At 47.3% G+C, this 72,089-nt stretch overlaps 1 long non-coding RNA gene across 1 annotated transcript; it reads right to left on the minus strand.

The window, feature by feature from the left end:
- Nucleotides 1-10,625: 10,625 nt before the first annotated feature.
- On the minus strand, nt 10,626-59,692 carry LOC138580032 (uncharacterized). Its single transcript, XR_011304201.1, has 3 exons — nt 59,592-59,692; nt 31,449-31,478; nt 10,626-10,664 (listed from the first exon to the last, which is right to left on the minus strand). It is a non-coding gene; the product is annotated as an uncharacterized lncRNA (long non-coding RNA).
- Nucleotides 59,693-72,089: the final 12,397 nt, after the last annotated feature.

The following is a 72,089-nucleotide window of genomic DNA, read 5'->3' on the forward strand; positions in this document are numbered from 1 at the left end:
GACATGCTTGTTCACTAAATGGGTGGAATGTCTCCTGACCCCAAATTACAAGGCAGAAACACCAGCTGCCCTGATGATCAATCACATCTTCTTGTGTTTTGGACTACCCCAAAGGATTGAGTCAGACCGAGGTAGCCACTTCACTAGCGACCCAAGGGGCCCGGCGTATCGCTCCATACTCTCATCCGGAACCGGCGAGGAGAACCTGTCGATCCAGCGCTGATGGGAGAAGCAGACGAATTTTGCCACTTGGACCAAAAAGAAAAACAGAACATCCCAATCGCCCGACTTCCCCTTGACGGGTCGTCAAAAGTCAAGTCATGAGGGGGGGTTTGTGGGTTGTATTAACCCACTTATGCTCTGCCCTGTGGCATCACTGGGTGCTGATGGTTCAAGAATGATCAAAATGGCCGCAAAACCCTTGGGCCCGCCGAAACCTATGGAAATCGCACCACAACATGAAAAGATGGCTGACAAATCCACAATGAATGTCAGTGGTGGAATGGAGATTGCACTCCTGAAACATGTCACTGGGCTGCCCAACAAGTAAAAATGGAGGCTGCATGAAAAGCAGTGCTTGCTGAAAGAAATCCGAAATCTTGCATTTTAAATCTTTTCCTGGTTGCTGAAACGGCAGAGTGCTGGTACAAAACACCCACAAACATCCAATATTCTTGCTGGGTGCCACATTTTACTGAATTCAAGAAATCATAGTGAAATTGCAATATCCTGGAAAGCTAAATTGGTCATCAAAACAGCCACAGCACAAGTTTGCCTTCCTGTGGGATCTGTCAAAATGTGGGCGCAGTACCAGCGGCCGCCTGAATGATTGTTTTCAAAAGCCTGCATTAAAACTGTAAACTTGTATCACTAACATTTAATGTCTGAAATCTAAGTGACCTGTTATCAAGAGTAACCTAGGTTGTAACTATTTAAACCTCATGCTTTAGAGTCTGGAATCAGTGTTCTAGCTGCTTGTTTTAAAATTACAAGTTTATTTAAACCAAGAAAAATGTAACAAATGACATTTAAATTAAGCCTGACTGCAAGCCAAAACCAGTAGAACAACTTCCCCCACAGGGCCAGGCACCTTCCTTCTGCTCTCTAGACCAGGAACTCACACCCATGTGATGATTAAGAGGGGAGGAGAACTGGGGCTGCTGTGGGAAGAACACAATGGACTTCCTCCAAGGCAAGGAGATGCTAATCAGGAAGGATCATAAATGGCCTCTGCCAGAAGGAAGGGGGCAGAGATTGCTCCTGAGCTGCAAGGAGGAGAAGGAGGTGGGACCAGACAACCTGTTGTTGATTCACAATGGACAAAAAGCACATTTCTAGAAAGACTGATAATTTACTGTGTACAATTTTGAAAAATAATTAAACCCCGGACTTCTGAACCTCATTTTTGGGTGCACATTTTAAGAGGAACCAGAACTCTGTGCTATGTTCTGGGAAGTAACTGTGACAATTATCGTTTTGCAGCAAATGTATTTATGTAAAAAGCATGAAACTCACACGCTTATGCCCATGTGCAATGCTCACAGTTGTACACTTTTTTGGATAAACTAGATATTGCGTTCCGGCCCAAAAGGACAGAATTCTGTCAAAAGCTGACACAAGATCCTACAAGGACGGGGTTTGGAAGAGTATTTGCTCCACAAAATATGTGATCTAGATATGTTATTGTTATAAAGTTTGCAAAATTGCAAATATGTATTGCACTAAAAGTAGATTTTATGTTCAAAAGGCAAGGGGAGGATTCTCTGACTCATAAAACAACATCATCATGGTGACACCCTGTTTTCTCCTCCAATAAAGGGATAGGGAAGACTCTAGCCAATAGCCTACCTAGGGGGCACACTTAGGATAAGCCAGCATACACACCCCCTTATCAAATGCCTAAAAAGAGACAGCTGAGGACTTAGCAAGACGCACAGATTCACCACCCAACCGATTGCTGGCGGAGCACCCTGCTAGAGGACTAGACATCTTCCTTGCTCCAGACTCCAGAAACTTGGCAAGCAGAAAGGCCCATTCTATAGCTGATCCATTCTCAGCTTGGCCTTAAAATTCCAGAAACCAGAATTTACCCCAGACCTTTAAGGGGAACCAAAGAACAGCCGGGCTGTGCTGTAACTACTTTCCTGCTAAAGAATTATTACCAGAATCCAAAGACCCAATACAGTAGTGTCGTGCTGTGACCAGATAGCTGTGACCAGAGCCATTGCTGACCCAGTCCAGTCCGGTGTGCCCAGCAGCCTGTCCCAGTCCGGTGTGCCCAGCACAATTTCTGAGCACAATCCCTGATCTTGGCGGACCAGAATTCCCAGCGGTTCTGTTCAAACCTATATAGTGAGTATCCATAGAATAGGACTGTCACTATGTACTATCCATAGTCAATCCCTATCTCAAATCCATCCTCTCTTATATCCAGAACTGCATTGTTAGGATTATTTTGAATTGCCTGAACTCTCTATCTCATCCCTACTATCTTCTTCTGTAATAGTATTGTTAAAAATATCTTTGCGCTGACATATTTCATCTGAAGAAGGCACGCTCCTCGGCACGCAAAAACCTGATCCAGAGGCGCTGTGGTCTAGTGGCTGCGCTTCTGTGTGCTATTTGCTTCTTCATAGTCACCCCCTAGTGTAGAGAAATCATGTTTGTCTTTTGAAAGCGCATCCCTGTTTTCTCATTTTGGTGCTCATTTGAAGAAAAAAAAACAGCCTCCAGTAAAACGTCCATAACTTCTTAGAATGTTATGCTAGACATAAAATTTAAACGTCTGCTTGTAGCTAACATCCACAGCTTTCCATATAACTAAACCGCATCTCAACTCCCTATAGTTTTCCCGCAATTGTGATTACCGCACACAGAAAAGTTTGCCGCAAATTTTGTTTTAGGTAAAATATTGCACGTGTAAAATAGCTTTTGATTGCAACCGACCTCAGTTTTCAGTTTGCACATTGCTTCTTAGTGTCAAATCATTGCTAGTGTTTGTCTGCAACCAGATAAAGTGGCTCCCATTAGAATTTAAACAATTTCAGTGATTTAGCCCATATTTAGTGTTTTACCCATGCCATTCAAAGCCAACTTTAAAACCATTTTGAAACCATTTTGACAATTTGACAATCAATTCTGTTGCTCTCTTGTGATTGTTGGGGGGGGGGGGAATTGGGATTAACATTTGTTTGAATTTGGTATTCCTGGAACCTGCTCTCTCTCCTCCTATCCCTCTACATTGCATATTGGGGGTTGAGGGGTGCGCAGGGGGAAATAGTAACCACATTGCTATTTTGATTTGAACACACACCCACAAAAGTATTAAAGCATTGTTTTTGCTCATTATTACTCCTTGTGATTAAAGATATTGCTTAGTGTGACATCACCCCATTGGTGATCATTGTATTCCCATTAAAATAGTGTGCTTATAATGTGAATATATAAATAAATATTTTAACTTTGCAAACCACCCTGATTCCTGATTCAGTGTGACCGGGGGGGGAGGGTGTTCCAAGAGAGGGGTGTGATATGAGTGGTACATCGTTCAGAATGAAAAAACTTTTAGACACAAATAAATAAATAAGGATTTTAGTTGGGCATTACACGCTAGGCATTGACTTAGGTGAAATGCTGGATTGAAATCACTTACAATGCTATGTTTCTTCTACTGGGCTACACCATCCTGTTCATTGGGCGCGGAAAGTGCAATTAACGGTCCCTACACAGGGTAAATTTGGTCAGCATGCTGACTCTGCAATGTGTAAGTAATAGGTTCTGTTGGCATCTTGGCCAAACGTATATTTATTTTACCCTGGCCAGTACTTTTTTCTAGGCTACACCCTAATGGAAGTAATTTAACATTTTTTAATTTCATCTCAATTTCATTCTAGTTACAGACAAATGTTCTATGGAAAAGCCACAACCACACAAGGAAGGGTTTTATATGTTCCTTGAAATAGTGAGGGGGGTCCACTTTACAAGGGCAGCCACTTTGCCCGGCTTTTACTCAGAGGTCATATGCAAAGTCAACATTCTGAGTGATTAAACTGACATTTACATTGTTCACTTTGACTTGAGCTGCCACCTACAGAGGAAAAAAACAAGCAGTTGAAGCTTTCTGTGTGCTCTTATACACAGCCTGCCTCTTACTTACAAGCCAATTTCACAAACAGCATAGCCATCTGTTTCCAAACCAGATTAATAACCTTTATTGCAAACTATATTTCTCAATGTGTGAAGCTTATACTCATTTGAGTTGCAAGTGCAGAATTTAATGGTTGGAGATACTTTATCTCTGGGCACAGCTTGGGTGGCTCCAGAAAGCAGGTCTGTTCATTGCTTAATGAGGTGGGCCTTTCGCCGAGGGGCTGGTTCATTGCATATGGGTGTCGCCCAGACTAGCACTAATCCCTTTGCCTACATATACCTACTTCTTTTGATTGTGTTTACCAAACCTACATCTTTTATACTTTCATATTGAATTGATTTGTATTATATATAATGTTTGCATATATGTAAGAAAGGAATATTCATTACATCCATTCAAGAAAACTATTTTAATAGTACATACAATATAGACACATTTTAAATATAAACCTAAAATCAACATACTTTGGGCATAATACAGAGTTTGCTGGTATCCTGGTATACCCCCAGGATACTGGCTGTCAAAACCGCTGTTACCGGCACTTGATCTGCCGCATTACTGGCAGATTACAAGTGCCGGTAAGGGCGGTAAATCCCCATTCCATGGAGTTCCGCAGGACTCCATGGGGGATTTCCTGGCATTACCGGCACTGGTATTACGGGCTATTTCTGCCAGTGGAATGGTGAAATAGCCTTCAGCTCTCATCTGAGTGGCTGCCATAGGTAATTTCAGCAACCCCAGCAGCAAATTTGGAGTTTGAATCAAGGAAATAATCTTTCCAAGCACAAGGAAAGCCCACAGACGCTCACCAACATTAGAATATTTATTTATTTATTTGCATTCATATAGGGTGCACGCAGCCTGGGGGCATCAAGGCACTGTTACAAGATAATAGGCATCATTATGAGACAGGCGGCGGCTATTACCGTTACCGGGAATCGGCAAATACCGGGGCATTAAGGGCCCACCGGACCCGGTAATCACCCATTCCAGGGCGCCGGAATAAAATGCTCCCCATTCCCATTCGAGCCCCATAGGGCTCAATGGGAATGGGGAGGTCGGATGCACCGGCACAATTCAGAATGGTGTTGGTGCATCCAACATGGTCTGCCAGCTGGTGCCAGTCCGCCCGCAAGATCAGAACTGGCGGGCGGAAAAGCATGCACGCAGAACTCGTAGTTTTCTGGTCTGGTAGTAATGGTGTAATAGCTCACCAGCACCATTACTACCAGGCCGGCAAACTTATATGAGGCCCAATGGCTTAGTTACAGTGCATAGATAGGCGGCTAGGTTATATTTGCTCACAGGATAAGATTGCTTGTTTGTATTACTTGCTAGGTGCCTGGGTTACATTGGCCCATACCTGCGTTTAGATAACACGGATTGGTGACATATGTGATAGTGCAGCACAGGGCTACAGGTTGAGCTGCGTATCATGCTTCATTGTCAATAGAATACAGTTGTTTGACTTGTGACACAAAAAGTTCAATGTCAATGGGATACATTTGTTTGGTTTGCATTTACATTTGTTTGACATTAGACATGTAGTGGTAGCTGGGTAGAGGCCTTATGGCGCCGTGTGCGATGATTTAGGCAAAATCAATCATGTTTTTATTGCTTTGTGGAAGGCAAGATGAGAAGATTCAGCTCTGAGGACGCGTGGCACAGAGTTCCGGTGCCTGGTGGCAATGGAGGAGAACCTCGCCCCTCCACCTCTGGCACGTTTAACTCTGTGAACAGGAAATAGATTGGCGTATGGTGTTCTCGTGGGTCTGGAGGCGTGAGGAAGGATGACTCTGTGAGATAGGTAGCGGGTGCTGTGTGATGGACGCATTTGTGCGCGAGGGCAGGCATTTAGAAAAGAATGCGATGGCGGACAGGCAGCCAGTGCGCTTAATGTCTGGCTACTGAGATGTGTTCTCTTTTGTGGATGCCCAGAGCTGCACAAAGGGCGCTATTTTTAATGGTTTGAAGTTTGTCAAAATTTTTAGTTGAGGTGCCCGTGAAGAGGACATTGCAATAGTTCAACCTTGAGCCTATTAGGGCTCTAGAAATTAACAGGCGATTTGTGGTGGAGAAGATCGGTCTGATGGCATTGAGGAGTTCAGAGTAGTAGGCTGTCGAAACAGTGATTGCGCTAACTTGTCTAGAAATAGTTAGGTTGGGATCAAAGTAGACTCCCTGTGTTTTGAATGATTGAGAGAAGGGAATGGTGGTGTTGTCAATGGTGAAGGATAGATAACTGGTCATCAAGTTTGATGCAAGAGTCAGTGGGGGCTAACAATAGTAGTTCAGTCTTATTCACGTTCAAGAAATGCCAATTTTCAGCCATCCATGGTTGAGAAGCGTATACAAGTAGTGGACTCTATACGTGTGTGATTTTTGAAAGCCCACTTGGAACTATAGATTGAGCCCAATTTCTCTACCCAGGAATCCGTCTCTCTAAGCGATAATGCTGCAAAGACCGCGCTGCAGACGTCTAGGATTGCTATTGGTGGATCATTTCTTGGGCTCTTTCTCTCTATCTCCTTTCTTATAGATAGGAATGATATAGGAAAGGTTCCTATTAGGGGTAAGATATATTTTTGGATACAAAATACAGGTTCCTGACCATCAATCCTCAAGAGCTTCCACTTCTCTTCCTTCTCTCTCCCTCTACCCAGCTAACCTAGCACTCTGCTCTTTCCCTCTCTGCCTCTTCTTCCTTACAGGTGCCGTCTGGCCAGGGTCCCTGGCACAGCCCGCCAGTTCTCTTTCACACATGCCCTAGGGCCATGCACCCCACCCACACTCAATGCACTTGTGAATTAACCCAAGAGAGTGGCTCTCTCTGCACTTACTCCAGTCTACTCTGACCGGGTGCACTTGGTGAAGTGCAGTGATCTACCGATTCTAGCGCCCTGCAATTACTTGATAGCCATGTACTCTGATTTGATTATTGGGGCATGCAGCATGGTCGACACCTAGGTTTGAATGGGAAGAAATATTCTGCCTGCGGCTACAGTTTGAAGTGCTGTACTGAATAACAACAAACCTGCACAAGGAACATCAGCAAGCACCTGAAAGCATTGTTTTGTAAATCTATTTTGTGTTTTCTTTTTCCAGAGTGTACAAATGTAAGCACAATATATGCCTACTCTGAGTTACTTATTGGGACAGGTGGCCTGGCGAAGCTGTAGGTTTGAATGGGGAAAGAAAATCTGCTTGCGGCTGCAGCCCGGAGTGCTGGATGGGATTGCAGAAAAGTTGCACATGGAGCGTCAGCAAGGATCTGAAAGGATGCTTTAGTAAACCTGCCCAGTGTTTTACTTTTTTGAAATTGTCAAAACTAAGTACAAAAATAGTGATATAACTATTCTGCCGTGGCAGAAGGTCTGGCATTTGATGAGGACAAATCTCTACTTTGATTTGTCGTTTGGGGTATGCACTGATGATAACGACTCACATAAGTATACATTGCAAACAATATGTTTGTTGAAGGAAGTTTATAGTTATTTCATATATGTTAAAAGAGAAACAATTAATAACTTATATACAGTGATGTAATATTATGAAACATTTTCCCTTATGAAAATGTATTCAATGGACAGAAGAACTTTGTTAAAGGGGCATAACTGTTATGGTGTACCCCACCCTGGGCACTCCTGAGGGATTTCTGTGCCCAAGCAGTTAGCTAGTGGCCTGCCACCTTGGGAAACGCCTGGCAAGTAGATACCAGATTTAAGTATGATGTATTATAACAGCCACATATGTTATGGCTTGCTCACTTTCACCCTTCAGATTAAAGACATCACAAAAAATGGTGTTACACTGCACTTACTCCAGTCTACTCTGACCGGGTGCACTTGGACCTCCCCCTCCATGTGACCGTCTGTGCACTTGCATGATCCGTACGCACTGCGCCTTAAGATCATCTGTCTGTTCTCCCTTGTCTTCACTCCTTAATTTGCACTGACAAACAAGTTTGAAAAACTGCACAAAATGATGCGATATCACTGTAGACTTGAGTTTGAATGGTTCTACAAAGTTTGGTGCTGTTTTGCCAAGAGGGAACAAAATTAGAGGTGGTGTCCCAAAATATTTGAAAGGCTTATAAATGTGGTTCTGTTTCACAAAACTGCACATACGCGTGCTAAGTGATTTAAGACCCAGATTTGAATGCTTTTGCAAAGTTTGGTGGGGTTTTGTGAAGAGATGGCAAATTTATAAGGGGGTTTCAACATTTTTAGAAGGCTTATAACTTTATTGCTGCTTGACAAATGTGCACAAAAGATTTTAGAAAGATTATAGACCGATACAATGAATTTTGCTGCAAAGTCTGAATGGATTTTGTCAAAGGGGAGCTAAGTTATATGACTATTTTATGTATGTACATTTTGACACTTTCCAAAAAATAAAAAATGGATGGGTTGCAGGAAATTTGTGCAAGTAGCATTGGGAAGGACTCGTAAACATGGTTTTGCAAATGTGTCTGTGTTTTATTTATTTAAAAGTGTCATTATGTAGGTACACACAATAGTGATATGTATTTGGTGACTGAGGTATAGCCTGTGGTCATGGGAAGTGGCTAGACTGTCAGAGTCATGGCCTGTGGCTATGGGCAGTGGCCATTTTATCTGGGTCATGGCTAAAGGCCATGACTCGGATAATCTGGCTACTAGCCATGACCATGAAGAACTGGAAATGGGGTTGAAGTGGGCATAACCACCAGGGCCTGGCTATGTGGTTAAGTCTTTCAAAATCGGGATAGGTTTGAATGGGAAAAGATATTCTGCCCATGAGTACAGTTCTGTTCGTGACTACAACCCACAGTGCTGCACAGGATTGCATTAACATATCGCTGTGACTATCGCTGCATACACTCTGAGAAAATGCTAATCAGCAGATGATTACCAAGCACACTGAACCAGGTGCCCACGTGGTCAGCAAGCCACCCCTTGAAATCATTAACCACCCTTTTTTGTAAGCATAGTGGGACAAGATATTGGGATTGGATTCCAGACTTATTTCCATAACCTCGCAGCAATGACTGGCCCACAATCCACATGCCTTGCGATCGACCCTAGATCGCTGAATCACGTGTCGGCTGACTTCTTACAATAAATATGGCATGAAAAATGGTTTTGAAGACCTGTTCATTACGACAAAAGTTACTTATTGAATAACTGAGTGCTGACGTGAACAGAGCTCGCTCTCCTCTTCGGAGCCTAACACTTGAAGGAAGGGCACATTCACAAAAGAACCCAGTCACCTGCAGCAGGGTAATCTTTTTAAAGTACTAGATGAAGTGCAGTGATCTACCGATTCTAGCGCCCTGCAATTACTTGATAGCCATGTACTCTGATTTGATTATTGGGGCATGCAGCATGGTCGACACCTAGGTTTGAATGGGAAGAAATATTCTGCCTGCGGCTACAGTTTGAAGTGCTGTACTGAATAACAACAAACCTGCACAAGGAACATCAGCAAGCACCTGAAAGCATTGTTTTGTAAATCTATTTTGTGTTTTCTTTTTCCAGAGTGTACAAATGTAAGCACAATATATGCCTACTCTGAGTTACTTATTGGGACAGGTGGCCTGGCGAAGCTGTAGGTTTGAATGGGGAAAGAAAATCTGCTTGCGGCTGCAGCCCGGAGTGCTGGATGGGATTGCAGAAAAGTTGCACATGGAGCGTCAGCAAGGATCTGAAAGGATGCTTTAGTAAACCTGCCCAGTGTTTTACTTTTTTGAAATTGTCAAAACTAAGTACAAAAATAGTGATATAACTATTCTGCCGTGGCAGAAGGTCTGGCATTTGATGAGGACAAATCTCTACTTTGATTTGTCGTTTGGGGTATGCACTGATGATAACGACTCACATAAGTATACATTGCAAACAATATGTTTGTTGAAGGAAGTTTATAGTTATTTCATATATGTTAAAAGAGAAACAATTAATAACTTATATACAGTGATGTAATATTATGAAACATTTTCCCTTATGAAAATGTATTCAATGGACAGAAGAACTTTGTTAAAGGGGCATAACTGTTATGGTGTACCCCACCCTGGGCACTCCTGAGGGATTTCTGTGCCCAAGCAGTTAGCTAGTGGCCTGCCACCTTGGTAAAAGCCTGGCAAGTAGATACCAGATTTAAGTATGATGTATTATAACAGCCACATATGTTATGGCTTGCTCACTTTCACCCTTCAGATTAAAGACATCACAAAAAATGGTGTTACCATTTCCAAATGCTTCCAAACGCTACACGTTATTCTGACCTTCCTTAATAGGACAAAAAAAGTAGAGGCATTCAGAGCCTTAATACTCTTTCATATGTATCACTGCTGCGGTTTATACTGAGCTCTCCTCACCTCTAAAGGCAAAACCCTCCAGTTTAACCTATTCAGAAATAGGCCACCAAGATCATTCAGCTCTCCTCATTCACTCCATATTCCAAATCAGTACACAGAATAAAGACAATGGACACTTACCTGAAGATTGGGATCCATAGTTGCCTCCATAGTTGCCTGCTAGAAGAGGATTGCAAGACAAAGTTGAGCCATTCTTTGCTTGAATTGCATATAGACTTGCTCGTATTAGTAATGTTCAGTACCAGCAATGTATAACATTAGAAACCAGATGTACATATAATGTGTATCAAAAGTCACATATGTTAGGACTTGCTGTCATTCACTCTTCAAATTCAAGATACCACAATGAAATTGTGCTACTCCTTCCACATGCTACAACTCACTCTGCACTTCCTTAATATGTCACATAAAGTGAGGTGCCCCGAGCCAAAATAGATCACTGCTCCAGACTATTCTACTATTCTTGTTTCTACCCAAAGCCTTGATTCTGCAGTTACAAGATATTCAGAAAAGGATGGCCCGGTTCATCCAGGGCCTGAGAGGAAACCTCCACATCTTAGTAGTCCTCAGTTCCCGGCATCAACTCCCAGAAGACAAACACATTTCTATAAAATCCTTGTGTACCGTTCGCTAAGTGTACTGGGATGTTGGCGAGGATATATTCATTGGAACCTCATCATGCACTGCCCTCCCAGGGTCTTGTGATCAGCAAACTACTTTGCACTTGTCATTGACAGTAGGAGAAAGTCAGAGTCAAACTGTGCAGCACTGCGGGTGGATGCTTATGGAGCAATTTCTTTAGCTCCATGAAATCATTGTGCACCCATCTGCACTTGGCCTCACACTTCTCAGGTGTAGGATTCTCCTTGATCCTGATTGCACCAGATTGGTTAAACAAGATACTCCTGCAGACTGCATCTGCACTTGGCCCCAGATTTTGCTGTGTGTGCACCACGGATGAAGCACATGTAGCGTAGTTGGCGTGATTATCCAGGTTCAGGCTTTTCCTGCATCTTAATGTTGTGCGTTGCAAAAATGAACGTTTGCTGTAGATTTAATCTGCACTTGGCTATTCTAAAGGCTTGGCCCTAACTTACTGAAAAATACCTCGGCTGCTGGTCGTCAGGGTGGTTGTCCACGAAAAAAGTCTTCAGCTGGGCAACTCTGCCCTGCACTGACTCTACCGCTAATCAAAAGAAGGTTTTAATAAACAGAAATAGTTTCAGGATAATGACTCCCATTTGTTGTCAATCTTAGGCTGTTCATCAACAATCATTTGCAATGGCTTCTAATTCAACAAAAGGTAAGAGCAGGGGAATGACTCCCTTCTCCTGGTCTCAGCGGCTCAGCCTTAAGGGCTGTCTCCAGGGAGTCTCTGTTAACATTCCTTATATGTTCTTGGAGTTCTTCCCGGGGATTTTACCTGACTTGACCAAATGTCCAGCAGATGGTTCTTTTCAGCACTATATATATTCCGGTACTTCCAATGTATTCTTCTTTATTAACTAAACAGGGGAGACCACTCCCAAAGTGGTCTTGACTTCTTCTAGTATTCCCACCAACACTATTGTTGGAGAGACTACTCTAGTAACTTCCTTGGTTTAGAATATCTATCTTATGATTATTGTGAAGTGGGAGATTACTACTGATGCACTCTTTAATCTTGGTATTGGTTGTTTCGCTGGACCCCACTATGTTGTTCAGAAGCTCCTGGGAACTTGTCTCTGGTTCTTCCCAGGTTCTCAGGTTTTTCATTCCTCAGTCAACACTTCCAGCATCTATTCTTTCAGGCTCTTGTTTGAATATGTGCCTCCCGGAGTCTTTGGTCTGACAGCCTCGGCGTCCGTGTTCGACCTCATGGTCCAACTCCCAGAGATCATGGCACCGCATGGACTTCCCCGATCCTTAAGTGAGTCGGCTCCCGGTCGGCTCACATACTGCTTCCTCTGCTGCTGCTGCTTCTGCTTCTCGTTACCTTCTCCTCAGGGGACCAGCTCCTTCGCAGAGCTGTCATGGTTCGAGGTTCAAACTTCCCGGGCTCTGCTGGCTCGATGCCAGCTGTTTATTTCCTCAAGTCCTTTTTTGTTTTTTTGTCTTGTAGCTGGTTCCTCCCCAGCACAGTGCCAAAGTCCCTCCTTTGTGTCAGTGAAGTACTTTACATAACTCTTCGGTGTACTGTCTGGACCTAAAAGAGGCATAGGTTGCATAATTCCTTCAATGTTCCTCTCTGAACTGTTGGAGGAGATAAGTCATTATAACTGTGTCTGTATTTTCCATTCTTATTGTCTCAGTGATGTCAAGTCTTAAACAAGGAAGGAAGGGAATATTGCAGTAAAAAACAGTTGTGCGGGGGCATGGCTAGGCAGCACCTTAAAATGGGAAATTTTTGCCTAATTTGAGACGCATGAAAAGCCACTGATGCTGTGGACAAACTTGGGGACAGAATCGGATCACATGAAGCTTGATAGCGGAATCTGAACATGACCAGCAGCAGCCGTGGGGAGAAAAATGGCAGCGAGCGCCATCTGAGGAGAGCTACAAGCGAAGGGGGCTGACCCGCCGCCCGTGGACCGTGACGCTCTTCTCCTGAGGGTGACTCAGTGACTCGACACGGGAGGGGTCCCCCCGCTGCTTCTGCTGCGAGCTTGAGGAGAGAGCAGAGCAGCGGTCCGTCGGGACCAAGAGTCTTCCCCTTGGGGAGCCCAAAGGAGGGGGGTGGGCGGTGCCGCCGGCAGACTCTGCTTTGCGGCTTACCTAGAAGCAGGGCGGGCCGCTTATAGAGACGATCTTCGTGGAGTGCCGAGACTGCAGAGTTCTGAGGGAGTGAGCAGGAGCGGGCTGGGGACTTCGATCTGCTGGACCCGTGTCACGGCACTGCCCTTGAGAGCCCGCCCTTGATGGACCCTGGCGGCGTGTGGCCTTGGTTAGAGGGGAGGCGGGAGACCATCAGGGTATCCGGGTGCCGGTCTAGGTGGGGGCTCTGCCTCACCGGAGCCTGCTGCTCAGTTCCCCCCTTGGGAGGTTGCTTGGGGTGGCGCACATGATATGCATCGAGCCCTGGGGAATGCTGGCTCGGGGAGGAAGACACAGAGGCACCCGGTCCTTTCTCTCAGGACCAAGTTGGTGGATGCGCGAATGCCGTGAGGGAGAGACCTCGACCCCCTCTGCATGCCTAAACGTCCATGAGCTGGAGACCCACCGGGAGCGGCATTACTGAGCCTGAGTGCAACACCGCCCCAGGGTTGGGGGAGACGAATCCCTGAACAATATTGATACTGCAGCATCCCCAAGGGACCGTTTAAATCCCCCAGGAGCCAGGAATAAATATAATTTACACTGTCCGCCTACTCTGCAGACGCTGGTTCTTTTCACCTGGTGCCCCACGCTCCTCCAACTGCATTGGGCTCAAACACAATAGTCCTCAGCAATCACCTCGGCAATCAGGAATGCCCAAAGCAGGGATAAAAAAGAAGGGACACAGCAGTTTATTTGACACCACAACCTGTGGACCGATTACCCACATATACGATTACGGCTGTGATCCAACCAGTATCATCCCTAATTCGAGCACAAAGCACGGCGATGTCCAAGGAGGAGCTAGAGCGAATGCTCAGATCATTCAAACAAGACATTACACAAGAGATTAAAGAAGAAATCAAGACCTCCAAAGACCCTTTGGCTCAATCCCTCACAGACCTTATTTCCCACCTCGGCGGGATAGAGTCCAGGGTCAACGACATGGAAAACACAGTATGCGAACAATCCCATAACAATGAGGCCCTTACAGAAAGAGTGAAGATCATTGAGGAGCAGTTGGTAGACATATCGGCAAAGCAGGCTGATTTGGAAAATAGATTGAGATGGAATAATATACGCCTCTGCGGTATCCCCCGACAGATCCCGGACCAAGGATTAACCGAATATGTCGAGGCATTGTTCAGATCCCTGCATGAACTCTCGTCAGGTGAAGAGTTACAACTAGACAGAACCCACCGGGTTTATTCATCGGCCCAACTTAGAAGGAACCTGGTGCCAGACGTGCTTAACCGAATACACTTTTTCCGCCAGAAAAAAGCAATCATGGCGGCAGCCAGGGCCTCGGACACGATACATTTCCAAAGCATGAAGGTCCAACTCTTCCAAGACCTGGCCCCCTACACGTTACCATGCAGGCGGCGCCTACAAAAGGTAACCTCTTGGCTGAGAGCCCAGAAAATCCGCTATCGCTGGGGATTCCCCTGCAAGTTGATATTCGGCTTCCAAAACCAACACTACATAATCTCCTCCGAAGAAGAGGTGAGAGCCCTTATGTCAGAAACACTGGATAACAGCGAGCCGAATCAACACGCTCAGAATACAGATGGGCCCACTTCGCACTCCTTTCTGAAAACTGGAAGAGGGAAAACTCGATGGCGACACATATCTGTGGCAAACTCGAGTCAGGAACCGGGCTCAGAGAGGGCAGCCTCTGCCCCGGGGGGACAACAACCCTTTCACCGTGAGAACAGGAGGACTGGGTGGCCACCTGACCTGTTTGTACTGCATTAAAAGTTTATTTCTGTGAGGACACGGTCACCCTGAGGATCTCCATGGTGTCACTCTTTCCTCGAAGCCAAAATGGACCCCATGTTGCCAAATGGAGGTTCTTGTCACATGAAGATGTCTGCTCCCCTTTCCTTGTTGGATGCTTTCAGGGACACCCTATCTTCAACCTTGGGACGAGGGATGGAGGAGAGAATGATCTGTCAAGTTATGCAGGCCCCCACCACCGTCGCATGCTCTGCCTGGCTGCATCCGGGTGCGTTAGAAATGTCCACTTGATACTCGGCTTGGGCGCCTGAGTGGATGGTGCCCAATAGACTCAAGTCTTGGTTAAAAGTTAACTCTGATTGTAGAAATAGTACCCTCTTAGATGGAAACAATTTGGCTTTTCTGTTTGACTTGCTATCATTTTGATTATTATTATTTCTTTTTCAAGTATAACCAAAAGCTTTTTAGTTGGTATTTTTACCTCTCTCTCTCCGGGGACCTTCCACAGGCCACAGTGTAATGAAATCTCTGGTTAGACACCTCTCTCCCAATCTCCTGGGGGGAGGCCATGTGAAGGGAAGACTCATGCGCTGAATTATGGCAACCCCGAGTTATAGATGCATTTCCCTTAATGTGCAGGGCCTGAACTCCCCCCTGAAGCGGAAAGTACTCCTCAACAGATTAGTGTCCCTAGATGCAACATTTTTATTCCTTCAAGAGAGTCACTTGCGGCCTGAAGATGAATTCCTCCTCAATGACAGGCGTTACCCCACTAAATTCTTTGCCTCAAGTGGGCTGAAAAAATGAGGGGTTGCAGTTTTGGTGCGCCAAGGGATTTCCTGAATTTAATGGTTGGAGTTACTTCATCTCCGGGCACAGCTTGAGTGGCTCCTGAAATCAAGTCTGTTCAGTGCTTAATGAGGTGGGCCTTTCGCCGAGGGGCTGGTTCATTGCATATGGGGGTCGGCCAGAACATCAATAATCCCTTTGCCTACATATACCTACTTTTGTTGATTGTGTTTACCGAACCTATATATTTTATACTTTCATATTGAATTGATTTGGATTAAATATATTGTTTGCATACATGTAAGTAGGAAACACTCATTACATCCATTAAGTCAAGAAAACTAATTTAATATTACATCCAATATAGACACATATTAAATATAAACCTAAAATGAACATACTTTGGGCCTAATTCAGAGTTCGCTGGTATCTGGCTATACCCCCAGGATACTGGCAATCAGAATAGTTGTTACCGGCAATTGGTCTGCCAGCATTACCGGCAGATTACAAGTGCTGGTAAGAGTTGTAAATCCCCATTCCATGGAGTCCTGCAGGACTGCATGGGGGGATTTTCCTGGCATTACCGGCACTGGTAATTACTGGCTATTTCTGCTGGTGGGGCGGTGGAATAACCTTCAGCTCTTAGCTGTGAGGGTGCCTTAGGTAATTTCAGCACCCCCAGCGGAACATTTGGAGTTTGTATCAAGGAAATCATCTCTCCAAGCATAAGGTAAGCCCACAGAATATTTATTTATTTATTTGCATTCATATGGCATGCACACAGCCCGGGGGCATCAAGCCACTTTTACAAGATAATGGCTTAGTTACAGTGCATAGATAGGCGGCTAGGTAACATTTGCTCACAGGATAACATGGCTTGGCTGTATTAATAGCTAGGTGCCTGGGTTAAATTGGCCCATACCTGCGTTTAGATAAGACAGATTGGTTATGCATGTGATAGCGCAGCACAGGGTTACAGTTTGAGCTGCATATCATGCTTCATTGTCAATAGGATACATTTGTTTGACATTACACATGGAGTGGTAGCTGGGTAGAGGCCTTAGGTCGGTGTGGGTGACTTTTTAGGCAAACTGTCATGTTTTGATTGCTTAGAGGAAGGTGAGATGAGAAGACTCAGCACTGAGGACACGTGGCAGTGAGTTCCATTGCCTGGAGGCAATGAAGGGGAAACTCGCCCCTCCCCCTCTGGCACGTTTAACTCTGGGAACAGGCAATAGATTGGCATATGGTGTTCTTGTGGGTCAATGATACCAACAATACTTGTAACCTTTTCATCAGTAGTCGGAAAATATACATTTACTACCAAGATCTGAAAATGCATGCATTTAGAACCAAAGTTAACAGCAGGCAAGACATACAGAGACTTAGGGTCTCATGAGAACGGTCTTAATTCAAATTGAGTACGAGCTCTAATAGCTAACCCTCCTCTAGGTCGGCATGTGGCCTCTCGACAAAACACTTTAAATCTGTCAATATTAAGTTGTTTGATAAGCCAAATTTCTTGTAAAAGAAGGCCCTCACTAGGATGCTCCAAAATGGAGCGATTGCCACTGGTGTTCCAACAAAGCCAATTCACTCTATGAGTCGGAAGGCTGAGATTGATAATATCAGGAGTTTTAACTGTATGCTGCAACCCGTGAGTTCCAAACCTAACCTAAACAATTCTGTGATACAAGAGCACAATAATGAAACAATAGTAGGAGAAATACATTTGATCAAGGCCCAATTTTAGGGCTATCAACAGTGGTCACCAGCATATGCATCATATCTAGAGTGCTAATATTGACCAAGCGTGGCATTTTCTGCTCCAATTCTAATAAGAAGGTCTGATTTAAAAAAGGGCTACCTCAACGTGGACTAAGCTGTATCAATTTAACCCATTTACCCATTTACCCCAGGGAAATATCTCACTATGGGCCTTAATGTTGAAGATGCCCAATGTAGTGGCATGGAGGAATTGAAAGGCGGGATAGCATTGTTGAGGAAAGGGGCAAAGTATATTTAGGCATTTGCCGTTGCTCGTTTTGTTAAATGGTTGATTCATGTTATCAGTATCGTGACTGTACACAGCAGAATAGTTGTTGGATGCCCCCAAAGCTTCCATATCAGAGGTTAACTAGCAATGGAGTCACTGAGGCAGTCTACCCAGGTAACTTTACTCCAGATTGAGTGACTCCTGGAAGGAATCATTTATCCCTGTAAAAGAACTTTCTGCACAGTACCATCCCCTTCAGTCCTAGTAATCACGGTTTTCTTTATAAGTATGGGATGACCTTCTTGTGGTTGAGTGGGCAGGAGCTACAACTGAGGAGATGCTAGTGAAGTCATTGATAGTGCGCAGCTTGCGCTTAATGCGCTTCCTTCGAAAAGATGTGCAAGAGCGATACCAGGAATCAGGGGCTTCCCGGCTTCAATACTAACAGTAGAGGCAGCTACGATCCCTGGGGTCTCGCTAAGAGGCACTCCCTGAAAAGTAAATGGATCTTGATTCGCACAAATTAAAAAGAGTTTGATGAAACCTTGGCAGGAGCATTGTTCACAGCTTCCACCCCAATGATGCTGGTAGTAACAGCCAAAGAGGAATCAAGAGTGTGTATCAAATTACATCCAATTATGACGTCAACATCGTTGGATAATATGTATTTTAAGTCATGTTGCTCTTGAGCTATTTCTGAGCATTATGTTAACAGTGCTTCTATATAAGCCGACAAAGAGTTCATAGATAGAGAAGGCAAAGAACTGTTGGCAGGTTCGAAAAGGGAGACATTTCATCTTCTCTGACAGAGTCTGATGAATCCGATGATGACATCAGCCTTTGCAGGTCTGGGCTTGCAGAAAGATTCGTAACTATGATGTTGTCAAACTGTCATGATCTCTGCTTCCAAAAGGTCAGGGTTTTCCCAACTCCCTTGGAAGCAGATCCATAACCCAGGTTCCGAGTGCCAACCAGTCCCAATTGGGACCTTTTGGACCCAGTCCTGGCGCCAGTGGCACCAGGCTCATAAATATGCCCAGTCCCAGCGCTGGAAGCGCCGGGCTCATAATGCTTGGGTGGACTTACCTGCAGCAGACCATGCTGCTTACTTGCCTGCCAGTTGAGCCTCTGATCCTCTTCTGTTTGGAACTACTTTTCCTGTTGGTTGGGGCAGGAGCCACTCCCTAGATTCAGAACACTGGAACTCTTCTGGAAAGCAGGAACTCTTTTCTTACCTAGGCGTGGCTGTGGAAGGAGACACCTAAGCACTACAGGAGGCTATTTAAACCACACCCGATGGATGAATCTTGCTTTGCGTTGTTCTGCATCCTCTGCAGCAGAACGCTCATCGTGTCTTCTGCATCTGATCCTGGGCCTAAGGAAAAAGGCTTACCATCCTGAATCCAGTCTTCAACAACACCTATAAAGACAAGAAAGAACAGGTTAGCATTACGGTCTTCAGTGACAGCTCTTCACTTACCTGGTCCATCGGCTGTCACCAACGCCTCGCGCTGCATTCCGGCATCTGAAAGACAAAGGCTTACCTACTCTTCGTGCGCTCCGGAGGTCTTCACACTACATTCCGGCATCTGAAAGACAAAAGCTTACCAACTCTTCGCACGCTCCGGAGGCCTTCGGCGCTGCATCCCGCATCTGAAAGACAAAACAAGGTGCGTTTAAAGACATTGGGGAACTTTAATACTCACGTGCCATTACTCCTTTCCACATCTAACCCAGTGGGTATTCCGGCACCCTGCAGCTGCTCCGAACTTGTACCTGCAAAATAAAAAGACAGTTAGAGCGCATCGTGAAGCAGGCAACAAGCGCTTACTTACGTGCTTCCAGGAGCTTCTATTCATCACACGGGCTCCATCTTCAACTCACTTCAGCCCGTCATCCGCCATCGCCGGAACCCTGCAAAACAAGAGACATCATTACTAAAGACTTTAAAGACATTAGAATTACTCGAAACTTACCGTTCGTGCAGTAAACGACGGACAGCAGTCCTCTGAAGTCAAGAGGCCTGCTCCCCTTATCCAGTGAAGAAACTGGTTACAGCACCCTGCCCCGAGGCAGATGGAGAGCACAGCGTTCACTTACCTAAGACATCTTACCCTTCGAGTCAGACATACAGTGCACAGAGGTCCAGCCCAAAGAGCCAGCCGTGTGTTACACATCACCTTTGAAGATACAGTATACGCCCAGTCAAGACCGGCGCCTCTACGGGAATCAGGTGAGCGTTACAGAACGCAAAGCCTACCACAAAACGCCCATCCAGGTGCTATGGAAACCTCGGATACCGACCAGCTAGCCCAGTTACTTGGGGAACTAAGGGCAGAAGTGCATGCAGCCCGTCATGAAACGAACGCTCTAAGAAGGGAACTGATTATTTCCAAGGAGCGAACAGATGATCTCGCTAGACAATTGCTACAGTCACAAGCCGGACAGACCCCGTTACCCGCATCTGGGGGAAATCTTCCTTCTACATCCTCTATGAATCCAGTGCAGATCAACCTACCTGGGAATGTACCTCTGGCTCCGCCTGAACGATTTTCTGGTGACCCAAAGAGGTTTGCAGTATTTATCAATCAGTGCCGGTTGCATTTCTTATGCCGGCCAGCAGCCTTTCCAACTGATCAAGCTAAAGTAGCTTTCGTGCTTTCGTACCTTAGTGGCAATGCGGCAGACTGGTCGATCCCTCTAGTAAATCAAGATGATCCGGTCCTCCATGATTTTCAAGCTTTTCAGCTCAGTATGGAAAAACTGTTTGCAAGACATTCACAGGGGCAGGCCTTGGACAATGAGCTTCTTTCATTGCGACAAGGTAATCAAGACCTTTTGGCTTATATTGCGTCTTTCAACAGACTGATAGTGGAAACTCAATGGCCTGAGGACAAAAGGATTACGCTGTTTTATAGAGGTCTACGTGGAGAGCTCAAAGATGTGTTAGCCCAAGTAGTGAATCCCCCACAAGATTGTTCGGACTATATAGACTTAGTCGTTCAAATAGATCACAGACTGCAGAACAGGAAGGCCGATCGTTCCAAGTTTGATGCTCGAGTATTTTCCAAACCGCCAACTCCTTCCAAAGGAGTAGACTCCGGGGAACCCATGCAAATAGGGGGTCTGAAAGGTCCTCTAACACAAAAGGAGCGGGAAAGGAGAAAACAGTTGCAATTATGCCTCTATTGCGGAAACTCAGGGCACTTTCTTCGAGACTGTCCGGTGAAACCTGCCAAGAAGGCAGTAGGAGCTGCAGTTACCAAAGTTACAAACTCTGAGCAGGGAAACGACCTCGCCCGACAAGAATAGAGGTCCTCTTGCCGAGCGTGAAAACCAGTTCCGTGACCTCGCATTTCATGATACCTATGGTCCTCATTAGCCCTGATAATCCGGATCGATTACATGCAATTGAAGCTTACGTCGACAGCGGTGCCATCGGCAATTATGTGGATCATGAAATGGTTTTGAGGATGAATCTAACTCTTTGTCCCAAGGCTATAAGGACGTCATTACTACGGTGGATGGTACGTAGATAGCCTCCGGGCCAGTAATGCATACCACTCAAGAGGTGACGCTAGTAAGTCAAGATGGACACCATGAGAAGATTGTGTTCGATGTGATCAAGGCCCCTCAGTTTCAGATTATTCTAGGAATACCTTGGTTAGAGAAACACAATCCTCTGATCGATTGGCGAGCAAGAACGGTCCAGTTTCCAGAATGTGTCTCTACTTGTCACCCTCCACCTGGTGTTGCACTGGCAGCAATTTCTTCAGAGACTCCCCAGTTACCTCCCGAATACCTAGAATACCAAGATGTTTTCCGGAAGGATCAGGCTAACTCTCTACCTCCTCATAGGTCTTATGACTGCCAGATAGACCTGATACCTGGATCTACTCCTCCTTGTAGTAGAATGTATGCCCTCACCGAGCCTGAGAACCTTCACCTTCGACAATACCTGGATCAATACCTGGCAAATGGGTTTATTCGTCCTTCCAAGTCCCCTGCTTCTTCAGCTTTGTTCTTCGTTCCAAAAAAGGAAGGAGACCTTAGAACTTGTTTAGATTATCGCTCCCTGAACCAGATCACCGTTAAGAATAGATATCCGTTACCTTTGATCCCTGAACTCCTGGACCAAGTCAGAAAAGCATGCATATATACAAAGCTGGATCTTAGAGGAGCTTACCACTTGGTACGAGTAAAAGAGGGCGATGAATGGAAGACGGCCTTCCGCACCAAGTATGGGCTATTTGAATATCAGGTCATGCCCTTCGGACTTTGCAATGCCCCAGCCGCCTTTCAATATTTTATGAACGATGTCCTCAGAGAGCTCATAGACGTGTGTGTTGTTGTTTACATTGACGACATCCTCGTTTATTCTTCATCGGAATCTGAACACCGGAAACACGTGAAAATGGTCCTCGAAAGATTGCGTCAACACAAACTTTTTGCTAAGTTGGAAAAATGTGTTTTCAACGTGACTGAAGTTGAATTCTTGGGATTCATATTATCACCTGGCGGAGTGCGTATGGATTCAAAGAAGGTCGATGCAGTTCTCAAATGGCCATCACCATCCTCCGTAAAAGGTGTGCAAAGCATGTTAGGCTTCGCTAACTTTTACCGCAGGTTTATCCCCGAATTCTCTCGAATAGTCCAGCCCATCACTGCCTTGTTAAAGAAAAACAAACGTTTTGAATGGTCTACCGAGGCGGAACAAGCTTTCCAGGATTTGAAGACTAAATTTATCTCTGCACCAATCTTAAAACACCCTCGCCCCGAACTCCCCTACATCGTGGAAACTGATGCTTCAAGCCTTGCCATGGGGGCAGTTCTATCACAAAAGGACCCGGTAACCAATCAGTTGCATCCCGTGGCATTTTGGTCCTGCAAATTCTCGCCTCCTGAAATCAATTACACGATTACTGACAAGGAACTTCTGGCTATCAAGTCTGCCTTTAAGGCTTGGCGGCATTATCTGCTGGGGGCCCGACACACCGTTACTGTGATTACGGATCACCGAAACCTGCAATATTTGAAAACCGCAAAAGCCCAATCCTCTAGACTTCTCCGTTGGGCATTATTCTTTGCGGAGTTTGACTTCATAATTACCTATCGACCTGGTACAAAGAACGGTAAAGCTGATGTCCTTTCTCGGATGGGAGTGGAAGAACACTTGATCAACCCTAAACCTGTACCAATCATTCCCGAACAAAGAATTCTGGGTTTAATCGCCACAGAATCCATAGAGGAAGTTAAGGCTAAAGCCAGGCAACTTGTAACTCCAGCAGACATACAGAATTGGCATCTGCAGGGAAAGGACTTTGCAGTAAAGGACAACTTATTGTATTTCCAAGAACGATTATACCTACCCAGCACAGATTTACAGAAAAAAGTAATCTCTTGTTATCACGATTCTTTAATGGAAGGACATCCCGGTATGGCCAAGACCTCAGAAAAGATCAAGCGCTACTTCTGGTGGCCGTCTTGGAAAAAAGATATCAGAGACTTTATAATGTCCTGTGGAGTATGTGCCCAAAACAAGAGTCAAAAGGAAAGACCAGCAGGCCTCTTACGCCCTATTGACATCCCACCTCGCCCTTGGCATACGCTTTCTATGGACTTCATCACCGATCTACCTCCATGCTCCGGATACAATACGATTCTAGTTATCGTGGACTTATTCTCCAAGATGGCGCATTTCATTCCGCTCAAAGGCTTGCCAACAGCAGCAACTCTGGCCCGAGAATTTCTCGAAAACATCGTCCGACTGCACGGTTTTCCTTCGGTTCTAATTTCAGATCGAGGTAGTCAATTTATTTCTCATTTTTGGCGAAGTTGCTGTCGGTCGGCTCAAATTGATGTGAGACTATCGACCAGTCACCACCCTCAGACCGACGGACAAACCGAGAGGACCAATCAAACTCTGGAACAGTATTTACGCTGCATGCTGCAACAAACTGAAAAAACTTGGAAAGACATCCTTTGGATAGCCGAATATGCCTACAATAACTCTGTCCATTCGGGAACTGGGAAAACCCCGTTTTTTCTTTTGTACGGCAGTCACCCTCGAACCTCGGAGTTGGATCCCCTCCAAGATCTTGAAACACCAGCAGTAGACTACCTGCATTCTACAATCACCCAAGCCTTTAAGGAAGCTGTTTCTCACCTTCAAAGGGCTAAAGAACAATACAAGAAAGGAGCAGATCAACATCGGAAGGAAGCTCCTCAATATCAAGTAGGGGATCAAGTCTGGTTATCCACCAAACATCTACCTCTAAAAGGGCCACGCACATTCAACCCAAGATACCTTGGTCCCTATTCCATCACTACCATAGTAAACCCAGTAGCGGTCAAGTTGGACTTGCCCCCGCACATGAAGATACATCCGGTCTTCCACGTCTCTCTATTAAAACCCGTGCAACCTCAAACCCGACTAACTAAATCTCCAAAACCTATCCTAGTTGATGGAGAACTCGAGTTTGAAGTCAAAAGCATTCTGGACTCCAAGATCTCCAAATCTAAACTATTTTACCTAATTGACTGGAAAGGCTACGGCCCCCAAGAGAGATCCTGGGAACCTGCTGAATATGTCCACGCTCCTCGCCTAATCAAAAGATTTCACCGAACATTTCCTGACAAGCCAAAACCCCCGGAGAAGCCCGGTTTGGGAGGGGGCTTGAGGGGGGGTACTGTCATGATCTCTGCTTCCAAAAGGTAAGGGTTTTCCCAACTCCCTTGGAAGCAGATCCATAACCCAGGTTCCGAGTGCCAACCAGTCCCAATTGGGACCTTTTGGACCCAGTCCTGGTGCCAGTGGCACCAGGCTCATAAATATGCCCAGTCCCAGCGCTGGAAGCGCCGGGCTCATAATGCTTGGGTGGACTTACCTGCAGCAGACTATGCTGCTTACTTGCCTGCCAGTTGAGCCTCTGATCCTCTTCTGTTTGGAACTACTTTTCCTGTTGGGTGGGGCAGGAGCCACTCCCTAGATTCAGAACACTGGAACTCTTCTGGAAAGCAGGAACTCTTTTCTTACCTAGGCGTGGCTGTGGAAGGAGACACCTAAGCACTACAGGAGGCTATTTAAACCACACCCGATGGATGAATCTTGCTTTGCGTTATTCTGCATCCTCTGCAGCAGAACGCTCATCGTGTCTTCTGCATCTGATCCTGGGCCTAAGGAAAAAGGCTTACCATCCTGAATCCAGTCTTCAGCAACACCTATAAAGACAAGAAAGAACAGGTTAGCATTACGGTCTTCAGTGACAGCTCTTCACTTACCTGGTCCATCGGCTGTCACCAACGCCTCGCGCTGCATTCCGGCATCTGAAAGACAAAGGCTTACCTACTCTTCGTGCGCTCCGGAGGTCTTCACACTGCATTCCGGCATCTGAAAGACAAAAGCTTACCAACTCTTTGCACGCTCCGGAGGCCTTCGGCGCTGCATCCCACATCTGAAAGACAAAACAAGGTGCGTTTAGAGACATTGGGGAACTTTAATACTCACGTGCCATTATTCCTTTCCACATCTAACCCAGTGGGTATTCCGGCACCCTGCAGCTGCTCCGAACTTGTACCTGCAAAATAAAAAGACAGTTAGAGCGCATCGTGAAGCAGGCAACAAGCGCTTACTTACGTGCTTCCAGGTGCTTCTATTCATCACACGGGCTCCATCTTCAACTCACTTCAGCCCGTCATCCGCCATCGCCGGAACCCTGCAAAACAAGAGACATCATTACTAAAGACTTTAAAGACATTACAATTACTCGAAACTTACCGTTCGTGCAGTAAACGACGGACAGCAGTCCTCTGAAGTCAAGAGGCCTGCTCCCCTTATCCAGTGAAGAAACTGGTTACAGCACCCTGCCCCGAGGCAGATGGAGAGCACAGCGTTCACTTACCTAAGATATCTTACCCTTCGAGTCAGACATACAGTGCACAGAGGTCCAGCCCAAAGAGCCAGCCGTGTGTTACACATCACCTTTGAAGATACAGTATACGCCCAGTCAAGACCGGCGCCTCTACGGGAATCAGGTGAGCGTTACACAAAGCCAATAGCTGCATTCGGTTGCTCATTTGTACCACCCAGTGAGTTCCTCTGTAGACCAACACACACATTCAGAAGAGAATTATCGTGGTCAATGGAGAATGATCTCAGAAATTATTTTCCCAAAATGTCTTCTTGACTGGAAGAAATGGAAGGCAAGTGAATAAATCTAGTGCTCTCATCAGACACTATTTCAGTAACGGGAAACGAGCCAGAGATTTTAGACTGTTTCTCAACAACAAGTTCTAGTTTGCCTTTTTTTGGGTGAGGAAGATCAGGTGCGTTACTGACATGACGGTCGGGCTCCGATTACGTTTTACAGCATTTCGCAAAGGAACTACTCAGCGCTTGTGTTTACATTTTTTCAATGGTTTTAAATTAATGCAGGGAATAGAAGCAGATAAGGGTGAGGAAAAGTCTACTCACCACGCACTGCAACACTGACGGCGAAGGACAATTCCCAAGAGTTCCCTAGTGGAAGTGGGGGAGGACAACGCACACAGGCCCCAGCAAGCAGGCTCTACGTGGTGGATACAGCCTCCCCACCCTGCCCAACTTAACACACTTCACCACACTTTGTGCCAACCAGCAGAACGTGGGTTACTGAGGCCCAAAATGTCAGGTAGCCCTTTCTCTGAACTCAAGGTTCTTGCCACCCTTAACCCTTAGCATGCTGGAGTGACAGTCAAGACCTTTCCTAGCCTGCCAACCAGCAGAAGGTGGGTTACTGTGGCCCCAAATGTCAAGTAGCCCGTTCTCTGATTTCAAGGTTCTTACCTCCCATAACCCTTAACATGCTGAAGTGAGAGTCAAGACCTTTCCCAGCCTGCCAACCAGCAGAAGGTGGGTTACTGTGGCCACACATTTCAAGTAGCCCTTTCTCTGATCTCAAGGATCTTGCCTCCCAAAACCATTAGCATGCTGGAGTGAGAGTCAAGACCTTTCCCAGCCTGCCAATGAGCAGAAGGTGGGTTACTGTGGCCAGACATTTCAAGTAGCCCTTTCTCTGAACTCAAGGTTCTTGCCTCCCACAACCCTTAACATGCTGAAGTGAGAGTCAAGACCTTTCCAAGCCTGCCAAACAGCAGAAGGTGGGTTACTGAAGCCCCAAATGTCAAGTAGCCCATTCTCTGAACTCAAGTTCTTGCCTCCCATAACCCTTAACATGCTGGAGAGAGAGACAAGACCTTTACCAGCCTGCCAACCAGCAGAGGTGGGTTACTGTGGCCTAAAATGTCAAGTAGCCCGTTCTCTCAATTCAAGGTTCTTGCTTCCCATAACCTTTAGCATGCTGAGTGACAGTCGAGACCTTTCCAAGCCTGCCAACCAGCAGAAGGTGGGTTACTGCGGCCCCAAATGTCAAGTAGCCCTTTCTCTGAACTCAAGGTTATTGCCTTGCATAACCCTTAACATGCTGAGTGAGAGTCAAGACCTTTCCCAGCCTGCAAGCAGGCTCTACGTGGTGGATACGGCCTCCCCACCCTGCCCAACTTAACACACTAAACACACTTCACCACACCTTGTGGTGCTTTGTCGTAGGTTTTAAAAGTAGTTCCCTAAAGGAACAGCAGCAAATTCCCAGGGCAAAGCAACAGGGAGTCCAACGCTAAACATGTCTTCTCGCACCAAGAGTCAGTAATCACTAAACACACTTTGCTTCACTTCACATTTAACTTAAGGGCCATCAGCGAGGTGGAATCCTTTGCGGAAATTAGCACGTGCTCTGTGTCACGCAATGCTAGTGCTGTATTACAAAACGTGGCCGTCCCTTTTGTACAATGTGAAGGAGGGAATGATTTGCAATCTTTTAGTCACAAAGCCTCCTTTCGGCAGAAGAAAATTACTAGACAAGGGTTTAAGAAAAGCCCCATTCTAAATTTAGCAGAGACCAGGTTATAAGCAAGAATAGAGAAGACGCCACAAGCTCTGGGGTTGCGGCCATTAGGCGTCACTGTGCATGAATGGCGTGTTGCCTCCATCACTGCCCTTCCGGTAATTCAGAAAACCCCCCGAAATGACATCATGGGAGAAGCGGGTTGGTCGCTAGGTGGGTGCCGCATGTAAGGGTAGAGGGGCCTGGCAGCAGCCTCTTGTCCTGCCCTGTTGTGTCCAGCAAGATTTGTTTTTCCCTCTTGCCCATCCCAGCTCCTTTGATGTCTTACTGTAAAATTCTGAAGAGTTTATTGGTTCACATTTTTCAATGCAGAATTGGTTCTTAATTTGTTCACAATGAATTACTCTGAATTGTAGTTGCTCATCTCCTTAAACTATGAAAGGCAATGTATAGTTTCTTAGTCCGTACTGATGATTTAGCTGCTTACTGTGGCAATTGATTTGATCTAGGTTTGGCATTTGTTTGACAGGCTGTGTTGACGGGGATCCAGATATCTTGCATTATATCATGGGGCCGTAGTGTGGGGTTTGTGCGACTCTGGTGCTTGTCACCTGCCCCTGCAGTCCATCATGCTGGGGCAGTTGGCTCGTACCATAGCTGCCCATGGGGAATGGGGAACAGGGGGGTTCTGATAACTGACCCATATATTCCTTACTTTGCTGGGTCTCATAACTGAGCAACATCTGCCCAGGTTAGACCTACAGCTTGACAGGGGCATGGAAACAGTTTCCAGGTCATTAGAAATGCCTCTGGCTCGTGGACAGTATGAAGGTGTCCCAGTAATATTACAAACATTGCTGGATGGAAACAAATGTTGAATAAATGCAGCCATGTTCAGCCATGTCTGCATTGCATTGTCTTTCTATGCAAGTGTGTCCCCTAAGCTTTAGGCTTAAGTTAAAACTGACCCGTTCAGAAACCTGTGAATCTAGACAGAGTTTCCCTGTGGAACACTCAGAATGTCAATTTGATGGTGTCTATTAAGAAGAGGGATATAAAAAGGCAAGAAACAAGAGCGGCCAGTGTTGACCAGGCAAGGTGAGAAGCATGAAAATCATTGGCAATCGAACCTGCTCAATGAGTAAATTTGTGTCAATCACTGCCTCCTGCTCAGGCTCAGAACGATGGAACGAAGCAGTCCTGAGCCTATGTTTTCCGTGACGAGAGGACATGACACAGAGAATTGACCATGTGATAAATTGATTTGATCTTATTGAACTTGTAACTTGAGTAAGGTGGTAATGGCAAGTTCATTGAAATGAATAGCGTCTTTGGTGACTGGTCAGCCATTAATATTGTCTCAGCTACCTTCAGAACAATTGGATCCAAGGACCTTCAGGTTGTTGCTCGAGTGGAATAGGCCAAAGAGAAGTTCACTATGAGAACTGGTAGTTCTAGGTCTATGGTTAAGGATATGGTACCATACTGCAGAGAATGGAATAACATGAGGTATGATAGTGAGCTTAGGAGTGAAGATAGGACGCAGAGTGCTGCTAATGATAAACATGGGGTAAGCATGATCAGACTAGCCGCACCAGACTTGGGATGTCGGCCATCCTCCAGGAGGGCGGTACATGCTGCCTGCAGATTGATGCAAAAACAGGATGGTTCCCTACAAATACACAGTCAAATATTGGGACTCGTCCCTGGCTGTGAGAAGGACAGTGTGCTCTCCTTCATTACCCGGTGACACAGGTGCTACATGCATGACAGGCCCTCCTATGATGTCCTAAGGACATAGTTATGCGAGGATCTTGGGTGGCAGAAGAACTACATTTTTAAGCAGAAATAAAATAAATAATGAATAGTCTGCTAGGGGATCTAGGGAAGACACAAATGGGTTAATGCAAAGTCAGTCACACAGCACCAAATGTGAACTATCAACTTGTGCTTTAGAGGCCCAAATTTGTATATTGGCAGATAGTTGAATCAATACAGCCTAACACGTGTTTTGAGCATGCACGTGCTCTTCATCAGAGGCTTGTAACGAATAGTTAGTATTCCATCTGACAAATAAGTCCAGTCTGGCAGAGTTTACCAGCTGGTGTCCTGTAGGGTAAGTGATCAACTCTAATCCTTCGCAGTTGCGGTCAGTAACTTCATAATGCTTTTCACGGGTCTGAATTCAAAAGCATTATGAATTTACTGACCGCAACTGACTCTCTGATTGTACTGGCTACTGTATTTGTGCTGGCTGCTGTGTCTGTGCTGGCTCTCTGATTGTACTGGCTGCTGTGATTGTACTGGCTGCTGTGATTGTACTGGCTCTCTGAATGTACTGGCTTCTGTGATTGTACTGGCTGCTTTGATTGAACTGGCTGATGTGATTGTTCTGGCTGATGTGATTGTTCTGGCTGATGTGATTGTGCTGGCTGCTTTGATTGAACTGGCTGATGTGATTGTTCTGGCTGATGTGATTGTTCTGGCTGATGTGATTGTGCTGGCTGCTTTGATTGTGCTGGCTGCTGTGATTGTGCTGGCTGCTGTGATTGAACTGGCTGCTGTGATTATACTGTCTCTCTGATTGTACTGGCTGTTGTGATTGTACAGGCTGCTGTGATTGTATTGGCTGCTGTTATTGTACTGGCTCTCTGATTGTACTGACTCTCTGATTGTACTGGCTACTGTATTTGTGCTGGCTGCTGTGTCTGTGCTGGCTCTCTGATTGTACTGGCTGCTGTGATTGTACTGGCTCTCTGAATGTACTGGCTTCTGTGATTGTACTGGCTGCTGTGATTGTACTGGCTGCTTTGATTGAACTGGCTGCTGTGATTGTTCTGGCTGATGTGATTGTGCTGGCTGCTTTGATTGTGCTGGCTGCTTTGATTGTGCTGGCTGCTGTGATTGTGCTGGCTGCTGTGATTGAACTGGCTGCTGTGATTATACTGTCTCTCTGATTGTACTGGCTGTTGTGATTGTACAGGCTGCTGTGATTGTATTGGCTGCTGTTATTGTACTGGCTCTCTGATTGTACTGGCTCTGTGATTGTACTGGCTGCTTTGATGGTACTGGCTGCTGTGATTGTGCTGGCTGCTGTGATTGTGCTGGCTGCTGTGATTGTGCTGGCTGCTGTGATTGTGCTGGCCACTTTGATTGTACTGGCCACTTTGATTGTACTGGCTGCTGTTATTGTACTGGCTGCTGTGTTTGTGCTGGCTGCTGTGTTTGTGCTGGCTCTCTGATTGTACTGGCTGCTGTGATTGTACTGGCTGATGTGATTGTACTGGATCTCTGATTGTACAGGCTCTCTGAGTGTACTCGCTGCTGTGATTGTACTGGCTGTTGTGTTTTCAATGATCAGAAAACCCATGTGTGTGCGATAGGCTCTTTTGCCACGATACACTTTGTGCTGCTTTTTCACTAGACACTGATTGTAATGCTCTCCCTGGAAAGCTAGCAATGACCAATCATTAGTCGCCTGGCATGCAAGGTTAGCATGCATTTTCCCCGCTCGTTTGAGGACATTTCTCGATGCTAATAACTGTCTGCACGTAGTTCCTTATGCACTGGCCCAGGACTTGATGAGAAACCCTAGACCTTCAGGTAGAGGCAAGTCAAACTAATGTGAAGCATAATGTTCTCTAGGAGCCTTTAAACTGTTACTGGAGCAGAGCACATCATGCTGTCCATGTATCCATGGGACAACATTCCAAAACATGACACTGATTAATACAAATTAGCACTTACCTGGGTAACCCTGTGGCCGGCCCATTACACCTACAAGAGGGCAGAAGAGCACAGTTTCAACTTTCGGTATTTACCTCATGCATATGTATATTCAAAATCAGATCCATATTTCTAAAGCATGTGTGCTTTCATATATATGACTGAAATACCACGTTTCAGTGCATGGTCTATTACATTGATGCACATCACCTGAGCATGCTGGAGATAGAGTCAAGACCTTTCCCAGCCTGCCAACCAGCAGAAGGTGGGTTAATGAGGCCCCAAATGTCAAGAAGCCAATTCTCTGAACACAAGGTTCTTGCCTCCCATAACCCTTAGCATGCTGGAGTGAGAGTCGAGACCATTCCAAGCCTGCCAACCAGCAGAAGGTGGGTTACTGTGGCCCCACATTTCAAGTAGCCCTTTCTCTGAACTCAAGGTTCTTGCCTCCCATAACCCTTAGCATGCTGAGTGATAGTTTAGACCTTTCCCAGCCTGCCAACCAGCAGAAGGTGGGTTACTGTGGCCCCATATTTCAAGTAGCCCTTTCGCTGAACTGAAGGTCCTTGCCTCCCATAAACCTTAGCATGCTGGAGTGAGAGTCGAGACCTTCCCAAGCCTGCCAACCAGCAGAAGGTGGGTTACTGTGGCCCCACATTTCAAGTAGCCCTTTCTCTGAACTCAAGGTTCTTGCCTCCCATAACCCTTAGCATGCTGGAGTGAGAGTCGAGACCTTTCCAAGCCTGCCAACCAGCAGAAGGTGGGTTACTGAGGCCCCACATGTCAAGTAGCCCATTCTCTGAACTCAAAGTTCATGCCTCCCATAACCCTTAGCATGCTGAGTGAGAGTCAAGACCTTTCCCAGCCTGCCAACCAGCAGAAGGTGGGTTACTGTGGAACCAAATGTCAAGTAGCCTTTTCTCTGAACTCAAGGTTCTTGCCTCTCATAACCCTTAGCATGCTGAGTGAGAGTCAAGACCTTTTCCAGCCTGCCAACCAGCAGAAGGTGGGTTACTGAGGCCCCAAATGTCAAGCAGCCCGTTCCCTGAACTCAAGGTTCTTGCCTCCCATAACCCTTAGCATGCTGAGTGAGAGTCGAGACCTTTCCAAGCCTGCCAACCAGCAGAAGGTGGGTTACTGTGGACCCACATGTCAAGTAGCCTTTTCTCTGAACTCAAGGTTCCTGCCTCCCATAACCCTTAGCATGCGGGGTCTAGTTTTCATCATTTACTGATCCTCTTTCTCATGGTGTCCCTCAAGGCTCTGTCTTGGGTCCTCTTCTTTTCTCTCTCTACACCACCCCTCTCGCTGCTATTATTTCTTCCTTCGATTTTCCCTGTCTCCTGCATCCTACTGATTCCCAAAACCTTCTCTCTTGTTCTTATTGTCTGACTCTATTCTCTCCTCACGTTCTGCTTGTTTACTTTCCATTCAGTCATGGGTGGCGAATCACTATTCTGTCATTGTGTGTAAGGCTTCCTAGTGGCGAAAGCCTGGGTCTCTCCCACAACAACAACACATATATTGTATTCAGATTTCTCCATATTAATGAAAACAACAGTATTTCATCATTACTTTGACTATGACCTCATACTTTGTGGAATTACGTAACGTGTCGTGTGCTCAGGCAGTATCTGGAGTGCTCATATTCATTGTAACTATTTCATTTTGTTCTGAGGTTTTTGTATTTTCTGCTTGTGCTTCCCCCTATAGTCACCTTTAATTGAATTCCTTTTCTCAAGCTGCTTAGATTACTAAAGCAGCTCATGTCTTTATGTCTGTCTTTGCTCCACCAAGCCTTTCCGCAGTCTAATGCCGGCATTATACCACTTGGATTTTGGCACGGCATGAGCCGCAGCCATTTCAGATAACCCAGCATTCACATTCACGGGCAATCCCAGAGGGGTCTTTAGAAAATAGGCCACAAGTTCCATCCCCAGTGCTCCAGTCAGTGCTCCTGGGGGAAGGCCTGCAAGCTGCCTTAGAAATGTGCCTTTTGCCACAAGATTGTGCATGGCCCCAAATGTTGCGGCCATGTAGAGTCATTGAATGCATCAACCGCAAGGCGTTTGCCAAGTCTGAAGCCACTGTACTTTTAATAACATTTTAGTGGTCCTTTGGACTTTAGGAGGGATTTTGCGGCTATGTTCCTGGTAGGAGCAGACCACTCCCTGCAATGCATACATGTTAGTCCCAGGTATCCTTCTATGTTATAATTATTAGGTGGGCATGTGCTTGACTTGGCTTTTTTCACAAACACCATCATTCTTGACTTGATTTTATTTTCCAACCTATGCATGCCCAGGTATTCTTCAGCATAGTGTAGTCCTTGCTGAAGGCCAGCCGGGGTCAAATCCAATATTGTGGTGTCATCTACATATAGGTGCCCAATACATGGAACAAAATTCAGTTGCGGGTGGCAACGGTTTCTCCCTGCAGCGTTTGGGTCCACATCTCCTAAAACAGAATGCATAGAAGTTGTCCTCCCTTGGCAGCATGCAGACCTGTCTGTCCAGGAATGTCTTACCCTTTGGGTCAGGCAGCAGAGATGGAGAACTCTGACCTGAACTGAAGAAGGTAGTCACTGAGAGGTGCACCTTGATGGAGGCGGCGGGCAATCCCTACTGCAACCAAAAAAGGAAGTAGTTGCAGTACTTTGACAATGTTCAGAGGAATGCTGCAGAGGCTGTTGCGTCTATTTTACTTTTGTAAACTTTCCTTGTTGAAGGGGATTTGCCTCTGCAAAAACTGACATTTCTTCGCCAAATAACTCGGTCTTCCAGAAGTAGGGCTGTTCAGCAGTCAAGCTGTTAATGATTGGAATCCTGTGTCATGATATAGGTTGTTCCCACCTGGATTTGTGCGGAGTGTCAGATGAGCCTGCAGGTGGGTCGGATCCATGACTGTCATCTTGAACACTATTGTATGCCAAATCTACCACGTGCACACCGGGACAAGCATGATCGCCTTGCATGGCAGTTTCTCTATGTGCCGCAATACTTCCGGGGTCAAGGGGATACGGGGAAGAGGAATTTCCCTGTCCAAGCAGATGCAAGAGATTCTCCAAACAATGCTGACTTTCAAAACCTGCTTAAACCTGCACCAATTGGCGTTCATCTTGGTTGTGAAGAGACCTACGGTGGGGACTCGTATGGCATGAAAAGGTATTTTTTTCATTTGACTGAAAATTAAAAAAGACAGATTTAGAAATATTGCTTTGAGAACACACAGAGCGGTCTTTCTAAACCTTAACTATCACGCCTCTGCCGCGCACCATTGTGCACAGGGTCTGACAGGCGCGACGGGGACGACGGTTGTGAGGCGTTTGCTTGCATTTGTGTATGTTGTGGGATAGTGTTTGTATTGGGGAGCGGGCTGGGGAGAAGGTGTGTGTCTGCGCGTGTATATTTGTATGTGAGGCGGGTTTGGACGCGTGCACAAGTTAAAAAGATGTTCGGGGGTAAAACCCCCATATTTCAAAGGGCAGGCAGAGAGTCATGTATTTTTTTTAAATTTAAGACTGCACCATATCAGCTGAAAACAATCTGGCTTTGTTGTATGTGGCCTTTAATATTCTAGATTAGCACAGAGAACCTGTCTTCGTTTGTGAGTGCTATATTCTTGTCCGGAGCTGAGTCCAGTCAGCCTCCAGTCCTTGCTGTTTTTTTGGGAGTAAGCAGTCATTGTGAGGAGCTGCACTATGTGCTCAACCTCTTTCTATCTTCAGTGGCATCCTGTTTAAAACTCCCTCCAGAGCGCGGAGCGCGGCACGGAGTCCAGAGCTGAGTCCAGTCAGCCTCCAGTCCGCCTACATCATCGACGAGGACACCCCCAACATAAGGCATTGTAAGGCATTGAATTGTCGGATTACCGGTAAGAGGAAAGTATGGTTACTGATGTACGGGCGCAGACGCGGCAAACAACTTTGAACACTCGAAATCAGTCCGAGCTTTTGTTCACAGCCGATGCTTCCATCTCAACAGCTGGCGTGAACATTGTTGCTCCCTCTTCCCGTCTCCCTCATCCCACATTCCCTTCATTGCCCCCCCTGTCCTGCCTGTCTGCTGTGGCAGACACTCCTTGCCTTTCCACCCCCTCCTCCCCCTCCTCCCCTTCCTCCCTTCCTCCCCTTCCTAATCCGGTACAACTTACCACCGCCTCGCTGTCTTCCGCGAGTTTCTGTGGTGAGCTTGAATGGGGCCGACTTGAATGCCGACTCGAACGTTGCCCCAGCTGATGTAAACCTTGGTGAAATGTTGTCGGTCGACGTTCTGGCTGAAGCACCGACATCGCAGTCCTTGAATGTTAAACCTTATGTACTCCTGTCGGAAACATTCGGACATGTTATTGCCGACATAATGACTAATCAACTGGAAAGTCTCCCAGGATTGGTTGTGAACAAAAACTTAAAGCAGCTGCCGTCCCAGGCACATAGAGATGAAATTGATCGAGCCACTCAGACTATGTTGCCCGACTCCTTGCCTGAAGTTTCCCAAGCAAATATGTTGGGTGGTGTGGGCAGTGAGACTGTGGGAGAGGTGTCCTTAAATACAGCCCCATTTGATCTTGACCAAAATATAGCGATATCTGGGGCAAATGATCATCATCTACCGGTGCCACCTGCGCCACCGGCGATGATCGAAATTGACACCGCCTCCTTTCTATCTCCGTTTGATGTTACAGACACTGAACTTCTGGCTCTAAAACTACCAAATGGATTAGGAAACCAAACACACTTTTCCTTTGTCCCGCCTTTAAACAACAATTCTATACACAGCCCTACAGACAGCAGAGTTCTTGCTGAGACTACGATGTCTCGAAACGAGGCAGACGTATGTGGAAGAGATGTTTCACGTCAGCCTGACTCCCTTCCACCAGCGCCCTCGTTGCCCTCTCTTCTGACAGGCCCTTCTACGAAAAACCACAAAAAAAGTCTTGAGATTTAGCAGGACGCGAAGCGCGGCTAACTGAGAGGCTGACTGCGGATTATTAAGCAGTTAAAAACAAATTAATACACAGCTTTTCTACGGCCCCACAGAATGTATTGCTTCCAACAAAAATGTTGTTGGCAAACAGCGAAAAAGGAGTGAAGTTCGCGCAAGATCCTAATGGCACGCTTAAATCTTGGACAAATACACCCCACCAAAAAGATTCTCAGAATATCCAAAATATTGATACTACGTTAAAAAGAAAATCACAATCAAGCTCCTCCAAGGAACCGACTGAGAACCTACGATTTCACTGCAGTACTAAAGTATCCCAGCAAGCTCAGCAAGCGACAGGAAATGAATGGTGCTCTAGCAGACATGATGAACAGTCAAATCTTGAATCTGAGTCTGTTAATCATTCCAAAGAGAATTTATCGGTTGCAGCCGGAATTCAAATCCATAACAATGTCCTAGCGGCAACATCATTGGCATTGATTCCTTTTATCAAACTCATGGAACAAGTAAACAAGACTGTGAAAGATCAAAATGCCTTGCTGCACAATATGACAAATAAAGTCTCGTCTTTGGAACAAAACAACGTTCACTTAGTGTCTAGAGTTGAACGGGAAGCAGAAATCTAATTTCAATGGCAAAACCGCCTTGGGGACATTGCTATGAAGGACCACACAGACAAAAACGATCAAATGGAGGCGATTTTAGAAATCATGAAGTGGTGTCGCCACTCATTCTCCAGAAGTAAGACAGACATGGAATATCCCCCTAATGAGAGACCTCTACATCGCACAGTGAAATTAAATGCGAAAACAAGGGCAAAGGTAGACCAATGTAGTTCGACTGACATCCCTAAACACATAACTGTCCCAGGAAAGAACTTAGAGATACCTGTACTGGATAAAGCAAACAGTGAAATCATTGTGATTGCTGAACCACATTTGACTTCTACAGCTGAAAAACAGCCCAATGGTACTCTTGCAAACAAACCACACGAAGGGTCTGGATCAGACCAATGTAAAAACAACCCACTTGAAGCAATAGCGGTGGAAGCTCAACTTCCAAACCACGCTGCTGCACCGAGTTCTAAAGGACCCGTTACTTCTTTCAACATTTTTACTGGAACGGCAAAACTGTTTGTTCCTTCGATTACATCAAAACTAGGTGAAAAATCTATAAAAGCTCAAGCCAAAAAACAATCAACAAATAAGCAGCAAAATAAAATGAACAATGTCAGAAATAAAACAAAACAGTTTGTGAGAAATCTTTCAACTCCTCACAAGTTGGGTCTGTTTTCACGCAATACACCAAACGATAAACAGGATGATAATGAGTGTATGCCTGTTCGCAAGTCCATGCCGAAAGAAATAACTAAAATAAGTGTGGTAGATCCTCCTAATCCAAATAAAAGACGAAGACTGGATTCTAACACTAGCTCAAAGAAAACTGATGTAAGTGTTATCGACTTATGTGATCTGTCCACATATTCAGCCGAGTCTGACGAATTGCAACAGTCAACACAAGAAGAAGAACTTTACCGCTCGGCCAGGAATCCTCCTCAAGGCCTGTGAAAAATCCACCAAGCGGAAATACCTAACGAAGGAGAAAGAAAGAAGACTTGCTTAAATGCAAATCAAAATTGCCCAAACGAGAATTCACAAACCTACAGCAGAAAGGATGACAATGATGTGGCTCACCAAAAAAAACTGACCTCCTTAAAATTAAATCCTAAAATGATGGCAGCCCAATGGCAAAAGCAAAAGCAATTGAATCCTAAAGAAACTGTGCCTGCTAAATCTAGACTGGAACAAAAACTATGGAGACTTAGGCTCGAGAATATTTTTCCAGATGCAAATGAAGTTAACCTGAATCGCAGAAATGTAATGCAATTGCTACACAACTTTCCGTCACTGAGAACGATAACGTAAAATGACATAGCCATTGTGGAATACATCATCGAGGACTCTCTAGATATGGTCTATCTACATATCCCTTCCCAGGCAGTAGAAAACACCATGCTCGCTGCAAAAGACGAGCTGTTGTCATACGGATTCGATCTGACATTAGAAACAAAACACCGAAGAGACGGCTTCAGAAAAGCTGTGTCAGCTGTTGGTGAGCAAACCCATGAACAACGTCGTGAGGCATTAAGGAAACAATTTAACATCCAAGAAAGAACAGCCGGTAACCAAAATATCTCCTCCCAACCTTCAACACAGACTCGCGCGAATAGAACTTAGCTATTACAAACTAAGGAGGACGGAAATGGCCTTATATCATGGAATACTAGAGGTTTCCGGCACTTGTTTCAGAATTTCAACATCTCGATGAAAACCAACTTTGCAGTATGTCTCCAGGAAACATGGCTGCGGGAGGCGCCGTCTAGAGAAGGATATTCAATCATATTAAACCCGGCTGGGAAAAATCAATTCGGTCAACCGTTCTCTGGTCTTCTGACTATGATAAATAACGCATCAGGCTGGGAGATTTTAAAATAATTCTCTCCAAACTTGTTTGTGCAAGGATTAATCCTTCAAAACAGTCAGAGATCAAATGTACCATTCCATCATCTACTAATTCTCAACACCTATTGGAATTCAGCCATGATACCCTCATCTCATTTCATTCAATCAATTACAAAATTGATTGATGATAACATGGAATTATGGTCTGACCTACAAGTGATATTATGCGGAGACCTGAATTTCTCGTGGTTTGATGAGAATTTGATAATGAAAAAATTCAAGCATCAAGCTTACTCAACATGCAGAGGCTACCAATTTGACTCAGCCATGATTGCCAGGAACTGCCATATGCTCAACGGTCAAACCAAAGGTGATCGTCCTCCGAATATTACGTGGCAGCGTGATGGTACAAGAAAAATCATTGACTACATTTGGGCATCAAATACAATGCTAAATGAGATTCTACAGCTGAAGGTCTTGAAATCATCAAGCAGTGACCATAATCCACTTGAACTAACTCTAAAGGCATATTTCCCCAGAAATGCAGAGATCTTCAACCAACCAATTGAGGTGAATCAAAGAGGCAACAGACTAAAAATAATAGCAAGCAATTGCGGAAATTGAACGAAATGATAACCTCAGAGGAGACCGCTTCATGCGACAAACTAAACTATCCTGCGTTGATAGTAGACTTTCAAATCAAGTTCAAACATCCGAATTGCTGCTCCTTTCAAAAGAAATATGAATTTAGTACACTGGTGTCTCTAAAAAAAAACAACTATGCCGTGAGCTCAGGAAATTAAATAAAGAGCCAGATCCAAATAAATTGTTGCAAAGGAAACATCTAAAGACACAATATCAAAACTGGTTGAAATGCTTCAAAACGATGAGAGATCAAGAAAGAGGTGAACATCATAAATAATAAAACAATATTCCAGCAGGCGAAGACCCATCATGGTATCTCTAAGGCCACTTGGGAACAGCACGTTTTGGTTTTTGGGAGCAACAAACATCAGCTGAGTGACGAAAGACTTGATGAAGTCCAGTCTTGGAATGTAATCGAATCTAAAGAAGATATATCAACAGCAATTCGACACTTAAAAGACTCGCGAGCCGCTGGACCCGATGGCCTTTCCAATGTCACACTGAAAGCAAACAACTAGCTGTGGACAACCTTCATTTTCCATCTACTCCTAACAATTGCAGCAACAAAAATGATACCTAAATCTTGGAACTCAGCCATCATAGTTCCCATTTTCAAAAAAGGATGCCGCGATGATCCGGCCAACTATCGACCAATTGCTCTCTTAGATATCCTGGGGAAGGTATTTGTGTCTTTTCTACAACAGAAATTGTCAAAGTGGGCTATGTGTTCCGGTCACTTCGACTTACGTCAGACAGGTTTTACCAAAGGCGTAGGAACAGAAGTGAACTTAACTATACTAAACCTGCTGAAATTAAATGCTCTACAACAAGGCAAGAATCTTTTTATTGCCTTTATTGATATGAAACAGGCCTTTGACTCCTTAGATCGAACAAAATTGTGGAAAAAACTGATAAACTGGTTGTGTCCATCGGAATTACTGCAGCCGATAATGGCTCTCCACAAAAATACCTCAGTTAGAGTGCGAATCAACGAAGCAGGTGAACTGACTGATAAAATAAGAACGAATAAAAGAGTCAAACAGGGGTGCCCTTTAGCTGCCCTGTTATTCAAACTTTTCATATCCAATATATCTGAAGCATTTACACAGACACGCTGTTTCCCCCCCGAGGATAGACAACAACAGCATTAGCTGGATAATATATGCAGACGATATTGTCCTAATAGATGCAACACCAATTGGACTTCAGAGACTGTTATATGCATTGGAAAGCTATCTATCAGACAATTTGCTGCAAACCAATGTAGAAAAAACAAAGGTCATGTCGATCGGAACTACATCCAAAAGATTAACAAAGAACTTTAGATGGAACCTTGATGTACTTCAGATCCAAGCTGTATCATCTATTAGATACCTGGGCATTGTTTATAACATCTCAATAAGAGAGCATGAATGGATCTGCGACCTGAAACAACGTATGTTGACATTTGCATTACAAGGATCGAAGCTACATGCCGAATATGGGAAATTTACCTTCAAACCTGTACTAACCTTTTATACACAAAAGGTTATTCCCTCGATCACGTTTGGAGCTGAGGCTGGATGGAACCCAGATCATCATATATGGCCAACCCTTGAAGGTCTCTTCTGGAGACGCATCCTCAAATTACCAAAAGGTGTTTCAATGATTTCTATTAGACCTGAACTCGGACTTAAATCAATGCATAACATAGTTGTCTGGAAATCTTTGGCCATGCTCCGAAAGATGTCACTAAAGGACCAGGCCCCGGCCTACAAAGTTTTTTCAAATATGATCCATCAACAACACTGTAGTATTACACAAAATTGGACTAGCGGTCTAAAACTGATTTTGGAACTGCAGATGTAACGTGGGAAACCTTGATAGACATTCCCCAAATTGCGAAACAAAAACTAAGGAAATGGAATTGGATAGATAACTTAGAACAAATAAATCTCCTATCTACGTCGATCGACTTAGGCTCTCTAACAAATTGTCTGGATCACCTACCAAGATACCTACAAAAATTTCCCTCAAGGAAACACTGTAATCAATTTCTGAGACTGCGGCTGAACGCACACACAACAAAGGAGATTCTATGGAGACGAAAAGCCCCCAAAATTGAGAATAATCTTTGTAGGTTTTGTGAAATCACAGTCGAATCTGTAAAACACCTAGTCATTGAATGTCCTAAAATTAAGGAACATCGTACTCGCTATTTGGGCGCTTTTGCGCCAATTGACAAGGATATGGACAAATGGTGGCACCATATACTATCTGGATCAAACATGCCACGGACATGTGCAGTTTGCGATTTAGTGGAACATATTCTGAATGAGGACCAGTGTCAATCAGAAAGATTCCCTTTCCTTCCTTCATTGAATGATTGTCATTGAAAGACTGTCATTTCCTTGTGTTGTCTTTGTTTTCTTGTTTCTCTTGTCCTCCTGCAGATTTATGTTTATGTATGTGAAAGCAGGATCGTCTATTGTTTATTGTAATTGAAGTTTATTTGTAAACTAATTGTTACAATTAAAATAAAAAAAATAAAAATAAAAATATTCTTGACCCTAACAGAAGTTAGATGTTGTGCTGTGATTCACACCTGCATGCTGTGATGTCATGAATGTTCTGGTACTGGAATGCGTGTGCGGGTGTCCTGCTGAGTATCCTACGGAAGACAGTTAGGGAGGGGCTGGCTGAGTGACAGGGTGTGGCGGTGGATGTCCTTTCCTACTGGTTGTTTTGTTACCAAGAAGCGGGATAGGAGAGGGATGAAGAGGGGGTACTTTGGAGGCAGGTACCAAGATTGCTTCTCTCTTGCTGAAATTCAGTATAACAATAAGAGCATGGGGCTTGAGTCAGAGTGGCTACTGTTGTGTGTTTGCTGGGAGGCATCATGTACCCCCTGACCTGGTGTGTGCATGATAATCAATGCAGAGTGGGGCCAGTTGAAGCTCTTTAATCTCCTGGAGCTCACTGGGTGGGGAGAATGTTGGTCACTGAGCAGTGAAGATCCAGTTCTGTGTATTGGACTGTTGGGGCTGGAGTCAGAGTGGCTACTGTTGTGTGTTTGCTGGGAGGCTGTGTGTAGCCTCTGCCTTGGCGTGTGCATGATAAGCAATGCAGAGTGGGGCCAGTTGAGGCTCTTTAATCTCCCGGAGCTCACTGGGTGGAGGGAAAGTTGGTAACTCAGCAGTGGGGATCAAGTTCTGTGTGTTGAATGTTGGGGCTGGAGCCAGTGTGGCCATTGTGGTGTGTTATTGGGAGGCTGCATATTGTCTCTGACCTGGCGTGTGCAGGATACGCATTGCAGAGTGGGGCCAGTTGAGGCCATGCAATCTCCTGGAGCTCTCCAGGTGGAGGGAATGTTGGTCACTGAGCAGTGGAGATCCAGTTCTGTGTGTTGAATGTTGGGGCTGGAGTCACTGGCATAACAGGTGCCCCTGCAGCCCCCGCCGTGCGGGGGGCCCCCGCCAGCACATGTCCTAGGAGGGGGCTTTTTGAATTCAGTCTTCATTCATAAATAAATAATTTCTGTAACAGAAATAATTTCTTTATGAAGGAAGAGTGACTACAAAAAGAACATTTATTTTGAAGTCTGAGGGCTCCACCCTCCCCATGACATGGAAGATGCTAGGCTCGAGGCTCCCATGTCATGGGGTGAAAGAGCCCTATGACTTCAAAAAGAAATTGTTTATTTTTGAAGTCACTCTGGGACAAGGAAGAGTGACATGGAGGTAATTCTGGGCCAAGGAGCTGATTTTGGAGATGGGGTAGGGGTGGTAGCGAGAGCGGATTTGTGGGGGGGGGCAGGATTGTACAACAAATCATAATGCTTTCCAGGTTAAGCAGGCATGATATGTGGTATTAGTGGCTAGAGAGGCATGTTGGTGCAGCCAGTCTAGTCATTCCTAAGTTTGGTATGACTTTTTTTAACTGGGCATTTCTGATAAAGCAGTCCTGCTAAGTGAATTACCTGGCTAGACTGCCATTTGGGGGCTGCTAGTCTAGCCGTTTCTTACTGAGGCATTGTATATTTTTCAGGGTAACTGTGATCAAATGATATGATATAAGTCATTTATAACGCAATGGTACACAAGGGTTTCTAGGCGCGACAAGAAAAGGGAGGGAAGATAGAGGGAGTACAAGACAAACAATCTTACTAAGCCTTGTGTCATTCAGATCATGCAAGTGCGAGAACGAGAAGTGCAAGGGGGAAGGGAGGAGGGAAGTGCAAGGGAGAGGGGAGGGAAAAACAGGGCAGCAATGCTCAGAGTAAGTGCAGCCATGGCAGCGTGGCTCTTGGTATTGCAAGGCAAACAAGGGACTGTAGGGTTACAGTTACAGCCCCTAAGTGCTTGGTAGGCCCAGAGGCAGTGCAAGGGTGACTGATCAAGAAAGAGTCTGGACTCAGTGAGACTCTGAGGGTAGCCAAGCAAACAGTCGGTACAGCGGACAGGTAGGTCAGGTAGGGCAGCAGGGGAGGGAGAGAGAGAAAGCAGAGGAGAAGAGGAAAGTTTTCAGCTGCTTCCGGAACTTCATGTGGTCCAGCTCAAGTTTGAAAGGGACAGGGAGGCTATTCCAGAGGGAGGCACCTGCAGAGGAGAGAGATCTACCCCCACTCTCTGCCTGGAGAAAAGTTTAACCCTTAGAGAGTTGTAGGTAGCTGAGCGAAAGGCTTGAGAAGGAAGATATTTTGGAAGACAGCGTTGGATGTAGTGCGGACCCCAGGCCCAGAAAGCCTTGTAGACAATACAAAGGGTGGGGAACTTGATCCTTGCAGCAACTGGGAGCCAGTGGAGAGATTTCAGGGCTGGAGAGATATGATTCCTGGGCTTGAGGCCAAGGATAAGTCTTGCAGTCCTGTACTGGATTAGTTGCAGAGGGTGGAGAGTAGAGGAAGGCAGATTAAGAAAGAGGCTGTTGCACTGGGCCAGCCTAGAGAGAACCAGGGCTCTGGAGACCGTGAGCTAATGGGGGAAAGTGAGAAAGTGAAGAGTTCCTTTGAGGAGGAGAAGCTGGTAGTGAGCAGAAAAAGAGAAAGTGGATTCAAAGATGACACCAAGGTTGTTTGCCTCACAGGAAGGGCCCAAGGCGGAGAGGGAAATCAGGGGCAGGAGTCCAAATGAGAAGGATCGCCATCTTACTGACATTAAGGCAGAAATCGTTGGAGGCACACCAATCCTGAATCGTGGATAGACAGTCAGGAACGAGCAAGAGAGTAGAGGAGTATGAGGGGAGCCCGAAGGAAAGCAGAGTGTCAGCCGCATAACACTGAAAGTTAGAGGCAAAGGTAGAGTTAAGGTGGGCCAAAGGGGATAAGTAGAGGTTGAAAAACCATGGTCAGAGGATGGAGCGGAGAGAAAGGGACCAAGTTGGTCCTGGGAGGGGCTGTCCAAGAGGAAGGAGGTCAGCCACTCAAGGGCCTGATCCGTGATGTCCAGGTTCTCATGGAGTCGATTGATCAGGATTGATCAGGATGGCGTGGTTGACCGTGTGGAAAGCAGAGGAAAGATCAAGGAGGATAAGGACAGAAGGAATGCTGGAATCAAGGTTAGAGAGCAGATCTTTACAGGCGTTCAGGAGAGCAGTTACCGTGCCTCCGGCAGCTCTGAAGCCAGACTGAAGGTCATGGAGACAACCAACAGATTCTGTGTGGAAAGTAAGCTGGGAGATGGCCAGCTTTTCCAACAGTTTGGCCAGGAAAGGGGTGATGGAGATTGGGCAATAGTTTGCCGGGCACGCAGGATCAGCAGATGGCTTCTTGAGGAGTGGGTGCATAAGGGAGTGGTTAAGGGGAGAGGGGAACATTCCAGTGGCAAAAGAGTGATTACAGAAATCATCCAAGGCTAGAACAAGGGTGTCAATATGGACCTTGATGGTTTTGGAGCAGGGGAGCACCTGTTTAGATGACACTTTCATAGATCGGACTTGTCCAAAAACCTCTCTCAGGTGTTGTCAGAGAGAAAGAGGAGAAAGGAGGAAGAGAGGTAGAGATGGCCAAAGGGGGGCCGAGAGAGGAAGAGGGAGAGGAAGAGGAGACAAAGGACAGGAGTTTTAGCAGAGAAGTGAGATGACAGAGGGCCTGGGAGGGAACAGGAGAGGTAAAGACTGCAACAGGATTGATCAGTTCCTTGCAGATTTTAAAGAGTTTGGCCGTGTTGTTAGAGGCCACAGGCTTGAATGTGTGTTCTCTTCTTGATGAGTGTTAATGCTTCCACTGACATTTTCTAATCTAGGTAGGTCTAAATGTGGCCTGGCATGCTTTACTGTAACAATATTACGTGTCTACACTGGTCTACGTTGTGTAGCCAGTTGGACATGTTTTCAATGTGGCATGGCATTTTTAATAGCAAAGTATTAATATTCCTGTGCACTGTTGGTGACTTGCATCTATTGGATTGGTGCTTCCCTACAAAACAATTTCAAACACTCTTGCTTTTTAGGCAATTTTTCTCAGAAAGTGTGCTATATACTGCATTCAAACACATATTTATATCATTCTACTAGTGCAGTGTGTGGCATATCCCTTCAGCAGCACATTCATGCGTGTTTCGCAAGCTTGATAATCTAGGCCGGCCCAGAGTTTGACGCAACCAGTGATTTGTTGCTGAGTTGGGGGGCCCCCTAAGCATGGCTCGCAGGGGGGCCCCCACATTTTGTGTTACGCCACTGGCTGGAGTCAGTGTGGCCATTGTTGTGTGTTTGCTGGGAGGCTGCATATAGCCCCTGACTTGGTGTGTACATGATACCCATTGGAGAGTACAGCAAGATGAGGCTGTGCAATCTCCTGGAGCTCTCCAGGTGGAGGGAATGTTGGCCACTGAGCAGTTGAGATCCAGTTCTGTATATTGCATGTTGGGGCTGTAGTCAGAGTGGCCACTGTTGTGCGTTTGCTGGGAGGCTGTATGTAGCCCCTAACTTAGCGTGTGCAGGATACACATTGCAGAGTGGGGTGGGTTGAGGCTGGGCAATCTCCTGGAGCTCTCCAGGTGGAGGGAATGTTGGCCACTGAGCAGTGGAGATCCAGTTCTGTGTATTGAATGTTGGTGCTGGGGTCAGTGTGGCCACTGTTGTGCGTTTGCTGGGAGGCTGCGTGTCGCGTCTGACTTGGTGTGTGCATGATAAGCATTGCAGAGTGAGCCATTGTTGTGTGTTTGCTGGGAGGCTGTATGTAGCCCCTAACTTAGCGTGTGCAGGATACACATTGCAGAGTGAGGCTAGTTGAGGCTGTGCAATCTCCTGGAGCTCTCCAGGTGGAGGGAATGTTGGTCACTGAGCAGTTGAGATCCAGTTCTGTGTATTGAATGTTGGGGCTTGAGTCTGAGTGGCTACTGTTGTGTGTCTGCTGGGAGGCTGTGTGTAGCCTCTGACTTGGTGTGTGCATGATAAGCATTGCAGAGTGGGGCTAGTTGTGGCCATGCAATCTCCTGGAACCCTCTGGGTGGGGGGAGTGTTGGTCACTGAGCAGTGGAGATCAAGTTCTGTGGATTGAATTTGGGGCTGGAGTCATTGTGGCCATTGTTGTGTGTTTGCTGGGAGGCTGCATGTAGCCTCTGACCTCGTGTGTGCAGGATACACATTGCAGAGTGGGGCCATTTGAGGCTGTGTAATCTCCTGGAGCGCTCTGGGTGGAGGGCATGTTGGTCACTGAGCAGTGGAGATCAAGTTCTGTTTACTGAATTTTGTGCCTGCAGTCAGTGTGGCCATTGTTGTGTGTTTTCTGAGAGGCTGTGTGTAGCATCTGACTTGGCGTGTGCAGGATACCCATTGCAGAGTGGGGCTAGTTGATGCTTTGCAATCTCCATGAGTGCTCTGGGTGGATGGAATGTTGGTCACTAAGCAGTGGAGATCAAGTTCTGTGTATTGCATGTTGGGGCTGGAGTCAGATTGGCCACTATTGTGTGTTTGCTGTGAGGCTGTATGTAGCCCCTGACTTGGCGAATGCAGGATACACATTGCAGAGTGAGGCTAGTTGAGGCTGTGCAATCTCATGGAGCTTTCCAGGTGGAGGGAATGTTGGTCACTGAGCAGCAGGGATCAAGATCTTTGTATTGCATGTTGGGGCTGGAGTCAGAATGGCTACTGTTATGTGTTTGCTGTGAGGCTGCATGTAGACCCTGACCTGGCATGTGCAGGATACCCATTGCAGAGTAGGGTCAGTTGAGGCCATACAATCTCCTGGAGTGCTCCAGGTCGAGGGAATGTTGGTCACTGAGCAGTGTAGATCAAGTTCTGTGTATTGCATGTTGGGGCTGGAGTCAGAGTGGCCACTGTTGTGTGTTTTCTGTGATGTTGTATACAGTCTCTGCGTTGGCGTGTGCATGATAAGCATTGCAGAGAGGGGCCAGTTGAGACTGTGCAATCTGCTTTAAATTCTCTGGGTGGGGGGAATGTTTATCACTGAGCAGTGGACATCAAGTTCTGTGTATTGAATTTGGGGCTGGAGTCAGTGTGGCCATTGTTGTGTGTTTTCTGGGAGGCTGTGTGTCGCGTCTGACTTGGTGTGTGCAGGATACGCATTGCAGAGTGGAGTTAGTTGAGGCCATGCAATTTCCTGGAGCTCTCTGGGTGGAGGGACTGTTGGTCACTGAGCAGTGGAGATCCAGTTCTGTGTATTGAATGTTGGGGCTGGAGTCAGTGTGGCCATTGCTGTGTGTTTGCTTGGAGGCAGTGTGTAGCCCCTGACTTGGTGTTTGCAGGATATGCATTGCAGAGTGGGGCCAGTTGAGGTGATGCAATCTCCTGGAGCTCTCTGGGAGGAGGGAATGTTGGTCACTGAGCAGTGGAGATCCAGTTCTGTGGATTGAATGATGGGGCTGGAGTCAGTGTGGCCATTGTTGTGTGTTTTCTGGGAGGCTGCATATTGCCTCTGACCTGGCGTGTGCAGGATACACATTGAAGATTGGGGCCAGTTGAGGCGATGCAATCTCCTGGAGCTCTCTGGGAGGAGGGACTGTTGGTCACTGAGCAGTGGAGATCCAGTTCTGTGTGTTGAATGTTGGGGCTGGAGTCAGTGTGGCCATTGTGCTGTGTTTGCTGGGAGGCTGCATATTGCGTCTGACCTGGCGTATGCAGGATAAGCATTGCAGAGTGGGGCCAAGTCAGGCTGTGCAATATCCTGGAGCTCTCTGGGAGGAGGGACTGTTGGTCACTGAGCAGTGGAGATCCAGTTCTGTGTGTTGAATGTTGGGGCTGGAGTCAGTGTGGCCATTGTTGTGTGTTTGCTGGGAGGCTGCATATTGCCTCTGACTTGGTGTGTGCAGGATATGCATTGCAGAGTGGGGCCAGTTGAGGCGATGCAATCCCCTGGAGCTCTCTGGGAGGAGGGACTGTTGGTCACTGAGCAGTGGAGATCCAGTTCTGTGTATTGAATGTTGGGGCTGGAGTCAGTGTGGCCATTGCTGTGTGTTTGCTTGGAGGCAGTGTGTAGCCCCTGACTTGGTGTGTGCAGGATATGCATTGCAGAGTGGGGCCAATTGAGGCGGTGCAATCTCCTGGAGCTCTCTGGGAGGAGGGAATGTTGGTCACTGAGCAGTGGGGATCCAGTTCTGTGGATTGAATGTTGGGGCTGGAGTCAGTGTGGCCATTTGTGTGTGTTTGCTGGGAGGCTGCATATTGCCTCTGACCTGGCGTGTGCAGGATACACATTGAAGATTGGGGCCAGTTGAGGCTCTTTAATCTCTTGGAGCTCTCTGGGAGGAGGGACTGTTGGTCACTGAGCAGTGGAGATCCAGTTCTGTGTGTTGAATGTTGGGGCTGGAGTCAGTGTGGCCATTGTTGTGTGTTTGCTGGGAGGCTGCATATTGCCTCTGACTTGGTGTGTGCAGGATATGCATTGCAGAGTGGGGCCAGTTGAGGCGATGCAATCCCCTGGAGCTCTCTGGGAGGAGGGACTGTTGGTCACTGAGCAGTGGAGATCCAGTTCTGTGTATTGAATGTTGGGGCTGGAGTCAGTGTGGCCATTGCTGTGTGTTTGCTTGGAGGCAGTGTGTAGCCCCTGACTTGGTGTGTGCAGGATATGCATTGCAGAGTGGGGCCAATTGAGGCGGTGCAATCTCCTGGAGCTCTCTGGGAGGAGGGAATGTTGGTCACTGAGCAGTGGGGATCCAGTTCTGTGGATTGAATGTTGGGGCTGGAGTCAGTGTGGCCATTGTGCTGTGTTTGCTCGGAGGCTGCTTGTATTGGAGCTAGAGTTAGGAACCAGATTTGGTTGGGAGTTTAGCTGAAGTGAAGTGATTTCAGCAGATCAAACTAGTAAATGCTGGCCACAATAAAGTGCTACTTTATGTACAATCATATATTTTTCTCAGACATTAGCAATGTGTCATCACCTTTGCTTAGGAGTTCATAAATGTTAATGATCTTTTGGGGGGTTCTGCAGTAGGATTTGATTAGTCACTGCTGCAGTGTTCTAGCTCTGCCTCGTCCCTTGCATTTGCCTCAACCTGAACACGTGATTAATCTATGCTTATCTAAATTAGAAAAAGCGAGCTCCAGATGTGATCGCAATGCATTCATATATAAAGCGGCATGACACATTGTTGCTGCTCCTAAGCGCAGCATTTACATGTGATAATAGCCCAATTATTTGGGGTTCAAATCTGTGGCCTTCAGGCTGCACACACACATGTCCTGGGTGAGCGCTGGAGTGCATACCCACACACACACACACACATACACACAAACACACAGATACCGGTACAATAACACCCTATACATCACAAACACTGCATCCGTTCTGTGGTTCAAATATGTGTCCTACAGGCTGCACATAATGTCCTGCGTGAGCGCTTGAGTACACACAAACACACACACACCCCTGTGCAAAAACACCCTATACATCACAAACACTGCATCCGCTCTGTGGTTCAAATCTGAGGCCTACAGGCTGCACATAGATGTCCTAGGTGAGCGCTTCAGTACAAACACACACACCTGTGCTATAACATCCAATAAATCACAAAATACGTTGTGCTCTTAGAACAGGCCTGTAACACACACTGCCTTCTGTGCAGTTACAACTGTATATTGCATTCCCGTATTGCCACTTCTTTCCAACACACTTATTCTGCCTTGTATATTAAGACTAGTTCATGTCTATTTCACTCTAAGCCCCTATGCTCTGTAGTGGCCGCCACACATGTCGCATGCACAGCACTTGTGTCATGTGCAGAGCACATATGCATCAGTGACACCTCCATCTATGCAGCTCCAGCCCTCCCACTGGAAGCGTCGCCCTGTGCATTCCTCCCTTCACAGCCCAGCTCAGTGCAGTGTAGCAGAAATCCCCCCCAGCCCGCCTTACACCTGTCCAGTACGACATACAGGTAACATGACCCTAGAACTCCATTCATTGATTGAGACACCATACTTCAGACTAACAGTACCTAAACTTTGCAGTGACCACACTTCCCCACCATGATACACTGCTGCAAAGTGACAGCTATGTGCTATACAAAATATATTTAACATTGACATTTGACCGTCTGTGTCTGATATAGCTCACAGAGAATGTATCAATCTTGAGGATATAAGTCCCATTGCTGCTACAAAAGGCATATTACAGATAGAGCAGTGTCATATCTGCTACAAAAGACGTATTACAGACAGAGCAGTGCCATATCTGCTACAAAAGACATATTACAGACAGAGAAGTGTGATATCTGCTACAATAGACACATTACAGACAGAGCAGTCCCATTGCTGCTACAAAAGACGTATTACAGACAGAGCAGTCCTATTGCTGCTACAAAAGGCATATTACAGACAGAGCAGTGTGATATCTGCTACAATAGACATATTACAGACAGAGCAGTCCCATTGCTGCTACAGAAGGCGTATTACAGACAGAGCAGTCCCATTGCTCCTACAAAGCGTATTAGACAGAGCAGTGTGATATCTGCTACAAAAGACGTATTACAGACAGAGCAGTCCCATTGCTCCTACAAAAGGCATATTAAAGACAGAGCAGTGTGATATCTGCTACAAAAGACGTATTACAGACAGAGCAGTCCCATTGCTCCTACAAAAGGCATATTACAGAAAGAGCAGTGCGATATCTGCTATAGTAGAAGTATTACAGACAGAGCAGTCCCATTGCTGCTACAATAGACATATTACAGACAGAGCAGGCCCATTGCTCCTACTAAAGGCATATTACAGACAGAGCAGGGCAATTTCTGCTACAATAGACATATTACAGACAGAGCAGTCCCATTGTTGCTACAAAAGGCGTATTACAGACAGAGCAGTATAGTGTATTACAAACAGAGCAGTGCACTGTTGCTACAAAAGGTTAGGGTATTCATTTTTTTAAATTTCTATGGGTGCTTGGAGCCAGTGGAATACTGGCAACAACTGGCCTGGAGGGAAAATTCACTTTTCTAGCCCCTGGTGCAAGGGCCCAAACCCCACAGTGCAGTGGCCCGAACTTGCAGAACAAGTGATCTCAATACCAACCACTCTCCGTCCCACACATTCTCCAGTAATCTCAATACCAACCACTCTCCGTCCCACACATTCTCCAGTAATCTCAATACCAACCTCTCTCCGTCCCACGCATTCTCCAGTAATCTCAATACCAACCTCTCTCCGTCCCACGCATTCTCCAGTAATCTCAATACCAACCTCTCTCCGTCCCACGCATTCTCCAGTAATCTCAATACCAACCTCTCTCCGTCCCACGCATTCTCCAGTAATCTCAATACCAACCTCTCTCCGTCCCACACATTCTCCAGTAATCTCAATACCAACCTCTCTCCGTCCCACACATTCTCCAGTAATCTCAATACCAACCTCTCTCCGTCCCACACATTCTCCAGTAATCTCAATACCAACCTCTCTCCGTCCCACACATTCTCCAGTAATCTCAATACCAACCTCTCTCCGTCCCACACATTCTCCAGTAATCTCAATACCAACCTCTCTCTGTCCCACACATTCTCCAGTAATCTCAATACCAACCTCTCTCTGTCCCACACATTCTCCAGTAATCTCAATACCAACCTCTCTCCGTCCCACACATTCTCCAGAAATCTCAATACCAACCTCTCTCCGTCCCACACATTCTCCAGTAATCTCAATACCAACCTCAATACCAACCTCTCTCTGTCCCACACATTCTCCAGTAATCTCAATACCAACCTCTCTCTGTCCCACACATTCTCAAGCATATGTAGTAGATATTATTGGCATTACTACTGTTTTATGCACTATCTTTTTCAGTTAGCAAACATAGTAAAATTGTTTCACTGGGATGATATAATCGGTGACACAGGAAAGCTGCGTTGTGAGCCTGGTTTTCCACGTGCTACAGTTTTCTAATTCATCTCCTCCCATCCCAGCTTTAGAGCAATGTAAAGAGGGGGCAAAGCTCGAGAATGTATTGGTGGAGCAGAGCCCTTGCTGAACCAGGGGATTTTGCTGGGATGGGAAAAGACCAATACCTGGCTTTCTACCTCCCGAGCCCACAACACAAAGCCCATACCCGCACCCTGTGCACTCACCCCTCACAACATGAGATCCTCACCTGCCATCCTGCCTCCCCACCAGTATTCTTAACAGACATTGTTAACATTATTTTTAGAGTTAAATTATAGAGTATAAACCCACATGAGTGATGCTTTACAGATAGTTAACGAAAATAATGCACAGTGAGGAAAAATGATTTGCTCAGGATCACATCGTTTATGAAGTATGGAAGTTGGGAATTTCAGCCCTGTCTTCCTGCTTCCACAGTTTCCCATTCTGAAATCAGGGGAGACTGCTTCGTCTTTTTCATCTTGAATATTAAAAACAAAAAAAAACTGCTCTCTGCCAAGTTGTTCTTGAATAGCTAAACTTGTTTACTGTTAATTACAATTAAAATGTATTATAATTGTAATCAATGCCCGTACAATTGTGTGTACTTTCAATGTACCAAGTCACAAGATAAAGCAACCCAAAAAATATAAAAGAAGCAGTCACTGAAACATATGTTCATAAAGCAAGTAGTCATCACTTAGAAAAAAGAAAGGGGGTCAAGTCACTCCCACACTCGGGTGCAAAGGCATACAGGTCGGATATCAAACTGCTGCCCAACCCTTCCAGATGTGTATCACCATCTCATTTACCCAGATCATCCTCCGGTGTCCTTCCCTTGCATCACATTATCAATGCCCCCCTGATTCTTACAATTAGCTTGCAGCCCGCAGTGCCCCTTTTGCTCCAGGCTTTAACTATTAATTCAATCTCATTCCCTTAACTTGCAGGCACCTCCTTCCCTTGGCAACATTGCACAATCCCTGATTCCTTGCCATTCACACCCTTTAACAGCCCATCACACCAGGCCCATGCCTTGCCCCTCACCACCTTTTGTTGCCCTGTCTGACAGTTATATAAGAGACCACCTTGACTTGCCATTCATCCTCTGGCAGACAGGACAGGAAGTCGTGGTTGGGATCCTGCTGGCAATTGTGGCGGAATGTGGTTTAGTGTATTTTGTGAACACGTAATCTATAGGTGCAAGGATGTATCGGTGTCCATGTGACTTTGTATATGAATCTGGTGTTGATTTGCATGTGTGTCTTTTGAGGGTCACATAAGAGCACAAGGTTCTGGACGAGACAATGACAATGAAAAGCAATCACAGACTTTTGGGGTCATTCAGAGTTGGGTGGTAATAGTAAATTCATCAGTATTCGTTTTACTGCATGAACGGCGGCACAGGAGCGCCCGTCCAATAGAGTGAATTTCTTTTTTTAGAAATGGCCGTGTCAAGGGGACCCTTCTGTGCATTACGACAATCAACAGTAGTGATATGAGCCTCTACTGTGCATACATGGAAAAAAAGAACCTTTTCACATTACCGCCCTTGGATGTGGTATTTCTGAAACAGCACTGGAGGTGTTCCAGAAATACCACGGTCGGAGCTGGTAACTTTCTTCAGCGGTATTAAAAAATCTGCCCACCTCTGAATGACCCCCCTTTATTTGCAGTCTTCTAATAATTAATATCTGAATATTACATAATTCTATGCATGCCCAAAGGTAAGTGCCCCAAATAGTCCCAGGGCCATTCCTATACCCACTATATAAGTAGCATCCGTGAGTGCTATTTAGGGTGCTATTAGGCTATATTTGCATGACCACACAGGGATCAAGAATGCACCAAACACGGGGGACGCATTCGCACAGAATCAAGCCGAGGGCAAACTCTAATAAGTCATGGATCTTGATCACCTGCTGTGTATTCTACCAGGCTCATGGTGTAAGGGGCACAGGGGTGCCAACATTACCATGCAAGGTCACATAATCATACTGGAACATGCCCCTGCCGCATAGACCCCTCCCCCTCTCGCCATCTGTGGGGGCCATGTGCCTCCCGCCATTTACACAGAATCTTTGCAACACTATTTCATTGTGGCAGCCTGGACCCCACCCCCTCTTGCCATCTGTGGGGGCCATGTGCCTCCCGCCATTTACACAGAATCTTTGCAACACTATTTCATTGTGGCAGCCTGGACCCCACCCCCTCTCGCCATCTGTGGGGGCCATGTGCCTCCCGCCATTTACACAGAATCTTTGCAACACTATTTCATTGTGGCAGCCTGGACCACACCCCCTCTCGCCATCTGTGTGGGCCATTTGCCACCCCCATTTACACAGAATCTTTGCAACACTCTATTTCATTGTGGCACCCTAGGCCCCCTCTTCTCACCATCTGTGGGGGCCATGTGCGTCCCCCCACTTACCCAGAATCTTTGCAACACTCTATTTCATTGTGGCAGCCTGGACCTCTCCCCCTCCGCCATCTGTGGGTACCATGTGTGTCCCCCCTTTTACACAGAATCTTTACAACACCCTATTTTTTTGTGGCAGCCTGGACCCCTCTCCCTCTCACCATCTGTGGGGGCCATGTGTGTCCCCCCCATTTACACAGAATCTTTGCAACACTCTGTTTCATTGTGGCAGCCTGGACCCTTCTCACCATCTGTGGGGGCCATGTGCCTGCCCGCCCCCCCATTTACAAAGAATCATTGCAACACTCTATTTCATTATGGCAGCTTGGACCCCTCCCCCTCTAACCATCTGTGGGGGCCATGTGCCTCCCCCCATTTAAACAGAATCTTTGCAACACTATTTCTTTATGGCAGCCTGGACCCCTCCCCTCTAACCATCTGTGGGGGCCATGTGCCTCCCCCCATTTACACAGAATCTTTGCAAAACCCTATTTCTTTGTGGCAGCCTGGACCCCTCTCATCACCTGTGGGGGCCATGTGTGTCCCCCATTTACACAGAATCTTTGCAACACTATTTCATTGTGGCAGCCTGGACCCCACCCCCTCTCGCCATCTGTGGGGGCCATGTGCCTCCCGCCATTTACACAGAATCTTTGCAACACTATTTCATTGTGGCAGCCTGGACCACACCCCCTCTCGCCATCTGTGTGGGCCATTTGCCACCCCCATTTACACAGAATCTTTGCAACACTCTATTTCATTGTGGCACCCTAGGCCCCCTCTTCTCACCATCTGTGGGGGCCATGTGCGTCCCCCCACTTACACAGAATCTTTGCAACACTCTATTTCATTGTGGCAGCCTGGTCCTCTCCCCCTCCGCCATCTGTGGGTACCATGTGCGTCCCCCCTTTTACACAGAATCTTTACAACACCCTATTTTTTTGTGGCAGCCTGGACCCCTCTCCCTCTCACCATCTGTGGGGGCCATGTGTGTCCCCCCCATTTACACAGAATCTTTGCAACACTCTGTTTCATTGTGGCAGCCTGGACCCTTCTCACCATCTGTGGGGGCCATGTGCCTGCCCGCCCCCCCATTTACAAAGAATCATTGCAACACTCTATTTCATTATGGCAGCTTGGACCCCTCCCCCTCTAACCATCTGTGGGGGCCATGTGCCTCCCCCCATTTAAACAGAATCTTTGCAACACTATTTCTTTATGGCAGCCTGGACCCCTCCCCTCTAACCATCTGTGGGGGCCATGTGCCTCCCCCATTTACACAGAATCTTTGCAAAACCCTATTTCTTTGTGGCAGCCTGGACCCCTCTCATCACCTGTGGGGGCCATGTGTGTCCCCCATTTACACAGAATCTTTGCAACACTATTTCATTGTGGCAGCCTGGACCCCACCCCCTCTCGCCATCTGTGGGGGCCATGTGCCTCCCGCCATTTACACAGAATCTTTGCAACACTATTTCATTGTGGCAGCCTGGACCACACCCCCTCTCGCCATCTGTGTGGGCCATTTGCCACCCCCATTTACACAGAATCTTTGCAACACTCTATTTCATTGTGGCACCCTAGGCCCCCTCTTCTCACCATCTGTGGGGGCCATGTGCGTCCCCCCACTTACACAGAATCTTTGCAACACTCTATTTCATTGTGGCAGCCTGGACCTCTCCCCCTCCGCCATCTGTGGGTACCATGTGCGTCCCCCCTTTTACACAGAATCTTTACAACACCCTATTTTTTTGTGGCAGCCTGGACCCCTCTCCCTCTCACCATCTGTGGGGGCCATGTGTGTCCCCCCCATTTACACAGAATCTTTGCAACACTCTGTTTCATTGTGGCAGCCTGGACCCTTCTCACCATCTGTGGGGGCCATGTGCCTGCCCGCCCCCCCATTTACAAAGAATCATTGCAACACTCTATTTCATTATGGCAGCTTGGACCCCTCCCCCTCTAACCATCTGTGGGGGCCATGTGCCTCCCCCCATTTAAACAGAATCTTTGCAACACTATTTCTTTATGGCAGCCTGGACCCCTCCCCTCTAACCATCTGTGGGGGCCATGTGCCTCCCCCCATTTACACAGAATCTTTGCAAAACCCTATTTCTTTGTGGCAGCCTGGACCCCTCTCACCACCTGTGGGGGCCATGTGTGTCCCCCCCATTTACACAGAATCTTTGCAACACTATTTCTTTATGGCAGCCTAGATTTCGTCTTTTTCGATTCTTTATTTTACAGTTTGGAGCTCCGGCCCATGGGGCGGCAGCTGGACTAGCCTGGGGGTCGATTGCCCCTTTACCCCTTTGCCAGTCCACCTCTGGTTGGGGCTTAAGCGAGGGGTTTTGATTTAAGGCTCACAAGCAAACTCTAGCGAAAATGCCCTCTGCTTACATATCTAATAACACAAATGATAGAACTCATAGGTAAGCTTCACACCAGCCATCATGGTGTCTGTTTATACAGCGCGTCCCACCATACACCTGGACCGCTCTGTAATTAAGGGGTGCTACTAATACCCAACTCATGTGAGCATAGGTGTTAACCTCAGTGGGACAAAGAGTCTGAGTTGCTCCGATAGTGATTTAAGCCTCTAAGTCAACGGCAGCCTTTGGCGCTTCAGATTTATTTATTCAGCCATTTTTAAAGCGCTCACACAGCCGTAGGCATCGAGGCGCTGTTAAGAGTTTTTTTTTTAGTTGCATCATTGTTTTTTTGTCCTAGATTCGTATTTATAACGCGCTTAAATACCCAGAGGTTTCTAAGCACGGACCTGGGGATCGAACCTGTGTTGCTTCATGTCGTCTTTCTTCCAAGGTGGGCAGAAGGCACTTACTTGGCGAATGGACGCTTAGACTGGAAAGAGATTTCTGGACGGACCCATTCAGCCGGAGCCTGAATCGCCTGGTCTCACAGTATGAGGGTGACAGACTGCGGTTACACTCATGACTGCTTCATGCTGAGGAAATGAGGGCCCGGACCGCTTCACCGCAGCACATGTTGGAAGTAGTCAATGCACGTCCCATGGGGAATGGGCAGGGCACCGTATTTACAGAGGCCGTCTGCACGTGTGCACAGGCGATGTGCTGTGCAACCCCCGTGCGTGCGGTGCACTGGCGTGGGTGCACGTATGCTTCTCCCTGCAATGTGAGAGGCTTACCAGCAAGCAGGGCCATCAGGCACAGGGACAGGGCTGCACCCTTCAATGTGAGAGCCATCAGGCACAGGGACAGGACTGTGCCCTTCAATGTGAGTGGCTTACCAGCCAGCAGGGCCATCAGGCACAGGGACACGGCTGCACCCTTCAATGTGAGAGGCTTACCAGCCAGCAGGGCCATCAGACACAGGCACACGGCTGCACCCTTCAATGTGAGAGGCTTACCAGCAAGCAGGGCCATCAGGCACAGGGAAAGGTCTGCACCCTTCAATGTGAGAGGCTTACCAGCAAGCAGAAACATCAGGCACAGGGACAGGGCTGCACCCTTCATTGTGAGAGTCCTTCAATGTGAGAGTCTTACAAGCAAGCAGGGCCATCGGGCACAGGGACAGGGCTGCACCCTTCAATGTGAGAGTCTTACCAGCAAGCAGAACCATCGGGCACAGGGACAGGGCTGCACCCTTCATTGTGAGAGGCTTACCAGCAAGCAGGGCCATCGGGCACAGGGACAGGGCTGCACCCTTCATTGTGAGAGTATTACCAGCCAGCAGGGCCATCGGGCACAGGGACAGGGCTGCACCCTTCAATGTGAGAGGCTTGCCAGCAAGCAGGACCATCGGGCACAGGGACACGGCTGCACCCTTCAATGTGAGAGGCTTACCAGCAAGCAGGGCCATCGGGCACAGGGACACGGCTGCGCCCTTCAATGTGAGAGGATTACCAGCAAGCAGGGCCATCGGGATAGGGACAGGGCTGCACCCTTCATTGTGAAAGGCTTACCAGCAAGCAGGGCCATCGGGCACAGGGACTTCTATGTGAGAGGCTTACCAGCCAGCAGGGCCATCGGGCACAGGGCGAGGGCTGCACCCTTCAATGTGAGAGGCTTACCAGCAAGCAGGGCCATCAGGCACAGGGACAGGGCTGCACCCTTCAATGTGAGAGTCTTACCAGCAAGCAGGGCCATCGGGCACAGGGACAGGGCTGCGCCCTTCAATGTGAGAGGCTTACCAGCAAGCAGGGCCATCAGACACAGGGACAGGGCTGCACCCTTCAATGTGAGAGGCTTACCAGCAAGCAGGGCCATCATGCACAGGGACAGGGCTGCACCCTTCAATGTGAGAGGCTTACCAGCAAGCAGGGCCATCATGCACAGGGACAGGGCTGCACCCTTCAATGTGAGAGGCTTACCAGCAAGCAGGGCCATCGGGCACAGGGACAGGGCTGCACCCTTCAATGTGAGAGGCTTACCAGCAAGCAGGGCCATCAGGCACAGGAACACGGCTGCGCCCTTCATTGTGAGAGGTTTACTCTTTCTGTGCTCAGCGTAAGGATTGGATCACTGCCCTCTCACCTCTGCTCAGGAGAGGATAGCTCTGTCTTTTAAAGCATTTTCCATCCAATCACAATCATTCTTTGAGATGAGCTGTTCACCTGCACCAATCGCTGCCACATATTTCGAGGTTGCATCTGTTTGTTTTCTCATCCTGGAAAAGTCCCTTAATTCCTTTCCAAACTGGATTGGCTGGGGTTCAACCCTGGCAGGGGAAACAGACAGGAGTGTGCGTTGCATGTGAGAAGGCATGGTGACAGAGAATACATGAATTAACTCAATACAGGCACTGTCGACCTGCAGCTTAGGGGAAACACATGCAATGCTACATAGGTGATCATACATTCTACCACGAAGTGATGGATTGGAATGCCTTTTATCATATCCCCTGTATGCCAACGAGAGGGGGTGGCACGGCTTCTAGGAAGGCGTTCACTGTATGCAAACTAGAGGGGATGGCACGGGCATTCTCCTGAGACTTTCTCTGTATGTCAACTAGAGGGGATGGCACGGGCATTCTCCTGAGACTTTCCCTGTTTGCCAAAGAGAGGGGATGGCACGGCTTCTAGGAAGGCTTTCACTGTATGCAAACTAGAGGGGATGGCACGGCCATTCTCCTGAGGCTTTCCCTATATGCCAACTAGAGAGAATGGCACGGCCATTCTCCTGAGACTTTCCCTGTTTGCCAACGAGAGGGGATGACACGGGCATTCTCCCGAGACTTTCCCTGTATGCCAACGAGGGGGATGGCACGGTCATTCTCCTGAGACTTTGCCTGTTTGCCAACGAGAGGGGATGGCACGGCCATTCTCCCGAGACTTTCCCTGTATCTGGAGGGGATGGCACGGCCATTCTCCTGAGACTTTCCCTGTTTGCCAACGAGAGGGGATGGCACGGCCATTCTCCTGAGACTTTCCCTGTATGCCAACTAGAGGGGATGGCACGGCCATTCTCCCGACACTTTCCCTGTATGCCAACGAGAGGGGATGGCACGGAGTCTAGGAAGTTGCCGCGCTTAATAGCAGGAGTCGCAGGTGTACCTGCACTCAACTATTAAGGTTTCATTGTTTGGCAACTCAGCACAATCAGTTTGTACTGTTATCTTTCTGGCAGCTAAATGCCACCGCAGCTGCAAGCAAGAGTGACAATTAGGAGTGGGCCACAATCCCACTCAGGAAACATTTCGATACCGCCTGCTGGGCCAATTACCGCCTTGTGTACCGCAATTTTGGCGTGTTGTTTATTAGTCGGGAATATTTAGTTTTTTGGTGAAATTTCGCTTTTTGTGTGGTCCAAAACACACATAAAAACTACATTTCAGAAAAAAAACAAAATCTAGCAGGTAAAACATCCAGTTTTCCATTGGAATGGAAGGAGCTGTTTTCGGACACCCCTAGCTACAATTACAATACCGCCAGTTTTCCATTGGAATGGAAGGAGCTGTTTTCGGCCACCCCTAGCTACAATACCTCCAGTTTTCCAGTGGAATGGAAGAAGCTGTTTTCGGCCACCCCTAGTTATGATATGATATGGCATTCATAGCGCGCCTATACACAAGTGTTTCGAGGCGCGACGAGGCAAGGGGGGAACAAAGGGAGGACAGACAACGATCCTACTAGGCCTGGTGTCATTCAGATCACGCAAGTGCATTGGAAAGTAAAGTGCGCAGGGGGAGGGAAGAGGGAAAGTGCAGTACATGGGAAGTGTAATAAATAAGACACATAAAACAGCCAGCTAGTGGTAAGTGCAAAGGAAGTGCAGACGTAAGTGCTGGTAGGGAGACTGAAGCGATACATAAACGGTTCCCAAGTGCAGGGGTTGTCAAGGCGGCAGTGCAGGTGGGTAATTAAAGGGGCCTGGGCCAGAGATCAGAAAGGGTGGCCAGGAACCAGTGCAATAGCAGTCAGGAGTTCAGCAAGGGAGGGGAGGCGAGAAAGCAGAAGCAAAGAGGAAGGTTTTGAGGTGTTTCCGGAACCGGAACAATACATCCAGTTTGCCAGAGGAATGGAAGGAGCTGAGCTGTTTTCGGCCACCCCTAGCTACAATGCCTCCAGTTTTTCAGTGGAATGGCAGGAGCTGTTTTCGGCCACCCCTAGCTAAAATACCTCCAGTTTTCCAGTGGAATGGAAGGAGCTGCTTTCGGCCACCTCTAGCTAGAATACCTCCAGTTTTCCAGTGGAATGGAAGGAGCTGTTTTCGGCCACCCCTAGCTACAATACCACCAGTTTTCCAGTGGAATGGAAGGAGCTGTTTTCGGCCACCCCTAGCTACAATACCACCAGTTTTCCAGTGGAATGGAAGGAGCTGTTTTCGGCCACTCCTAGCTAAAATCCCTCCAGTTTTCCAGTGGAATGGAAGGAGCTGTGTTCGGCCACCCCCAGCTTCAATAGCTCCAGTTTTCCAGTGGAATGGAAGGAGCTGTTTTCGGCCACCCCTAGCTACAATACCTCCAGTTTTCCAGTGGAATGGCAGGAGCTGTTTTCGGCCACCCCTAGCTAAAATACCTCCAGTTTTCCAGTGGAATGGAAGGAGCTGCTTTCGGCCACCTCTAGCTACAATACCTCCAGTTTTCCAGTGGAATGGAAGGAGCTGTTTTCGGCCACCCCTAGCTACAATACCACCAGTTTTCCAGTGGAATGGAAGGAGCTGTTTTCGGCCACCCCTAGCTACAATGCCTCCAGTTTTTCAGTGGAATGGAAGGAGCTGTTTTCGGCCACCCCTAGCTACAATGCCTCCAGTTTTTCAGTGGAATGGAAGGAGCTGTTTTCGGCCACCCCTAGCTACAATACCTCCAGTTTTCCAGTGGAATGGCAGGAGCTGTTTTCGGCCACCCCTAGCTAAAATACCTCCAGTTTTCCAGTGGAATGGAAGGAGCTGCATTCGGCCACCTCTAGCTAGAATACCTCCAGTTTTCCAGTGGAATGGAAGGAGCTGTTTTCGGCCACCCCTAGCTACAATACCACCAGTTTTCCAGTGGAATGGAAGGAGCTGTTTTCGGCCACCCCTAGCTACAATACCACCAGTTTTCCAGTGGAATGGAAGGAGCTGTTTTCGGCCACTCCTAGCTAAAATCCCTCCAGTTTTCCAGTGGAATGGAAGGAGCTGTGTTCGGCCACCCCCAGCTTCAATAGCTCCAGTTTTCCAGTGGAATGGAAGGAGTTGTTTTCGGCCACCCCCAGCTACAATACCACCAGTTTTCCATTGGAATGGAAGGAGCTGTTTTCGCCACCCCTAGCTACAATACCACCCGTTTTCCAGTGGAATGGAAGGAGCTGTTTTCGGCCACCCCTAGCTACAATACCACCAGTTTTCTATTGGAATGGAAGGAGCTGTTTTCGGCCACCCCTAGCTACAATACCACCAGTTTTCCAGTGGAATGGAAGGAGCTGTTTTCGGCCACCCCTAGCTACAATAACTCCAGTTTTCCAGTGGAATGGAAGGAGCTGTTTTCGGCCACCCCTAGCTACAATACCTCCAGTTTTCCAGTGGAATGGAAGGAGCTGTTTTCGGCCACCCCCAGCTTCAATACCTCGTTTTCCAGTGAAATGGAAGGAGCTGTTTTCGGCCACCCCCAGCTACAATACCTCCAGTTTTCCAGTGGAATGGAAGGAGCTGTTTTCGGCCACCCCCAGCTACAATACCTCCAGTTTTCCAGTGGAATGGAAGGAGCTGTTTTAGGCCACCCCTAGCTACAATACCACCAGTTTTCCATTGGGATGGAATGAGCTGTTTTCGGCCACCCATAGTTACAATGCCTCCAATTGTCCAGTGGAATGGAAGGATCTGTCTTCGCCACCCCTAGCTACAATACCATCTGTTTTCCAGTGGAATGGAAGGAGCTGTTTTCGGCCACCCCCAGCTACAATACCTCCAGTTTTCCAGTGGAATGGAAGGAGCTGTTTTCGGCCACCCCCAGCTTCAATACCTCGTTTTCCAGTGAAATGGAAGGAGCTGTTTTCGGCCACCCCCAGCTACAATACCTCCAGTTTTCCAGTGGAATGGAAGGAGCTGTTTTCGGCCACCCCCAGCTACAATACCTCCAGTTTTCCAGTGGAATGGAAGGAGCTGTTTTAGGCCACCCCTAGCTACAATACCACCAGTTTTCCATTGGGATGGAATGAGCTGTTTTCGGCCACCCATAGTTACAATGCCTCCAATTGTCCAGTGGAATGGAAGGATCTGTCTTCGCCACCCCTAGCTACAATACCACCTGTTTTCCAGTGGAATGGAAGGAGCTGTTTTCGGCCACCCCTAGCTACAATACCTCCAGTTTTCCAGTGGAATGGAAGGAGCTGTTTTCGGCCACCCCTAGCTACAATACTTCCAGTTTTCCAGTGGAATGGAATTAGCTGTTTTCGGCCACCCCTAGCTACAATACCACCAGTTTTCCAGTGGAATGGAAGGAACTGTTTTCGCCCACCCCTAGTTACAATACCACCAGTTTTCCATTGGAATGGAATGAGCTGTTTTCACCACCCCTAGTTACAATACCACCAGTTTGTTGCTAGAGTAAGGGTGGGATGAAACAGGATAGGGTAAACCTGCACCCAGTTCAGGAACCTCTAATGCACCAATCGGACAAACAGCTTGTGGTTTGCCTCCAGCAGTGCAATTGCACAATAACATTTGGGGCCAGGTGGTCCTCCTTTTTTAGAAATTGGGAGAGATAAAGATTGCTTCCAACTTACTGGCACTTAGTTTCACAGATCCCTATATAGAGTTAAAACAGAGACAATTTACTCAGCAGACAATACCGACACATTTTCTGGCAGGTAGGAAGCCAGAGTCCGGCATCAAAACTGGGGATAGAGGGAATTGCTGTTTTGAGAAAATAATGTAAAGGACAGTGTGCGCACTGTTTTTTTTTTAAGTTAATCACGGATGCTGTTAACTCTGACTATTGTTTTTTTTTTACCCCACATAGTAATTTCACAAGGATGTTGGACTATATTTAGTATCTCTGCTTCCTTACACTCCTTCCTTCTGGTTCCTCACATTGCTCAGGACTGGCGCTGCTCAGTTTCATTTGTACTACTGCACCACAAGAGGGCGATCTTAGTCTGCAAACTCTGCCAAACAAAACTCTTGTTTTTGGCGTTTTGCAAGCCAACAGCTTCTAAAATGCAGGCACATTTCCCATTCAGCCAGTGCCTGCTTTACCCCCTCGCCTCGGCAGATGGAGCTCTCCATTTGCTGTTGTTCATAATGGCAAGGACAGCTGCAGAGGCCTTCTCCCTGGAGTATTTCACTTAGTGTTTCTTTAGACACTGCTGCAGTGCTCCTATCTCTGGAGAATAGTTTTCTGCTTTGTTGCTGTAAGCTCTGCTGCAGTGCCCCTTTCCCTGGAAGCTCCACCCTTACTGTTGCTGTAGGCTCTGCTGCGGTGGCCCTGCCCATGGAGGCTCCCCCTTACTGTTGCTGTAGGTTCTGCTGCAGTGGCACGGCCCCTGGAGTATCCCCACCCTTACTGTTGCTGTAAGCTCTGCTGCAGTGGCCCTCCCCATGGAGGCTCCCCCCTTACTGTTGCTGTAGGTTCTGTTGCAGTGGCCCTGCCCCTGGAGGCTCCCCCCTTACTGATGCTGTAGGCTCTGCTGCAGTGGCCCGGTCCCTGGAGGCTCCCCCCTTACTGTTGCTGTAGGGTCTGCTGCGGTGGCACGGCCCATGGAGTCTCCCCCCTCCCTTACTGATGCTGTAGGCTCTGCTGCGGTGGGCCAGCCCCTGGAGGCTCCCCCCTTACTGTTGCTGTAGGCTCTGCTGCAGTGGCCCAGTCCCTGGAGGCTCCCCCCTTACTGTTGCTGTAGGCTCTGCTGCAGTGGCCCGGTCCCTGGAGGCTCCCCCCCTTACTGTTGCTGTAGGTTCTGTTGCAGTGGCCCTGCCCCTGGAGGCTCCCCCCTTACTGTTGCTGTAGGCTCTGGCGCAGTGGCACGGCCCATGGAGGCTCCCCCCTTACTTTTGCTGTAGGTTCTGTTGCAGTGGCACGGCCCATGGAGTCTCCCCCCTCCCTTACTGATGCTGTAGGCTCTGCTGCGGTGGCCCAGCCCCTGGAGGCTCCCCCCTTACTGTTGCTGTAGGCTCTGCAGCAGTGGCCCGGTCCCTGGAGGCTCCCCCCTTACTGTTGCTGTAGGCTCTGCTGCAGTGGCCCGGTCCCTGGAGGCTCCCCCCTTACTGTTGCTGTAGGCTCTGCTGCAGTGGCCTGGTGCCTCGAGTAACCCCTCTTTACTGTTGCTGTAGGCTCTGGTGCAGTGGCCCTGCCCATGGAGGCTCCCCCCTTACTGTTGCTGTAGGTTCTGATGCAGTGGCACGGCCCATGGAGTATCTCCCCTCCCTTACTGTTGCTGTGGGCTCTGCTGCGGTGGCCCTGCCCCTGGAGGCTCCCCCCTTACTGTTGCTGTAGGCTCTGCTGCGGTGGCCCTGCCCCTGGAGGCTCCCCCCTTACTGTTGCTGTAGGCTCTGCTGCAGTGGCCCGGTCCCTGGAGGCTCCCCCCTTACTGTTGCTGTAGGCTCTGCTGCAGTGGCCTGGTCCCTCGAGTAACCCCCCTTACTGTTGCTGTAGGCTCTGGTGCAGTGGCCCTGCCCATGGAGGCTCCCCCTTACTGTTGCTGTAGGCTCTGCTGCAGTGGCCCGGTCCCTCGAGTAACGCCCCCTTACTGTTGCTGTAGGCTCTAGTGCAGTGGCCCTGCCCATGGAGGCTCCCCCTTACTGTTGCTGTAGGTTCTGATGCAGTGGCACGGCCCCTGGAGTATCCCCCCTCACTGTTGCTGTGTGCTCTAATGCAGTGGCCCTGCCCATGGAGGCTCCCCCTTACTGTTGCTGTAGGTTCTGCTGCAGTGGCACTGCCCCTGGAGTATCCCCACCCTTACTGTTGCTGTAGGCTCTGCTGCAGTGGCCCGCCCCATGGAGGCTCCCCCTTACTGTTGCTGTAGGTTCTGCTGCAGTGGCACGGCCCCTGGAATATCCCCACCCTCCCTTACTGTTGCTGTAGGCTCTGCTGCAGTGGCCTTGTCCCTGGAGGCTCCCCCTTACTGTTGCTGTAGGCTCTGCTGCAGTGGCATGGCCCCTGGAGGCCCCCCCTCCCTTACTGTTGCTGTAGGCTCTGCTGCAGTGGCCTTGACCCTGGAGGCTCCCCCCTTAGTGTTGCTGTAGGCTCTGCTGCGGTGGCCCTGCCCCTGGAGGCTCCCCTCTTACTGTTGCTGTAGGTTCTGCTGCAGTGGCACAGCCCCTGGAGTATCCCCACCCTTACTGTTGCTGTAGGCTCTGCTGCAGTGGCCCTCCCCATGGAGGCTCCCCCCTTACTGTTGCTGTAGGTTCTGCTGCAGTTGCACGGCCCCTGGAGTTTCCCCTCCCTCGATTACTGTTGCTGTAGGCTCTGCTGCGTTGGCCCTGCCCCTGGAGGATCCCCCCTTACTGTTGCTGTAGGCTCTGCTGCAGTGGCCCTGCCCATGGAGGCTCCCCCTTACTGTTACTGTAGGTTCTGCTGCAGTGGCATGGCCCCTGGAATATCCCCCACCTCCCTTACTGTTGCTGTAGGCTCTGCTGCAGTGGCCCTGCCCCTGGAGGCTCCCCCTTACTGTGCTGTAGGCTCTGCTGCGTTGGCCCTGTGCCTGGAGGCACCCCCCTTACTGTTGAAGTAGGCTCTGCTGCAGTGGCACGGCCCCTGGAGGCTCCCCCTCTCCCTTACTGTTGATGTAGGCACTGCTGCAGTCGCCTTGCCCCTGGAGGCTCCCCCTTACTGTTGCTGTAGGTTCTGCTGCAGTGGCACAGCCCCTGGAGTATCCCCACCCTTACTGTTGCAGTAGGCTCTGCTGCAGTGGCACTGCCCATGGAGGTTCCAACTTACTGTTGCTGTAGGCTCTGCTGCAGTGGCACGGCCCCTGGAGGCTCCCCCTCTCCCTTAATGTTGCTGTAGGCTCTGCTGCAGTGGCCCTGCCCCTGGAGGCTCCCCTCTTACTGTTGCTGTAGGCTCTGCTGCAGTGGCACGGCCCCTGGAGGCTCCCCCTCTGCCTTACTGTTGCTGTAGGCGCTGCTGCAGTGGCGCTGCCCCTAGAGGCTCCCCTCTTACTGTTGCTGTAGGTTCTGCTGCAGTGGCACGGCCCCTGGAGTATCCCCCCCTTACTGTTGCTGTAGGCTCTGCTGTAGTGGCTCTGCCCATGGAGGCTCCCCCTTAGTGTTGCTGTAGGCTCTGCTGCAGTGGCACGGCCCCTGGAGGCTCCCCCTCTCCCTTACTGTTGCTGTAGGCTCTGCTGCAGTGGCCCTGCCCCTGGAGGCCCCCCCTTACTGTTGCTGTAGGCTCTGCTGCAGTGACACGGCCCCTGGAGGCTCCCCCTCTCCCTTACTGTTGCTTTAGGCTCTGCTGCAGTGGCCCTGCCCCTGGAGGCTCCCCTCTTACTGTTGCTGTAGGTTCTGCTGCAGTGGCATGGCCCCTGGAGAATCCCCACCCTTAATGTTGCTGTAGGCTCTGCTGCAGTGGCCCTCCCCATGGAGGCTCCCCTCTTACTGTTGCTGTAGGTTCTGCTGCAGTGGCACGGCCCCTGGAGTTTCCCCACTGTCCATTAGTGTTGCTGTAGGCTCTGCTGCGTTGGCCCTGCCCCTGGAGGCTCCCCCCTTACTGTTGAAGTAGGCTCTGCTGCAGTGGCGGATAGTTTCTATCCACAGGGTGAACCACTTCCAGTCTAGGTGGGTTTGAAAGAAGTTCTTTCTAATCAGTGTTAACTGAAAGTGGGGTCACAACAGTGACCTGGTTAATGGTATTACACCATATTGGTACTAGGACAGAAGTTTTTAAGTTTCTGGGAACTACTTGAACAACTTCCACTACATGTGGATTTTCAAGAGGCTCTATCACCTTAGCAGCAGCTAAAGGTGGGGTCACAGGAGTGACCTCTAGCTTTGTGGGCCTAGGGGCTTTGTCCCTATTTGAAGTTATGGGTGCTACACCCAAGTGCCCTTCAGAGTGGCAGTTAATGCCTTTTATCTCTAAGGAGGGGTCTCCTAAGGGGACCTCTCTTACCTCAAGGTTAAGAGCCTCAGCCTTTTCACAAGGGGGCTCAGCTGAGCCAAATGCCACAGCTTTTCTGCTATACTTAGTATTGACAGATTTCTTAAGGGATGAGGAGACAGCACTTTTTGATCTAACTCTATTCTCAGAGTCCCTTGAGGGGTTTGGATATGGAGAAGCTTTCTTCTTATATCTATCTATGAGAGCTGTTTTTACCCAATCCCAGTTACCGCTTTCTACTTCATGTAAATCCAAGAGCACTTGGTAGTCTCTCTTGTGAAGTCTAATAAGAACCCAGGGTATTCTATCACTCTCGCACAGACCAAACCTTGTACAAGTGAGGGTCACAAGTTTTCAGCCATACAACAATGTCATACTTCATATCATACTGACTCACCAATTCTTTGAACCTGGAAACTGCAGACACAGAAGACCTGGAAAAAGAACTGTCTTCTACAGACATGTCATACTTTTTGCCCTGTTCCCACATCTCCATATTGTTTTTCCACAGGTATTTTCTTATATCCAGTTCCTTAGATATCTCAGAGCACATGGTAGGCAGTAAGGTAGAGGCAAGAGAATGAGAGGGGGTTGAACTAACATCTTCCTCATCAGAACCCTAATATTCCTCCTGTGAGGAGTTTGGACAGCTGTCTGAACCCTCATCATCCTCACTCCCAGCAATATTGTTAGAAGTGGACACAAGTTCACTGAAACCATGCATCACCCTTTGTAGTAAGTCACGCTTACTTCCTTCACAATTGAAGCCCTTCTCTTTACACATTGTGACCACATTTTCGATTGCAGTATAAGAGTACTCCTCAAGCCTAAAGCAGGCCGTGGTGTTGGTTCTTGTTTTAAATACAATACGTACACTTTACCTTGGCTAAACCAAACCTACTGGATGGTTTCCTTTGGATACAAAGTATATCAATAATCAATGTAATGCAATCCACCTTTATCCCAGCGCATGGCAACAGTGTTAGGACAGTGTTTCTGAAGCCCAAGGGCTTAGTAAAACCATTCAACTGATGCCGTGCAAGACTCCACTCTTAGTATAAGGCTGTACCATCTAAGTATATGGTAGCGTAGACAGAGCAGCCAGGCTTATTTTAGGAGGGAGAGAGGGCAATAGACACATTACAAGTGAAATTGTAATACAAATGATCCAAAGAAACACTGAAACACAATGTATGTAAAAATAAAGGATTTATTTAAATAAAGGTAGGCCCAGATAAATCTGGGGGTAAGTAAGTACTAAAACATTATAAGAAATCACAGTATAAAAACACAACACTATACTTGAATGCACACAAACCCAAGTATAAACCTTATTTGGAACACCTAACAGTAGTTCTAGGAAAGTAAAAACCTTGTTATACACATTTAGTATAGGTCAAGCCTATTCTCTGGGAGTAAAAGACCAATTATTACTTTCAGATTACATTCAGTAATACAAGGGCAGTAGGCCCTTCCAGTTGTACAGTGACTCTTGGAACAAATCACATAAACAGTCAACTGGACAATATACTTTGGTGAATAGTGAGACACTTATCCTAGGTGCAGTAAAAACCTATAACTACTTTTGTCATCACACACAGTTATACCACGTGAGTAAAACCTAAGTATGTAATATACCATTACAGATGCATTTGAAATCAGGGACCCCAGATTGAGGTAATCAATAACTCTGGTAACTTATGTGGGATGGCACACAGCTAACACAAGGTAAGTAAAACCCACATACTTTAACTTCACAATGAAGAGGAAAGTAAAACCCAATGTCACACTTTACTGAATAGTTATTCTAGGTAGACAACAACCTAATGTAGACTTATTAAGGACAGGCTAGCAGCAAGTCAGGGGAAGCAAGACCCAGTTGGGGGACACTCATACAGTTATCCTAACAGGACTAACCTGGTGATACCAACAGTTGAAAGACACTCATACAATTACCCTACAGGAATAATCTGGTGAAACCAACACATTACTTTTGTGAAGAGGCACAACCGAATCACAGGGGAGTAAAATACCTTCACATCTACTTTCTATTAGACTGGCAACACAGCGGCTAAGGAAGAAAATATGTTAACCATACTTTTAAGAATAGTGCATCACACATTCAAGATCAGTAAGAACATTTGTAACTGTTCACTCTTAGAATTACTGTTGCCAACCAACTCTTTACAAGTTAGTAAAACACTTGATTTCTTTTCTAGGCAGAAGTCCCAATCCATTCTAAGTCTTTCCCTTATTCTTGGAGCATGAGTGTTCTCAGTGGCAGAAGGGGGGTCACTAAGACTAGTGACCAACAGGCAGTGTTAGAATAAGTTCTTTAGTAGCGAAAGTCAGAGTTCCTTAGGAAAACTGGGCAAACAGGTGAGCACTTTACTTTTAGGGTTAGAAGAGGGTCCAGGGGCTTCACAGAAGACACTCCAGCAGGATTCTAGCAGTGGGACAGGGTGCTCTGGACGAGGGGCCTCCCAATCACATGAAACACCCCAGGACTACACAGAAATCCCAAAAGGCTCAAGGTAAGTATATGACCAAGCCAACACAGTACCTCAGCAATGAAGAAGAGATTGCAGCAGAACTTCCGGGTCTGCAGCCAAATACCCGGTCAGTGGATTCCTTGTTCTGGAGACTGAACGTAAGACCTCAGAAGGGACTTTGCAGCAGGGATCGATGAAGAAGTCTCTAGGCAAGGCTTCCCTTGTGGCTGAATGTGGTTTTGCCGGATTTGGTGCCTTTTCAAGGAGCACAGAAGAAGACAAAAAATCATGGTTGAATTCTCATCATTTTAAAGGTCCAGCACTCTTGTGAGGGGAATATTTGGACTCGATTTGTGTCTCTGGAGATAGACCAGGATGCCCACGAAGTTTCAGCGAGATTCGGAATTCGGAAGAACGTGCACTGCACAATGGCTGGAGGTCCCAGGGTATTGGGGTATTTCAAGAATGCAAGGTCGCAGCAACCCATGGGATGGTTCAAAATGCGGGACTTTTTGAGTCTATTGGGTCTCACAAGGCCCTGGGTTTGGGTCATTGTTTTCGTGGGACCCCAGGTTGATTGGAAGTAAGGGCTGCAGCAGGCTCCGGTTACACAGCAGTTTCCCCGGTCGCTGGAAATCATCTCTGCCACTTTTCCTTCGTCATCCTTCAGTTTTCTGTTCCAGTGGTCGACATGACTTCAGCTTCCAGGTTTCCAGTATTTATCAGGAACTACAACACAAACTCTGCATTATCTCCCTGCATATTACAAGAAAGGGGGATCTGGTTGTCCAATTAGGACAGCCAGCCCCCTATTGGAATTTGTCCCAGTTGAAGCAAGACGTAAGACAAAGGATGGCGACGTTTTGGACTCCTCCACCATGAAAGAACAAAGAAATATCGAGGCTGAGTACCAAAAAGGAAATACACCA

The sequence above is a fragment of the Ambystoma mexicanum genome, chromosome 1p (assembly GCF_040938575.1).
Source record: "Ambystoma mexicanum isolate Mex_15411 chromosome 1p, UKY_AmexF1_1, whole genome shotgun sequence".
NCBI lineage: Eukaryota > Metazoa > Chordata > Amphibia > Caudata > Ambystomatidae > Ambystoma > Ambystoma mexicanum.